At 37.4% G+C, this 72,089-nt stretch overlaps 1 protein-coding gene and 1 long non-coding RNA gene across 11 annotated transcripts; one reads left to right on the top strand and one right to left on the bottom strand.

Annotated features, from left to right (window-relative positions):
• Nucleotides 1–12,201: 12,201 nt before the first annotated feature.
• LOC133714101 (uncharacterized) lies at nt 12,202–31,260 on the top strand. The gene is made up of 7 exons (XR_009848446.1): nt 12,202–12,360; nt 12,473–12,530; nt 28,202–28,331; nt 28,787–28,856; nt 30,606–30,810; nt 30,923–31,015; nt 31,153–31,260. It is a non-coding gene; the product is annotated as an uncharacterized LOC133714101 (long non-coding RNA).
• Nucleotides 31,261–39,280: 8,020 nt separating this feature from the next.
• Nucleotides 39,281–65,676, bottom strand: LOC133715162 (transcription initiation factor TFIID subunit 1). Of its 10 annotated transcripts, XM_062141545.1 has the most exons (28): nt 65,522–65,676; nt 64,003–64,084; nt 62,692–62,841; nt 62,074–62,197; nt 61,845–61,942; nt 60,786–60,824; nt 59,370–59,412; nt 58,031–58,126; nt 57,679–57,806; nt 57,430–57,492; nt 57,240–57,285; nt 55,775–56,029; nt 55,020–55,135; nt 53,741–53,888; nt 52,344–53,445; nt 51,275–51,477; nt 50,895–51,132; nt 49,573–49,909; nt 46,723–46,932; nt 46,516–46,608; nt 44,674–44,874; nt 44,250–44,456; nt 42,605–43,094; nt 42,037–42,221; nt 41,766–41,885; nt 41,308–41,364; nt 40,114–41,232; nt 39,281–39,976 (listed from the first exon to the last, which is right to left on the bottom strand). In XM_062141545.1, the coding sequence occupies exons 8-28, from the start codon at nt 58,041–58,043 to the stop codon at nt 39,614–39,616; spliced, it is 5,694 nt and encodes a 1,897-aa protein (XP_061997529.1). In that variant the 5' UTR covers nt 58,044–58,126; nt 59,370–59,412; nt 60,786–60,824; nt 61,845–61,942; nt 62,074–62,197; nt 62,692–62,841; nt 64,003–64,084; nt 65,522–65,676; the 3' UTR covers nt 39,281–39,613. The 10 variants fall into 10 exon arrangements, with proteins under 10 accessions (XP_061997529.1, XP_061997526.1, XP_061997528.1 ...); XM_062141542.1 differs by lacking the exon at nt 62,692–62,841 and having other exon boundaries at nt 59,355–59,412; XM_062141544.1 differs by lacking the exon at nt 62,692–62,841.
• Nucleotides 65,677–72,089: the final 6,413 nt, after the last annotated feature.

Raw genomic sequence — 72,089 nt, 5'->3', positions numbered from 1 at the left:
ATGGTGGGTGGGAATCTGTGAATGCCATAGGAGGATACCAAGGGAGTCAAGGGGTGCCCCAACGTCCAAGGTATGACCCATATTCGAACACCTATAACCCTGGCTGGAGAGATCACCCCAACTTCAAGTGGACCAATAATGACAACATTCAGAACCCTCTTGGTGGCAGTTTCCAACGTCCTCAAGGCTTCTTTCAGAGGCCTTAGGTCTCTCAAAACTTTGCTTCTAATTCAAATAATTTTTCCAATCCAAATTATGATAAGATTATTGAGGCACTAACCAATTCCACTTAACACTATGCTAATAACCTCATCAGGCGACAGAGCTTAGACAACAGATAGGTTGGTTTCTGTCGTCTGATATATTTTAACGACAGACAGTGCAAAAACTGTTGTCTGAATATAGATACCATACTAAGTTAGTTTTGAGAATTAAGTTTGTTTCAAACAACAGTTATCTGTCGTCTCGTCAAAGGAGATAAATTGATTTCGATTTGTGTCGTAGCTGTTTTTTTTTTTTGGTGTTCAGACAACATCTATCTGTCGTCTCGTCAAAGGAGATAAAGCTTTTTTTTGTTTTTTTTTGGCACAACGTGAAGGAATTTAGTTCCAAACTGCTAAATGATTTCTCTCTCCTCGACAAATCTAACAAACTCAAAACTTTTCCTTTAGCTTCGCTACACAACACTAGCTCTCAAAGCTGAAACCCGAGAACAATCTCACCCTCCAACTGAATCCAAATTTCTTGCCAAATCGAAAGTCCTCACCCTAATCATCAAAACTGAAAACCCAAAACAAGCTAACCCTCCATCCCCCATCTCTTTTTGAGAAACACAGAAAACCTAATTCCACATCTAAGACTTTGTTTCAAACCATAGAGCGAAATCATCGAAGCCTCATTGCTCATTTCAATTTCATGGGTGTCAATCACTAGCTCTTTATCTATGCTGGTAAGCCCTTAGATTTAGTGTTCATTGATTTAGGATTTTGTTGGATTGAGGGTTTAGGGCTTTAATATGAAATTTCCTTTGAAATTTAATTTGTTTTTGCTAGTTTATGTTCGAATTGGGGATGTAGGATTATCGAAATAGATTTTGGTGATGTGTCTCTCTTGACAAGGATTTTGGTGAATTAGGTGAGTTTGGGAGTGGTGGTGTTTGGCTCTGAATTTTCGGTGAGTTCTATCATCATACCAAGTTTGTTATGTAAATTGTTTTCGTTATTTCTTTGCTGGTCTGCAAATGAGCTATAATGAAATTATGACAGAGAGAGTGGGAGCTACGCCATGGTGAATGGAAACCGTAAAAGAAAGAAGCAAGCAGATTGACTCTATCCAGTTAAGGTGTTATCAAATGACGAAGAAGGTAACCCGAATTTGTTCTAAATATCAGTTTGTTTGGTTTCTTCGCTATTAGGATATGAATTTTCACTAATTCCTTGCTGATCGGTTTACAAAGTATTGTTCTTTACGACTTTATCATTCTCTAATTTGTCCTCACCAAAATAAGGTGTTTACACTCTCACAAATGTGAAAACAGGCAGCTTTCAGATATGGTTAATTATTCTCATAAAAGTGGACTTCACCAATTACAAAGTAAGAGAAAAGTTTTGTCTTGCATATTGATCTGCTCGCATTGCCTTCTAGTTTAGATTGGAACTTATGCAAGTTTCCTTTTTGGATCTGAAAGTTTTGTGATTTGGTGACACTATGCCAAAAACTGCATCAGACTACGCTTTTTAGACAACGAAAAAAAAATTTGCCCTTGTGTGTTGATTGAAAATGCTTCATACAACAGATTTAGTGAGATTTTGTTGTATAAGGACGTCAGAAATTAGAAATCTGTTAGTGCAAGATTATTGTACAACACTTATAAGAATTTGTCTGTTGTCTGAATGAAAAGAAATTTCCCTCCCACCTTGCTCAAATTTGGGTCGAAATTTTGACTCACCTTGTACAGCAGTATAGCTGTATATGTTGTATGAACAAAATATCATACAACACATTTTTGGTTTGTGTTGTGCAAGTTTAGAAGAAAATTATATGTTCCCAAAATAAGAGTCTTTAGCTCCAAAATGGTCAATTTTTGGGTGAAATGCGGGTACATGATTGTAAGATCCTACAACGGAATGACCTATTTTTGTTGTGTGAATGTGCCTAGGCGGGAGATTTGCTTGTTGGATCGTGATTACACGCATTTTGATGTATGTAATTGTATCTAAAACACGAGAATTAAGCTAATCTTCAAGTTAATTAATATGTAATTAATTAATTTTTATTTATTTTGTAGAAAATAAGCGGAGTCACGGATATCGGAAGAAAATGGAGCGAAATCGGAGGAAATAATTAACAAATGAAGAAAAGATTGATTTCATTAATTAATCATTTGATAATGATTAATTAATCACTTAAGTTTGGCATCAGTGCCATCATCACGTGAAGATGTGCAGCAATTAAACACAATGTTTAATTAAGTTAGCCAATTAAATGATGACACATGGCAATCCATTACCTTTGCTACTCTTACACGCCAGAACCAATTTTCTTTCTCTTCTTTGGCACCAATCAAGTTCTGACACCTCATCCATCAGCCAATCTCATTCTCTCTCACGCCAGCCACACAGAATTAAAACTCATCACTGTTCTCTCTCCTAACAATACCGAGACCTAACAGACCCATGTATATTCCCTACCCTTCTACAGCGCCGCAACCACAAAAACAGAGCCAGCCCCTTTGGGCTGCTCTCTTTCTCATTCTCTTCTCCCATCCTCCTTCTCCATTTCCATTTTAGCTTTAGTTTAATTTCTTTCGGGTATTTGAGAATTACTCACCCAAAGCTTCCAAGCATCAAAGGACTTAATCATCATCAAAATTTGAAGATTGGGTAAAAGTGGGGAGCTATAAATCAAGGCTTGTCATAATTGCTTCATAGCAATTGTGACTTGTTCTTGTTACTTCTCACTTCTTTTCACTTTTTCCTCTTTAATTGATGTTTGTTGATGTTAATTTAATTATGGGTTGTGAGTAATTCTCTTGTTGGGGGTTAGGGTTGTGTGCCCTAGCCCAAATTTGATGTAAAGGATGCTTAATTTAATTTATATATGGAATTTGTTAATTATTGGATGCTTGTGTTTTGTGATAATTGATTAGAATGTATGCTTAGGAATTGTCAACTCTTAGGTATGTGTTTTAATAATTCTAGATTAAAATTTAGGGGATGACATCCTTAGATTTTAGAGCTAGAACCCCGATTTAATATTCGTGGGAAGTACAAGCATGGTTCACTACATGATTAGCTTGATCGCAATTATGGTGAGCTTGGTTGCCTAATTCCTCGAACTCTAGGCCTCTTGATGTGAATTAGTGACCCTTGAACCGGCTCTAATTCATGTCAAGTGAGTTCCTACGGCCCTTGAACCGGAGTAGGAATACCATGAAAGGGAATTTCGGCCCTTGAGTCTTGAAAAACCTTGGGTACGGCTTCTACCATCTTTAATAAATTGCACGTAAATTAAATTAGCGTCTAGAGCATTGAATTAGGGTTAGGATTCACCCCTAACTACCAATCCCATATTTATATCATTTCTTACTTTTCTTTGCTTTATTTAATTTAGTTGTTAATTAAAGTCTTCATTTAAATTCTTGCACTTTAGTTGTTAGAAATGCAAATTACATTTTCGGTGACATTTCCTACTTCATTGTAAATAGTCATCACTAGGTCTTAGTTTTGATTAGGCTTCGGTGCAAACCAAAGCCGAGCATTGCTAAGGCTTGGTGCCTTAGAGTAGCATTTTTATTTATTTTCCTTTTCTTTTTCTTTGTGTGCTAAGTGTCCTTATTTCCGATTACCCAAGGATTGTGGGTTAGCCACTAATTCCCGTGGTACGATAACTTTGGGCATAATATTTCCCTATCTTGACAATGATACGTACGCTTGCGTAAATGTGTATCCAACTCAATGGCGCCGTTGCCGGGGATTAGGGTTTAATAGCCTTAATCCCTTGGTAAATCGGTTTTTTAGGTCACTTTAGCATATTTTTGTTTCTTTGTTATAAAAAAAAAAGAAAAAAGTTGTTAGTTTAATTAATTTAGTTTTATTGTTTTGTGTGCTTAGTTTTATATTTTGTTTTTAATTTTTGGTTACTAATATCATTTTGGGAATCCATAGGCACTTATTTCTTATCACATTGAGCTATGGATCGATGGAACTATGGATGGGATGATCCGAGGGGATATGAGCAAGAAAGTTTCTATGGTGGAGGTCATCAAGTGTGGAATTCTCATGCGGTCGGTTCTATGTCCTCTTGCAATGAAACTTGTGCTTTGTGTAATTCTCCATGGCATTCACGTTTTGAGTGCTCTTTGAGATTTGAATGCCCAAATTTTATGCAAGAGTGTGAGTACATGTATCAAGAGACATTTGTACCCGATGCATATGCACAAGATGAAGCTTATGAGCCTAGGAAGGAATTCGTTGAAGGACTACTAGCTCAATTGCAAGCCTCCCGAGATCTTTTACAAGCCTCTCAAGTTAGGATTTCACAAGAGAACATGGTGCCGGAAGCATATCCTCATGAGCAAGCGTTTGAGTCTAGGAAGCCTTCTCTTGAAGAATTACTAGCTCAATTGCAAGCGTCCCAAGCTCGATTGCAAGCTTCTCAAGAAATACTTATACATACCAATGAGCAACTTGAGGCTAGTCTTGCACAAGAGTCACCCTTCACCATTTATGAGCATGAATCTTTCTTTGACCAAATGGAGCCTAATTCAAGAGAAGAAGTATATTATGAGCATCATGAGCAAGAGTTTCCTATTCAAGATCGAGATGGTGATGTTCATGAACAAGAAAGTGAGCTTGGTTATGAAAGTTTCAATGCAAGTGGGGTGAGAGACTACACTTCGGAGGAATGGGTGCAATATTGGAAATCTAAGCTTCCAAATGGAGGAGAGATATTTGAAGATGATTCCGAAGAGGAGGATGTCTTGTCTAGTGAGGAGGATGCGGAGTTTGAAGTCATACACCATAATCCCTTGTTCATTGAGAAGGATGCGGAGCTTCAAGTCATATACCATAATTCCTTATTCATTGAGGTCGATATTCCCATGGAGGAAGAGAGTCATTCAATACTTTGTGATGATGAAGAAGTTGAAGAGCCAAGGACTCTCTCTCCTCACACATCCAAGGAGATCCATCATGAGCTTCCCAAGGTGGAGAGTAGGACATTGAGCACTTATGTTCTTAATGGAAAGATTGAGATCAAGGTAGTTTTACCTCTCAATCCACCATTAAGTGGTCAATGTTTCTACAATGAGGTGATGGATTGGAAAGGAAATGGAGCACTTGCACTCACCCTTTCCCATCACTCTCAAGAGCTTCTACCACCTATTGTTCCTATGGGCATCATTTCTACACCACTTGAGAATGAGAAGGCAAGGATAGCTCCTAGAAGAAAAATTGAGAAGAAGAGGAAGATTAAGAAGCTATACTTTTGGCCACCAAATGGAGTATTCTTATGTAGCTCTTGGTCTTGTCTCTATGACACATCGAAGAGTCCCTTAGCCCCAAACAATAGGGTGGTCGCACTTGAGAAGTATCCACCTTAACAAAGATCACAATCTACGGACCGGCAATGAAGTCCTTAAACAAAGCGCTCGCTAGGGAGGCAACTCTAGCACATCATCGGTAGTATTTCTTGCTTGAGTAGTTTCTTTTTGTAGTTAATAAAGACTTTTAATCTTTTTGGGAGGAAGGGAGGTGTTCGGAGTTGGAAGTGTGAAGAAAGAGTGAATGTGATAGAGAGCAGTTTCTGTCCAGAAATTGCAGTTCATTTTGGGTGACTAAATTTTCATATTTACATGTTATTTTGAGCTGAATTTTTCTGTAGACATTCCACTATGTGTCTACTGTCTTGTGCCAAAATTTCAGCCTTTTTGAGTCGCTGGAACTCAAGTTACTTAATGGTCAATGCAAGGAGGTCAGAACAGAGACAGCTACTGTAGAGTGACTTTGGGAAGCTACACCCTCTACATATCAAGCTATTTGGAGCTAAATTTTTTTTAGAGATGTATCTTCACATGTCCTCTATATGTTGGTACAACAGTTTTTGATTTAAACCTTCCTAACTTCAGATTTAATGTTCCAAGTGACAGAGGTCAGAAACAGGACACAGCAGAAACTGCAGAACACAACAGTGAGTTTGGAGGCCAACGATTTTTGACTCAGAATTGATTTTCCAGTGAAATTCTACCATCAGGTATCCTTATGAGTCTAGTTTCATATCCCGTTGTTCTCACCCTCTTTGCACCTCTGGAGCTTCAAAAATTGCAGTATTGGTGACTGAGGGTCAGCAGCAGATTTCATAACAGATCAGCAACTTTGACCAGCTATAGTTTTCATCTCAATGGGAGATAGGTGGCTTCCTTTATATGGATAGAAATCTCTCTGAGTCTACTTTCCATTCCAAGTGGTCTCACTTCTTTTTCTCTTTCTGAGTATGAGATATGGGCATTTGAAGACAGAAAGGTCATTGCTGGAAGTTTTCTGCACTCACTAGTTTTTTGTTCACTCGGGTTGGTTGGACTTCTTGCACTTCAATCCTTCAATGGAGGCCATAATTGGGCTGTTGTGAGGTGTGTCGGATGTGTTCAAGGCCATGATCTTAATGGAGGACCTTGGTCCTTATTCTTTGAAGTGAGCCTATTGTGTGTCGCATTGCTCTTTGGACATTATATCTTTCTCAATGGAGTTGATCTTTACATGAGCACTTGAGCTAGCTTGGAGCATACGTTAAGGAAGTCAAGGCCTTGTGCCTTGAGGTTGGTGTCTCATATTTGTCTTCTCCGAATGTCGTGAGCAATGGAGGTCTACAAAGGGGGTTTTCCGTAACTTTACTCCGCATTTAGATTTTTATTTTCATAGTTAATTTTTGTGCTTTCGCCCGGACTTCACTCTCATGCCTAACTCCGACACGGATTTAGCTTTCGAGCTCACTTTACAACATTGAGGACAATGTTGGTTTTAAGTGTGGGGGTGAGGGCTCGGGTGCCCTATTTTCGTCACTAAAAAATAATAATAATAATAATAATAATAATTAATTAGATTAGCTTTATGTAATTATATTTTAGTGGTTAATGCCTTTTTCCAACCCCAATGACGAGTCATGAACTTAACTTGTTATGATTGTGGATAGATTAAGCATGATCTAGGACTTTGAATTTGTTAATTTTGTGATTAAGTGTATAAGTGATCTATGCTTGACTATATGTGTGCACATAGCCTATGGTTAGGTTGGTTCATCATAATTAGAGAAGCATATAGATTATTCGATTAACTTGCATGCCTTATTTGTGAGCTTTTGAGCCTAATATCTATAGTGTATGCATCGTTCATTCACTTATTCTTTCATGTGTGTACAATTTCATGACATTGCGTATCTAGAACTTGCTTGAGACCTCTCGAGGCTACTTGTAGCTTGCGACATGATAGAAAGGATGGAGGCATTAGGACTATATACCACCATGGCCAAAGAAGCATGTGCCCAAAGATATTTACCACTAGATTGCCACTTTGAGCCTATATATATTGTTAGCCTTTTTGTTCATTCGCACCACAAATTCCTACCTAGCCTATACACTTTTATCCTACCATTCCATGGTAGTTGGTGAAGCGATTCGAGAGAATGACTTTATGTTTTATGCTTCAAAAGAAAGAGAAAAGTCAAAAGTGTGAGGTTACAAAAGAATAAGTGTGGGGGTGAGTGATTTGTATAGAAAAGAAAGTTCTCAAAAAAAAAAAAAAAAAAAAAAAAAGAGAAAAATAGAAAAAGAAAAAGGTGAACGAAAAAAAAAAAAAAAAGTGTTGAAAAAAAGAAAAAAAAAAACTAGTATTTTTTTGTTTATAGTATAGTGTAGTGTGGGTTGTACATCGGGATTAGAGTGAGTGACTTAACATTTGAAAGCAAAAGTCTTAAATCTCTACAAGAGAGAGTTGCTTCATCGATTTCTATGGACTTTGTATTTCCTTATCCTTCATTTCTTATAGCCACTCACCCTTAGCCCCATTACAACCAAATAAAAGACCTCTTAATCTTGAATGTTGTGGGTTACCTAGCGGAGATGAGATCGAAGAGCAAGCATATGGCGGCGCATGTTGTGAAATTGCTTTTGAGTGAAACACATATAAACCCTAAACACTTGAGCGGTAATATTTAGTGAACCTATGTGAGTTTAGTGGGTTATGTCGGGTCTTCTATATACCTATTTGATTGTGGTGGATTGATTTGACACATGGTCAACACATGCATATACTTGAGCATTTCTCACATGTGCATCTTAATTGCCTTACAAATTCAAAGATCTTATGTTGTGCTTCGTCTACTTCATGGTCATACACATAATTAGTTCTCTGAGGGTTATAGTTGGGAAAGGCTAATACTACATTATCTTTATGTTTGAGAGTTAGTAGATTTTCGGATTTTGTTTCATTTAGTTTGCTTGAGGACAAGCAAAGTTCAAGTGTGGGGGTGTGATTACACGTATTTTTATACGTGTAATTATATCTAAAATACTAGAATTAAGCTAATCCTCAAGTCAATTAATATGTAATTAATCCACTTTTATTTATTTTATAGGAAATAAGCAGAGTCACGGAAATCGAAAGAAAATGACGCGAAAATGGAGCAATTCGGAGTTTTTAGCAAAATGATGAAATTGTGGATACCGGTCAACTGTGGTCAATGCCAATGATGAAGTGAAATCTCATTGCCTCTAAAAATATGTGTCAAAGTATGCTGAGAAGAGGAAAAGAAGAAAGAAAAAAAAAAAATATATATATATATATATATATATAAATAAAAATAAGAAGAAAGGAACTTGCTGCACGTGATGGTATATTAATTAAAGGGCTAAATACAAATTACTACCCTGTGGTTTAGGTCTAAAATCAATTCAGTCCCTGAACTTCTAATTTCATCAAAAACACCCCTGCACTTTCAATTTTGATCTAATAGGTTCAATTTGTTAGTTTTCAGACAATTGAGTTATTTAACTTGTTAACGTGGCTCATATATGACTTATGTTTTATGATGTGGTGTCGAGGTGGTCTGCATAGTCAATTTAGGAGTGAGTCCTACTATTAAAAATAAATAATTTTTCAACAAATAATCCAACTATAACTTGAACCCATAACAAAATATTAACAAATTGGACCTATTAGATCAAAATTGAAAGTGCAGGGGTGTTTTTGATGAAATTAGAAGTCTAGGGACTGAATTGATTTTGGACCTAAACCATAGGGTACTAACTCGTATTTAGCCCTTAATTAAACAAATGATCATTGTTTAATTATCCTTTGTCAGACCACACACCTTTCTCTAAGCTCTAAGCTACCACGTGACCCAATCCTTTCCCATCTCACACGACACACTCAGCAGCCATCCATCCATTTCGAACTCACATATATATACCTCGCCCTTTTCATTCTCAGAGGCATAAAAAGAACCCCATAACCTACAGCAGCACCGCACCAAGAAACAGGGCAGCCCTTTGGGCTGCTCTCTCATGCTCTCTTCTTCCTCCCCTCCTTCACTATTTTCCAGATTTTTGTTAGTTTTATTTTAGGGATTTGAAGGATTTACTCACCCAAAGCTTCAAAGATTCATCAAAGACTTCTCCTCTACAAGATTCAAGACTTGGGTAATTGTGGGAGTTGTAAATCAAGACTAGTCATGCTAGCTTTTTAGCTATTTGTGACTATTCTTGTTTTCTCCTACACTTCTCTTCTCTTTTGTATTTGAATTTTGTAATTTTGATGTCTATGATTATGAGTTGTGAGTAATTCTCTTGTTGGGGTTTAGGGTTGTGTCCCTAACCCAAATTTTATGTAAAAGATGTTTAATTTAATGTAATGATGCAATTTTCATATGATGGATGCTTATATCAATTATTGTTGGGTTGAAATATATGTCTAGGAGCCTAGTCAACTCTAGGGTGTGTATTTTGAGCATGTCTAGGACGGAGTTAGAGGCTTGACCCCCTCTAATTCCTAAGCTAGAAACCTTCAATTTCGTATTCGAAGGGTTATAAGCATGGTGATTTACACCCGTTGCGTGATTGCGCGGGCGGATCGCTTAGTAGTCTAATTCCTCGATCTCTAGGCCTCTTGATGTGAATTAGGGACCCTTGAACCGGCTCTAATTTATGTCAAGTGAGTTCCTACGACCCTTGAACCGGAGTAGGAATACCATGAAAGGGAATTTCGGTCCTTGAGCCTTGAACCGCCTTGGATACGACTACCGCCAAAGTAGGAATTTGCATCTACATTAGATTAGCTTCCGACACATAGAATTTGGGTGAAGGAGCCTCCCTAACACCCAACATTCTCATTTTTATTGTTTACATTTCATTTTTATTTTTATTGCTTTACATTCATTATCTTTTTGTTAAGTTGAAATCAACTCCCAAATATTGAAATCTTCCACTCATTTGTGCATATCCACCACTAGGCTCTTAGTTTTGATTAGGCTTTGGTGAAAACCAAAGCCGAGCATTGCTAAGGCTTGGTGCCTTAGAATAACATTTTTTATTTTTTATTTTATTTTTTTTTTCTTTTGCTTTTGTTTGCTTAGTGACTTTAGTTCCGACCACCCAAGGATTGTGGGTCAGCCACTAATCCCCGTGGTACGATAAACTTTGGGCATAATATTTCCCTATCTTGACAATGATACGTACGCTTGCGTAAATGTGCATCAAGTCAAAGAGAACCCTGGGTTGTCTGCCTATTTGTTTGAATGTCAATCAAATTGGAGAATCATCTCTCAAGATTGGATTGTAGCTTTGGAAAAGCTTCTTTGGACTTGAAATGAGTTTCTGTCAATTTCTTCTTGGGTGTTTTGAGTTTGTATGAAGATGAAGAATAATAAAAGTTGGGAGTTGTTGCTGGGTTTCGATAGCAAAGGAAAAGAAAAAAGGAGATGACTTTTTTCAGGTGGCTTTTTTCTGTGAGCTGGGCAAATGTCCAAGCAAATTTGTATCCATGGAGAGCAGGTCACCTTGTTAGCATTTTCAACCATCAGATTTCAAATTTGATATCCAACGGTCCATATTACGCTGACGTGCCCAAGCATGGCAAGCTCGGAGCACTCTCCCCCTCCCCCCATTTATGTTTTCTTATTGCCGGATTGTTGATGTCGTTAAGCTTTGAATCGTTGGAAGACGCGGAGGCATGCCTTGATTTGTCGCCTGCTGATGAGTACGATGGCGGAGTAGGTATCTCCGGTAGGGGGGCTCCAGCTGATCGAGAATAGGGTAGGTGGATTCCAAATACGCCCTCTCTCTCCTCGAGTCTTCTCTCTCTGCTGTGTCTTTCCTTGTTATGAATTCAACGAACCCATGGAATTTTTTTGGGTCTGAGACAGATGTGAAATGAGTGAGGGAGTACGAGTGGTGAAGTGTAATCGGGCAAGAGATGAGTTGCAGCGATTGTGTTGCTGCAGGTGATGAGTCTCCACAAAGAAAAAGGTTTGGGTGCCCAGAGAAAATTCTGGGTACCTGTGTATCGGCGTGTGGGCCATTTTTCGATGTCGCCGGATGATGCGGAGGCAGGACCAGACTCGGCGGAGGCCAGTGAGTCTACTAATGGTGGAGGTGAGCTGCATGGTAGTGTGAGAGACCAATCATGGAGGAGAGAGAAAATCCCATATCCACTTTCTCTCTCTCACTACAACAATATCAGCCTATAGTGACCAAATCCATAGTGACCTAATTATAATGGTCACAAATAATATTGATTTACTGACCAATAAGAACTACTGGTCATTAAACCAGTTGGCGGTAATAAAAATTGAAAGCCCGCCCGTTTTATAATTTGTAGTGACCTACTCTATGACAAATAGTGACCTAGTCCGCTTGGTAAGTAATTCTTTTTATTATTAGTGACCAAATTTAATCGCTGTCAGGGACTCTAGAAACCACATGTGTGATTAGTGACCGAAGAAAATTTAAAAATAATTTTGTAGAGGCGGGATTGTTGGCGCCTGGCGGTTTCTTGAGAAAAGCAAAAAAATAAAAATAAAAAATTGAGGAGCTAAGCCATATATGGACTCCCTCCACCAAAAGCTCAAGTTTACATGATCAATTTTCTTCTTGTGTTTACAGCCTCGATCTATTCCTCTATCTTCTCACTCCCTCAAGCATAACCGTAATTCTCTCAGCGTCATCTCCATAGCTTCGACCATTTCACGTTTGCTTCGCCTATCTTTCAAGTCGGCACCGTCATCAAATTAATTTCAGGGGGTTTGGTTCGCCGTGAGTAGTAGAGCTTCCTCCGTTGTCTTCCGCTCTTCCGCTACCCTCTCGTTAAGCAGGTGTGGTTAATTTTTCTTTACCTTGTTCATTGTTAAGTACTGTTCAATTAAGATTAGGATCATTAGGCTGATTAGCTATATGTGAATTAGCTTTGATGTCGTTATTTTGCAGAACACATTGATTTTGAGAGGGATTCGAGGATTCTTTGAAGTTGGAAAGATTCTACTAGGTAAGGGGTTTTCATTCAATCAATTAAGAGTGTAGTAATTTGAATCATTGAAGTGGCCTGGGAACATCACTTTTTGTTTATTGATGTTAAAGAAGTCTGTGCATTGTGAAATCGGACTGAGAACCAAAAAAAAAAGAGTTTAGGCTTAGGGTTTAGGAGTTTACAGCCTTGAATGATCATAACCCAATGGTCTCTACTTCTAATTCTCAGCTTCGTTTTCATTTTCCGCGCTTCTATTTCTGAATCTATTTATCTCTTGCCATTGATTTGATTATGTAGTTGAATTTTTCATTTCATACATAGATATTGTTCTGAAAAGTCTCTGACTTGACCCTTTCATCTCTTCTTTGTTAATTTTCCTTTTGTGTTTGTTCTGGATGAGGATGGGTACGTGTTAAGCCCACAGTTGCTTCACAATCTGAACTCAATTAAAAAAGAAAAGAAAATAATATATAAATAAGCCAAAACAACTAGAAGTTAATCTACAAACTATGATACATAGCAATAACGAATGAGCTTGAACCTTAGTCCTTGGAAGAGTTGGATGGCCAACAATGATCTGGAGTTCAGGAGAAACACAACAAAGTTTTTGAAACCCACCACACAGCTTGTGAGGCTCTTTTTAAAACCAAAATTTTGTTTTTTTGTTTTGTTATGGTGATATTAGAGGCAGAGCATGAACTATATATTGTGTCCCTTCTCTTACTAGTGCCCTCTCTAGTCTCTATATTGTCCCCAAAATTAGAGTAGCATGATCGATGTAATTTGATACGTGCAAAAGCATTCGCCAATTTAAACCCTGAAAATGTCGAGCGTTAGTATAGAATAAGCAGGGATCGTTCTAAACCGGGGATTGAGGGTGCTAACATGTGAGAACAAATTAATAAAACAAAGAATATACAAATTTATACAATTATAAGAACATATACAATTTCACACGAAAATATTTTACAAATCAACAAGTATGCACAAATTTCGATCAAACAAAGAAACAACAAAGAATTATAGGGAGAGCATACATACATGTTACGAATTAGAGAGCAAAGGAATGAGAGAAAGAAACCAAAATCACAAGTATATATAGGCAATTCGAAAATAAGAGAGAAAACTAAGTTAGAAAAGGTTTTGGAATCCCACTCCTATTTATACACAATTTACAAATCCATATCACATAGGGAATCCATATACAACAAGGATACATATTATTGACCAAGTCAAACAAGAAATCCTAAGTCAAAACTAACTCTAACTACTTTCCCTAAAAAACACCAAAGCATCCCTAAAATTTAGGAACACCTAAAAAACACAAAACAAAATCCTAAAAACCACCAACACATATTTACTATTCACGGAGACACTATTCACGAATTTTTAAAAACATTTTTTTTTATTTTATTTATTATTTATATTAACATGCTACCTAAAACTCTAAGTTAATTTTAATTATTTACAAATATACAAAAACACATAACATAAAAGATGGGGGGTTTTTGAAGATTTAAACTATAATTTTCGAAAACAAATAAAATATTAAAATCGTTTCTATACAAAGGTGGGAAAAGAAGAATTTTCGAAGAACAACTTATCAAGAACCAATCAAGATCCATGTTTCATGCATCCCTTAATCTTTCTTAATTACCGTGGAAAGCTATCAACCAAGACACAAAGATCAAAGCAACCATTGTCCCTTTTTACTTTCTTTCTTAAGTTAAATCGAAATAGCAAAGCACCAAATCAATTTTATTTTGAAAAGTTCGATATCACACACTCAAAGCAACTGTGTTGAAAAATCCCGTTTTCAAATCATTAAGTTCAAGAAAGAATCAATAGACATGCAAATCCAAGCACTCAAAGCAAGTCAACTTATCATCACATGCATAACCTAATTTCGACTCAAAGCAAGCCTTTACTACTTTTTCGAATTAGGTTTCACAAAGCATCAAACCTAATTACTAGCAAGTTACATGCAAGTCTTCCTATGTTTGCAACCACAAGAACGTTACATATAATGAAGCACAAAATCAGATTATCATTCCATACATTCGGCAACTAAGCAAGATCAAGATCACATAAACACATCAATCATTGAATAGAACATCAAAATTATACTTGAAAACAGTTTTGCATACTCAAAAGATTCGGTTTACACATAGACAATCCAAAGCAGAAAATCCATCTAACAATTACACATAAACCGTGAATGAATGCATGTTAAAGCTTATGAACAACCCTTAGTTACGTCCCAAGGTCCAAAGCAGCTCCTTAGCACGGCAACAAGTGATGAACACGGCAATGGAGGAAGGTGGCACGGCTTAGCTCCTTGAAGAATTGTGAAAACCTGAAACTCAAGAGCACCCAAGTGAGAATACGAAATTGTGGAGAAAGTTGTTAACCTTGAGACGTCTTAAACATTAAGTATATATAGGAGAACGTCCCAAGGCACTCCCAATTCGTTTCTACTTGACTTCTCCAAGTTCTTGTTGATCTAGGACTTGTTTGGCACAAAACAGATTTCCGGCAGGATTGACCTCAGTCCACTAAAACGGCCATAACTTCCTCTAGAAAATAGATATCGACGAGCCGTAAAAAGTTCTGGAAACTAGAAATCTGTAGCTTTCCAACCATATAAAGATCATAATTTTCTGAGCTCTGAGCGATTTTCTATGCTCCGTTGAAGTTGACTGATCTGCACAGGTAGTAATCCGAATCTGTAATGGATTTGACTTTTAAAGCACAACTTAAGTCTAATTCGAATTTCCTTCACATCACATGCCTCTCACATGTCTTCCACGCCTTATTGAAGAATGAAACGTCAAGAACTCCCTAGAACCTTCAAGAATCTCACGGCAATTCCAATCCATACTCAACTAGAAATCCAAACTCCACATTGCTTTGAAATCCGAATTCCTTGTTGCTTTCTCTTCCATGTGCACGGCATATGATCTTCTTGAGACTTCTAGATACTTCATGAATGTTCCAAGGCTCTCCTAGTATGAGTAGAACTCCATATGCAAGTAGGTTTCCTAGTTGAATACTGCTTTCTTTTCCGAGATACTTCTACACTCTTCCGGAACCTTCTTGAGTAATCCTTATCCAACAGGGACTCCTTATCACACTAGGTTTCCTTATCTGAGTAGAATTGGGTTTCCTTGTCCAAGTAGAACTCCTAGTCCAAGTCAGCTTCAGACTCCTACTTCAACTGGGATTCCTTTTCCTAGTCAAACTGGGAAAACTTCCATTTCTTCATTTCTTTCCATTTCTGCGCCACTTGTGCCTTCCTTAGCCATTTTTAGACTTTGAGACTCCATTTACCTGTAAAAACACTAACTAAGTTAAATTGATCAAGATAAAGGAAATAACTTAGCAAAATATAGGGTATAAACATTATAAACGTCGCATTTTATGCTCCTATCAAATTCCCCCACACTTAGCTTTTGCTAGTCCCTTAGCAAAATCAACATAACAAACCAAAAAAAACTAAGAAACAAAACAAAGCAAAGAAACCAACGAAAATACTAAGTATGGAAAACGAAAAACACAAGGACTCAAGACTCCAGAAAAACGTCAAAAATACTTAAACAAAATCAAGACACAAACGTAACAAGTAATGACTCCAACGTTGCACACACAAAATGACTTCTAAGCCCTTTAACATATTGTCTCAGCAATCTCATACTTTCAAGTCACCAAGATTAGCACTTAACCAAGCATCACATCTTCAAGATATTCGAGAGTTAATTACAAAATATAATCCACATATAAGCATGTAAGACTTGGGGGTAAACAATGGTGATGGGGGTTCTCAACACATTTCAAACAAGTCATGATTCAACCTCACTTGGATATATCACTCTTTCTTCTCTCAGATTCAAGGTTCATGCTTAAAAGCTTATCACTCAAGTATATGTGAAAGATTACGAAGTAGATCACATACATAAGAAACGAAAGCATATATATTTTTCTTTTAAAGATCTCATGAAAGATATCAACCACATGCACGAATGAACCCAAGCCATAAGTTCAACAGTTATAACTCATCTCCACATCAAAGGCTGTCCCATCTTAAGGATCAAAGAGGTCTTATAATAAAGGGTGTAATGGGGCCAAGGCTTAAGGTTAAAAGAAACGAAGGGATAGGAAAATCACAAAGTATCCTAAAAACCTAGTAGAGCACTTGTTCATGTAGAGAGACTATCTTCGAAATCCACCAAGCATAGCAAAACGTCATGTCCTCCTTTGGGCTTATAAAAGGGGCCGAGTGTCATCATGTTGGGCCCAAACTTCATTCTAACCTTCTTTGAACAAGTGTGAATAGGACAAAGACCAAATTCTTCAACAATGGGCCTTCAATTAAAAACAAACTCCAAATCCACTAAGTATAGGGGACTAGAATCCATAGACTTAAACAATAATAACACATTTTTTCCTTTAATTGCCGAAATATTCTTTCTCTTGTTTTTTCCTTTTCGATTTCTTTTTCTTTTTTTCTTTTTCGGCAATTACATACAATTTTTCTTATGGACAAGTCTACCCCCACACTTGAACTTCTTCATGCCTTCAAAATTCTTCCTTGACGTCAAAACTCCAAGCAAAGTCTCAAAATATGCTCCACTAAGTCTTTAGAACAAAGGGTAAGGATGTAACTATACTAGGGTTAAGGGTTAAGGAATTTTGAGGGTGATGAAAGAAAAAGCTTAATGTAGGCTCAAAGGGGTTAAACTAGGGGGGTCCCACGACGGGCACAAATGGGGACACAAGCTACATTTGGCAATGGTGGTAGAATCCTAAGTAAGTACCTTTATCCTTTCCAGAATCAGGGCCATATATTGATTATAAACGTAGCATAACAGTGAATTCTAGCATTCTCTAGTCCATTAAAGAGCTATGGCATGTAGTCAATCAAGATGAAAGAATAATGAGATCAACAAATTCATCGCCAAGAAAATAAGAGTATAAACATTTTTCGTTAATTACTCAACAAAGAAAGGGCACATGGCTCAAATTCTCACTTAGGGTTTATTATGAATCATAACTTATCTTCCACATGTTTATATTCTGTACCAAAGTTACGCATGCACCATATCTACTACACATTCATATGCTTTTCATAAATCATAATTAACCAAAGAATATCATCAAACATTATCTCAATCTTGTGATCCTCTTTTAGCCTTAATTTCAGAGATATAAGCACATCCTAGACAGTTAAAAGGGCATCCTAAGACTCGATCACAAAACATAAACGAAAACACACAAAAGTGACGCAACAAACATGACAAAAACGTTTGGACTTAGGGTTATTTTCCTTCTCCTTTCGGTAACTCCTTTGGAACATGACCAGGTGAAGAGAGGAACGATTTTGGCGGAGCTCAGCTCACTTGATTGACAGGGGACGAGACCCTTTGTCAGCTCTTCTCATATCCAAACTAGACCTTAGACATCACATCCCATTGGATGCGCCTACGATGAAGAAGATATTTACCCAAAATTCATTTTGACTCTAACAATAACTAAACAAAACAAACAAACACACAACACATAAAACAAAACCGAAATATGAAACACAAAACCTAAAACAAAGTTAACGCAAATTTTTTTTATTTTTCTGTATTTTTCCGATTTTTTATTTTGTTTTTCTGTTAAAACCACAAAACTAGCTAAGTGAAACGTTAAACCCTTCCCCCACACTTAAATCATGCATTGTCCTCAATGTATAAACAAGTTAAAAGCATACAAAGCATCAATCAAGCATGGCATAAAAGATAACGCAACAAATCCTAAAAGGAAAACAAAGTTGACGAAAATAAAAGAGAAAGGAAGAGTTCAAGAAAGCAAATCTGCGTTGATGGCTCCTCCACAGCTACGGATGAAATGGGTTGCCTCCCATGCAGCGCTTAATGTTTAAAGTCTTTCAGCCTAGACTGGCACCTTCAATTATTCTTCTGGTTGTGGCGGCTTTTGAAGGGGTGCATCCTCCACAATGTGTTCCACAAACGCCTCATAGTAAGGCTTAAGACGATGACCATTCACCTTGAATTCAGCTCCTGTTGTTTCACTTCTGATCTGTATAGCACCATGAGGAAAAACATTAGTAACAACAAAAGGACCAACCCATCTAGAACGCAACTTACCAGGAAAAAGTCTTAATCTAGAATGAAATAAAAGAACTTTTTGACCAACTACAAAGGTCTTTCCACGAATCATCTTATCATGAAAAGCCTTTGTCTTTTCCTTGTAAATCCGTGCACTATCATAGGCATCATTTCGAATTTCCTCAAGCTCATTGAGTTGCAATTTCCTATGAAGTCCAGCTTCATCCAAGTCCATATTGAACTTCCTCACGGCCCACCAAGCTTTGTGCTCCAACTCCACAGGTAAGTGACACGGCTTTCCATACACTAATCGAAATGGTGACATCCCAATTGGTGTCTTGTAAGCCGTCCTATATGCCCAAAGAGCATCCTCCAAACGTTGACTCCAATCCTTCCTTGAAGGTCCCACGGTTTTCTCAAGTATCCTCTTGATTTCCCTATTCGAAACTTCTGCTTGTCCACTCGTTTGAGGATGATAAGGCGTTGAGACCTTATGAGTGACGTTGTACTTCCTAAGCAAAGCCTCAATGGTCTTGTTGCAAAAGTGAGAACCCCCATCACTAATGATTGCTCTAGGCATGCCAAACCTACTAAAAATGTTAGACTTTATAAACTCTGCAACAACCTTAGAATCATTAGTCCTGGTGGCTTTCGCTTCCACCCACTTAGAAACATAATCAACAGCCAAGAGAATATAAAGAAAACCATTAGATGAAGGAAAAGGACCCATAAAATCAATACCCCACACATCAAAGATTTCGACCACTATAACATAATTTAAAGGCATTTGATCCTTAGGTCCTAAATTTCCAGTTCTTTGGCATCTATCACATGTCATACAAAATTCATATGCATCTTTAAACAAAGTAGGCCAATAAAAACCAGATTCCAATATCTTCTTAGCAGTTCTATCAGAGCCAAAATGACCACCACATTGTTTAGAATGACAAAACTCAAGTATAGCTTTTTGTTCATTATTAGGCACACATCTCCTTATTAATTTATCAGAGCAATATTTCCACAAATAAGGATCATCCCAAACATATTGTCTAACCATATTCTTAAGTTTAGCACGTTGAGCACTTAGCATATTACTAGGAAACGTTTTAGACACCAAGTAGTTAACAATATCAGCATACCAAGGCTCACTGACCTGGATTCCGAAGAGTTGTTCATCCGGAAACATCTCCACTATAGGTATGGCGTCCTCCTCACTCACTAGTCTGCTCAAATGGTCTGCCACAACGTTGTCAGAGCCCTTCTTATCCTTGATCTCCACATCAAACTCTTGAAGCAAGAGTATCCAACGAATTAGCCTTGGTTTTGCCTCCTTCTTTGACATTAGGTACCTTAAAGCTGCATGATCAGAATAAATAATAACTTTAGTACCCAACAAATAAGATCGAAATTTTTCTAAGGCAAAAACAACAGCTAAAAGTTCTTTTTCAGTTGTCGAGTAATTGAGTTGAGCATCATTTAGGGTCCTTGACGCATAGTAGATGGCATAAGGCTTCTTGTCCTTCCTTTGGCCTAGCACGGCCCCAATGGCATAATCTGAGGCGTCACACATGATCTCAAAGGGAAGAGACCAATCTGGTGGAAGCATGATAGGAGCAGACGTCAGAAGCTCCTTTAAAGCATTGAATGCATCCTTGCAATCCTCCTTGAATTCAAACGCCACTTCCTTCTGTAGAAGACGACATAAAGGCCTTGAAATCTTGGAAAAGTCCTTGATGAAGCGTCTGTAGAAACCTGCATGTCCAAGAAAAGAGCGGACCTCCCTCACACTTGTGGGGTATGGTAAGTACTTAACAAGATCTACTTTAGCTTTATCAACTTCTATTCCACGTTTTGAAACAATATGCCCTAAGACTATTCCTTGTCTCACCATAAAGTGACACTTTTCCCAATTAAGCACAAGATTAGTCTCTTCACAACGCCTAAGTATTAATTCTAAGTTATTTAAGCAATCATCAAAGTCTTTACCAAAAACCGAAAAGTCATCCATAAATACTTCAATAATTTTCTCAATAAAATCAGAAAATATACTTACCATGCACCTTTGAAACGTACCTGGAGCATTGCAAAGTCCAAAGGGCATCCTTCTGTAGGCAAACGTCCCAAAGGGGCATGTGAATGTCGTTTTCTCTTGATCCTCATTAGCAATGGCGATTTGGTTGTACCCAGAATACCCATCCAGAAAGCAATAGAACTCATGGCCAGCTAACCTCTCAAGCATCTGATCAATGAATGGCAAAGGGAAGTGATCCTTCCTAGTGGTGGCGTTTAGCTTCCTATAGTCTATGCAAACTCTATGTCCAGTCACAGTCCTCTGAGGCACTAACTCATTTTCTGCATTCTTCACGACTGTTATCCCAGACTTCTTTGGCACAACTTGAACTGGTGAAACCCACTTAGAATCCGAGATAGGGTAGATGACGCCACAATCAAGAAGCTTGATGACTTCCTTCTTCACAACTTCCATCATAGGTGGGTTCAGACGTCTCTGAGCCTCCCTAGTTGGCTTGGCTCCCTCCTCAAGCAAAATTCGATGCACACAAGTGGTGGGGCTAATTCCTCTGATATCCGCTAAAGTCCAACCAATTGCAGTCTTGTGTTGCTTAAGCATCTCCACTAATCTGTCCTCTTGAGGTGACGTCAAAGATGATGAAATGATGACAGGTAATGTTTCGTTTTCTCCCAAGTAAGCATACTTCAAGTGATCCGGTAATTGCTTAAGTTCTAAAGTAGGTGCCTGAATCACTGAAGGTAGAGGTTTATTAGTAGAGGGAGAAATAAACACAGAAGAAACATCACCTAGCTCGAATGGTGTTGCCTCAAGAAAAGCAACATGTTCCATTATGGAATCACTATGAATGGCCGTGAGCTCCTCCCTAGGGATGGTTGTGTCATCCTTCATGATTCCAACGCCATTGGCAATGGTTGAAACCAAAGTATCCTCATTCATCATCTCCATGAATTTCTGCGCAAGTTCATCAAGAATATCAATAGAAAAACATGATGAAAAATCAACCAAGGGATACCTCATTGCTTCAAAGATGTTGAAGCCAACAATTTCACCATCGAACTCCATTGTTAATGAGCCGGAATAAACATCAATTTTAGTCCTAGCCGTCCTCATGAAGGGGCGGCCTAGCAACAATGGCGTTCCACTCTTTGGGGATTCCTCCATCTCAAGGACATAGAAGTCAGCTGGAAAGATTAACTCACCAACCTGCACAAGTACATCCTCAACTAACCCCTTAGGGTATGCATTAGATCGATCTGCCAACTGAATAATAACATTATCATGTTTAAGCTCACCTAGACCTAGAGTTTCATAAACAGAATAAGGCATGACATTGATGGAAGCACCTAAGTCTAGCATGGCATTTTCGAATCTACTTGTTCCAATAACACAAGGGATAGAGAAACTCCCTGGATCCTTACACTTTTCTGGCATTCTGCGTTGAAGCACAGCTGAGACATTCTCACTTACCTTCACCACTTCTTTCTCACGGTTTTGTCTCCTTGTGGTGCAAAGCTCCTTCAAGAATTTGGCATACTTAGGAATTTGCTTAATGGCCTCAAGGAGAGGGATGTTGATTTGCACCTTCTTAAAAGTTTCCAAGATGGCCTTTTCGGCCTCATCCTTCTTGGACTTAGCATATCTGCTTGGGAAAGGCAAAGGAGAAGAAGATGGATTAGCAATAACCGAATTGAAAGAGTTAGAAACTTGTCCTTGAGGTTTCGGTTTTGCATTGGAAGGTGGAGACGTCACTTGAGCCTTGGACGTTGCAGGGTCCTCTTCCTCCTCTAATGTTGACGTTGAGTTCTTCTTGGGAGGCTTAGGGAGGTCTACAAGGGTCTTACCACTCCTTGTAGTAACGGCTTTTGCTTGCTCAAAGTGAGGATTAGGGATAGTGCCACTTGGAAGCTTTCCTTGCTCATGAAACTTACCCATAAACTCCACAACTTGACTCATTTGCTTCTTCATCTCATTCACATCCGTGGATATGGCATTGATCTGATTCCCATGATGAGTTTGACCTGCAATTAAAGCTTGAGTAGATTTGGTTAGGGTTCGAATCAATTCTTCATTAGAAGAAGAAGAAGCATTTGAATTAAAATTCGAATTAAAAGGAGTAGGGTTAGGAGGTTGGGGCTTTTGATAAAAGCCCTGAGGACGTTGTTGGAACCCTTGAGGTGCACTTTGAACATTCTCATTGTCCTTCCAACGAAAATTAGGGTGATCCCTCCATCCAGGATTGTAAGTGTTCGAATATGGATCATTCCTAGGACGTTGGAACCCTTGTTGAAAACCTATGGCGTTGACACCTTCTTGTCCTCCTTCCTCCATGAGTTGGGGGCATTGGTTAGATGCATGCCCTTGCATAGAACAAACTCCACACACCATGACTTGTCCATGTGATCCCTGAGATACAATAGAAGTAAGTTTGTTAATTTTCTCTTCCAATTGAGCTAAAGTACTTACCTCATGGACCTTTTCACGAATGGTGGGGACTTTGGGCTAGAGTTCCCATATTGTTGTTGATTCAAGGCCCTATTCTCAATAAGGATCATTCCAGCCGCAGGCTCCTTGTCAACAAAAGATCCACCAGAAGCAGCATCTAACATATCTCTTTCCAAAGGTGTGAGACCATCATAAAAACAAGTGAGCAAGGTCTCATCCTTCATGCCATGTTGAGGGCACTGAGTGATAAGAGACTTGAACCTCTCATAGTATTCTGCGTAGGACTCATCTTGCCCTTGTTGGATGCCACTTATCTTCTTCCTTAACATGATGATGTGAGATGTAGGAAAGTACTTCTCAAGAAACGCCTTCATCATGTCTCCCCAAGATGTAATTCGTCCACTAGGCAACTCATAAAGCCATTGCTTTGCCTTGTCAGCCAACGAAAATGGGAAGGCCTTCAACTTCAAAATATGCTCATCAGCTCCTTGAGGCTTCATGCTAGTGCATATGAACTGAAATTCCATCAAGTGGTTGTTGGGATCTTCCATAGGGAGTCCATGGAATGTAGGAAGACGATGAAGCAACCCAGACTTCAACTCAAAATCAGCTGTTAATCCCTCAGCTGCAGCAGGGTAGGTTATGCAGGTTGGCACTCCCCCAGGTGGGATGACGGATGTAGAGAGTTGCCTTATGGTGAGAGCCATTGGTGGTGGTGGTGGTAAAAGTAAAGGTAATGGAGCGTTGGGTGGTTCTTGATGTGGTGGATGTGGGGTATGTGGTGGTGATTGATCAGATGAAGTGATTGAAGCAGCTGATCCTCCTTCTACTTGATGCCCTTCACTATCTATTTCAAGCTCACGAATTTGAAGTGGAGTAGAGACTTGAACGTCAAAGATATCCGAGTTCTGCTTTAGCTTTGCAATTCGTTCTTGGATGACGTGAAGGGGCGTTTTGGTGTACTTGGGTGGTTCAGACGATCCAGACATTCATTGATCTGTAGTAAAACGAAAGAACAAAGTTAGTAAGGTATAAACATGACGTGGACCAAGGTATACACATTAAAACGTCACATATATGCAAGTACACACAAGGCCAACGAAAATTATATAGTGGTTAGTTACAATCTTTTACAACTTTCGAAATAATCAACTTTAATAAGAGAATTGTAAGTCAAAGTTTAGACGTGCGGCCCAGAGATTCTAATGTTAATACAAGTCTCCCCTCCTAAATCGTTTGGTAACTCTTTTCACACAGAGCCAGGTAGTAGAGGAACGATTTTGGCGGAGCTCAGCTCACTTGATTGACAGGGGACGAGACCCTTTGTCAGCACTTCTCGTATCCAATCAACCTAGACACTCTGGCTACTAAGGTGCGCCTACTTGATAAAGAAGGTTGCTTGACAAGTATTAATAAAAGAACTCTCACCTATTCCGTTATGACTCACTTTCTTCTTACCAAAACCAATTTTCTCGAAAATTGTCTAAGTATATGATTTTAATAAAACATCATGGACTATTGTTTTGGACGTGCGGCCCAAGTCCTTGTCTTTACACATATTCTTTCGCAAATCCTTTGGGCAACCTTACTGAAAATGGCCAGTGCGGGGGAGGACGAGCACGAGAGGTAGAAACCATTTTGGCATTGCCTTTCTGATTTCAAAACCCGTCATGAACGTTGTCCCCTTCCTAGTCACCATCTCACATAGGCTATACTTACTAGGATAAGGGAAAATTTAAGTGCAAGACATTTTTACAAGTGTTAACAAAAGCCGCCCTCAACCTTAAGAGACCTAAATTAGGTACTAATAAGGGGTTAAGGCTAATGTCAACAAAAGAGACTTCACCTATTCCATAATAGTTCATAATCCCTTACCAAAATCATACCTTAGTGGCGTTTTTCATCACATGAAGACTTTTCAATCCCCGGCAACGGCGCCAAAAATTGATACGTGCAAAAGCATTCGCCAATTTAAACCCTGAAAATGTCGAGCGTTAGTATAGAATAAGCAGGGATCGTTCTAAACCGGGGATTGAGGGTGCTAACATGTGAGAACAAATTAATAAAACAAAGAATATACAAATTTATACAATTATAAGAACATATACAATTTCACACGAAAATATTTTACAAATCAACAAGTATGCACAAATTTCGATCAAACAAAGAAACAACAAAGAATTATAGGGAGAGCATACATACATGTTACGAATTAGAGAGCAAAGGAATGAGAGAAAGAAACCAAAATCACAAGTATATATAGGCAATTCGAAAATAAGAGAGAAAACTAAGTTAGAAAAGGTTTTGGAATCCCACTCCTATTTATACACAATTTACAAATCCATATCACATAGGGAATCCATATACAACAAGGATACATATTATTGACCAAGTCAAACAAGAAATCCTAAGTCAAAACTAACTCTAACTACTTTCCCTAAAAAACACCAAAGCATCCCTAAAATTTAGGAACACCTAAAAAACACAAAACAAAATCCTAAAAACCACCAACACATATTTACTATTCACGGAGACACTATTCACGAATTTTTAAAAACATTTTTTTTTATTTTATTTATTATTTATATTAACATGCTACCTAAAACTCTAAGTTAATTTTAATTATTTACAAATATACAAAAACACATAACATAAAAGATGGGGGGTTTTTGAAGATTTAAACTATAATTTTCGAAAACAAATAAAATATTAAAATCGTTTCTATACAAAGGTGGGAAAAGAAGAATTTTCGAAGAACAACTTATCAAGAACCAATCAAGATCCATGTTTCATGCATCCCTTAATCTTTCTTAATTACCGTGGAAAGCTATCAACCAAGACACAAAGATCAAAGCAACCATTGTCCCTTTTTACTTTCTTTCTTAAGTTAAATCGAAATAGCAAAGCACCAAATCAATTTTATTTTGAAAAGTTCGATATCACACACTCAAAGCAACTGTGTTGAAAAATCCCGTTTTCAAATCATTAAGTTCAAGAAAGAATCAATAGACATGCAAATCCAAGCACTCAAAGCAAGTCAACTTATCATCACATGCATAACCTAATTTCGACTCAAAGCAAGCCTTTACTACTTTTTCGAATTAGGTTTCATAAAGCATCAAACCTAATTACTAGCAAGTTACATGCAAGTCTTCCTATGTTTGCAACCACAAGAACGTTACATATAATGAAGCACAAAATCAGATTATCATTCCATACATTCGGCAACTAAGCAAGATCAAGATCACATAAACACATCAATCATTGAATAGAACATCAAAATTATACTTGAAAACAGTTTTGCATACTCAAAAGATTCGGTTTACACATAGACAATCCAAAGCAGAAAATCCATCTAACAATTACACATAAACCGTGAATGAATGCATGTTAAAGCTTATGAACAACCCTTAGTTACGTCCCAAGGTCCAAAGCAGCTCCTTAGCACGGCAACAAGTGATGAACACGGCAATGGAGGAAGGTGGCACGGCTTAGCTCCTTGAAGAATTGTGAAAACCTGAAACTCAAGAGCACCCAAGTGAGAATACGAAATTGTGGAGAAAGTTGTTAACCTTGAGACGTCTTAAACATTAAGTATATATAGGAGAACGTCCCAAGGCACTCCCAATTCGTTTCTACTTGACTTCTCCAAGTTCTTGTTGATCTATGACTTGTTTGGCACAAAACAGATTTCCGGCAGGATTGACCTCAGTCCACTAAAACGGCCATAACTTCCTCTAGAAAATAGATATCGACGAGCCGTAAAAAGTTCTGGAAACTAGACATCTGTAGCTTTCCAACCATATAAAGATCATAATTTTCTGAGCTCTGAGCGATTTTCTATGCTCCGTTGAAGTTGACTGATCTGCACAGGTAGTAATCCGAATCTGTAATGGATTTGACTTTTAAAGCACAACTTAAGTCTAATTCGAATTTCCTTCACATCACATGCCTCTCACATGTCTTCCACGCCTTATTGAAGAATGAAACGTCAAGAACTCCCTAGAACCTTCAAGAATCTCACGGCAATTCCAATCCATACTCAACTAGAAATCCAAACTCCACATTGCTTTGAAATCCGAATTCCTTGTTGCTTTCTCTTCCATGTGCACGGCATATGATCTTCTTGAGACTTCTAGATACTTCATGAATGTTCCAAGGCTCTCCTAGTATGAGTAGAACTCCATATGCAAGTAGGTTTCCTAGTTGAATACTGCTTTCTTTTCCGAGATACTTCTACACTCTTCCGGAACCTTCTTGAGTAATCCTTATCCAACAGGGACTCCTTATCACACTAGGTTTCCTTATCTGAGTAGAATTGGGTTTCCTTGTCCAAGTAGAACTCCTAGTCCAAGTCAGCTTCAGACTCCTACTTCAACTGGGATTCCTTTTCCTAGTCAAACTGGGAAAACTTCCATTTCTTCATTTCTTTCCATTTCTGCGCCACTTGTGCCTTCCTTAGCCATTTTTAGACTTTGAGACTCCATTTACCTGTAAAAACACTAACTAAGTTAAATTGATCAAGATAAAGGAAATAACTTAGCAAAATATAGGGTATAAACATTATAAACGTCGCATTTTATGCTCCTATCATAATTAAGTATAGTCCCCTAAATAAGGTTGGGTTGGTTATAAGAAAATAACAAAAAGTGCTGCTCCCAGGATTGTTTTCATCTCTTTGTTTATATATGAGCAATCATTTTTATTCTTATATGGTATGTCTTCATTAACTGTTAAACTTAAATGTGGTTACTGGTTTTTGTCAATTTGTTTATATTGTTTTGTTAAATTGGTATTATGATTGAATCACTTGTCTCTTTGCTGCTAGACTTGCAATACTATTATCACCTTAACCCATATGTGGGGAATTGTAGTTATAGTTGATGTCCTCTGCAATCAAAAGGTCATGTTATAAGTTCAAGTAACAAAGGTTAAGTTTAACACATTTCTTTTCATGTATTTTTTTTTTATACCGACTTGTTTTCTAAACTGCGGTTTGTGCTTGGTTTGCATTGGTGATCTTGGATGCGCCTATTTTGATAATTATATTAGCAAATAACAATTGGTTATATGATAGCTATGGCTGACAAGGTTTGTCTTAGTAGGATTCATTGAAATCAGAGGATTTAGCCACAGTAAGAGACCCTGAGGATGACTCTGATGTTCAAATTGAGTGCAAAGACGTCTATAAGTGATTTGGTGAGAAGCAAATATTGAGAAGGTGTGAGCTTCAAGGTGAATCTAATATCAAAATATACTATGTTTATTTGATTATGGCTTTTAGGAATGTTTATTGTTTCTTACTAAGAATTCCAGATATCTTTTTATATATTTTTTTTCCTTTCCAAAAGAACGGAATGAAAGCCATGGTTGGCTTTAAATCTCTATATTGGCCACTGTTCAAACTTTTGACTCCTAAGTTTCCTTCAATCTTTAACCATCGCATGATTACCTTTTAATAACTAGCTACATAAAACCCATGCTAGTTTTTTTATCATCTTTTATCATAGTAGATATTGTAAGATCTCTTGGCCTAATTCAGTATATTATAAGTGTTCTCTTACATTTAGTTTAGTTGCCAAAACTGCATTCTTTCTTTTTACTTGGAAAACGAACTTCAAATATGATGTAATTTTGAATCTGCGTCTCTTTATTTGAGACTTAGACTATAAATTCATCTTCAAATGCAGTCAACGATTCATTGGTGTGGTTAATAGGGTTCTAATAATTGGAATCTGCATATCTTTTGCTGCTCTTGTGGTAACTCTCTCTCTCTCTCTCTCTCTCTCTCTATATATATATATATATATATATATATATGTGTGTGTGTGTGTGTGTGTGTGTGTGTGTGTGTAATGTCTATGTCTTTCCCACATCAGTTGTGCTATATTTTACTAGGCTAGTCTACTATAATGATTGCCGATAACTATTTAATTGAAAGATTAGTATATATAAGTTAGTCTGAATTAATATGCATAAGATAAATTTTAAGAAAAAAAAAACTGCAGAAAATCAAGATTTAATTTCCATCATATTGTTACTTAATATGGTCAATTGTGCTGTTTATGTCTTGTTTATTTGATTTATTTTCAATACTTTGTCTATTGCTAGAACTAAGCTATAATGGTGATGGATAAGAATTGGATTCAGCTAGCCACTAGGGGGAAGCCAGAATATATTAAGGGGTGTGAAAGAATTCATTGATTTTGCTACTGCCCACATGAAGCCAGGGTCCAACCTAATCCCATGTTCGTGTTTAAATTGTAATAATTTTTGTTCCAGACCTCTAGGCCAAGTTGAAGATCATTTATATTCGTATGGAATGATTATGCATTACATTAAGTGGACAAAACATGGGGAAGAAGAGTCTGATGATGAATTGGAAAATGATGACATAATAGAAGAGGATAATGGAGAGGATGTTGAGGAAGATGTTGATGATGTAGTTGAAATGATACATGAATATCAGGCTGGTGCTTTTGCTAATGACGGGGTGTAGGCAGTGGCGGATCCAGAAAAGTTTCTTAGATAAGGCAAGATTCAAGGCAAATAAGAAAAACCCAGCCTAGGTAAGGCAAGATTCATCTGGTTTTGCCCTTTTCTGCTATGTTTTAGGTAGCTTCCTTCAGCCAACATATATAAATCAAGGTAGACAAGAAAAAGTCAGTCTAGGCAAGTGCCCAAGCTGGCCTATATGTGACTCCACCCCTGGGTGTAGGTACACCAAATTATATACACTGATTGAAGTACTTATATGTCTAAACATCAAACAACGTAGGTTAGGCGCATTGCTTATAGTTTCTATCTTGCATTGCCTTTTGTTTCTTTTTCTTTTCTTTTTTTCCTTTTTCCGTTGTATTGCTACTGATTATATTTTATAAGATACACACCTTCTAGAGCTTTCTCTAATGTGAAACCATCAACATTCCATATCTTGACAATGTGGTCAAAAGAGGCAGTGGCCAGATATCTAAAATTATAAACCATTAAAAAAGTTATCCCAATCACAGTTTACAGATTTAAAAACTATTTGGCCCAGAAAGAAAGGTTTAGATTAGTAGATAAAGAAATTAGGCTTATTGACCTTGAGAGAGATGGAAAGGAAAGCATAATAAACCAGTAAGTATTATTTGATGTTTGGACTAAGGGATGAAGGTATAAAAAGGCAAAGTATATATTGGGCATTTACTTTAGGAATCGAACCTATGGGGTTCATAGAACTTAGGTGAGAGTAGACATTTGAGGATATATCCTCTGTGTGCTTAAAGCTTATGAAGTGCCCAAAACTTGTCATAGTCTGGAAGAAACGGTACTTGACATCAAAATGAATTAAGGTAATGAATAATAGATTGCATGATTATTTGTTGTAGGTACTACCTGTGTCCCTCGTAACCAGCACCAAACATAGCAAGTCCCATGATTATTTACTTTTTTTTACTTTTTAAATATAGGTTATGAATTTATTTTAATCTGTTGATAATTTTAATTATGGCATATATGTAAATTTAGGAGAAATTCAAATTGGGGAATGAACCACACGTGAATGAGGCTATTGAGGCAGACATGAAAAGAAGATATAGCACTTGGCGATACAATTTGCATAAGATGTTTTTGCAATTGAATCAGCGGAGGAGGCACTTGAGAACAGCCTGAAAATGTGGGAGAAGATGACTGGGATTTTCTCATCAATTGGTGGCACGATGACGAGTGGCTGGTGAGCAATTGTTTCTATTCCTAAGCTGTCCATTTATTTATTAGTTATTAGCATTATAATTGGACTCCACTTTCACTATTATACATGTCAATTTTTTGCAATTTGTATACAGGAATTGAGCGGAAAAAATAAGAAAAACAGAGATAGGCTAACAATAACTCATTGTGCTGGGACAAAAGCATTTAGTCGCATTAGATATGAAAATGTAAGTTTTTTGTTTTTTGTTTTCTGTTTTTTTTTTTTTTAGAAGCATGTATATATTTTTTCTTTTTGCAAAGTAAAAACATGTTTAATTAAAAGTTGCATATGACATATGCTTTGCTTTATGGTTGAATAAAATAGCAAAATTCTGAGACCGGAGAGGAACCTAGCCGTATTGACATGTTCAAGCTGACAAGATTTAGAGAAAACAAGAAAACATGGGTCGGAGATGTCGCTGAAAATGCTTATATAAGTTGTCATGTATATGTTTACTTTTTCTTGAAATAACAATCTTAATATTTTATTATTGGTGCAATGGCTTATCTCAGTTAACAATTCCTTAGGGTGAGATGACAAAACTAAGAAATCCTGAGCAAACAGATGAAGTAATGTCTGATGATGAGATATATGATAAAGTTCTTTCCACAATTGTTGGTCCACCTCGGTCAGGCTACATACGTGGCTTAGGAGCAGGTCCTAAGCCTAAAAATTCGAAAGTCTCCAATAATCATTCACAACTTCAGGAGGCTACAAGGAGGGCAGATGAGGCAGAAAGACGATCTACCCAACTTGCAGAGGAGTTAGAGGCAATGAAGGCTAGTGCAACTCAACAAAATGAAGAATTAGAGACAGTGAAGGCTAGTGCAGCTCAACAAAGTGAAGAGTTAGAGGCAGTTAAAGCAAAACAAAACGAGACGGACGCACTTTTAAAAAAATTGCTGGAACAATTTTCCTCTAGGAAATAAAGGTATGTAGTATCATGTTTGTTAATTTAAGAAGTTAGTTTATGAATAACACAACATGGTTTATTCAACAACAAAAAAAATAAAACGATTAAGGTTATTAAGAAGTGAATAATTATCTTCCACTATCACTGTTGTATGATTTTTTTTTTTTTTTGCAATCATATGTTAGTTTACTAACTTGCTGCATATTTTTTTTTGTTATTGCAGATTTGTGAAGAGTGGTCCAAGGTCTGAGTTTTAATTAAGCAATATATTTTCTGACTTGGTATTAGGCTATTAGCTTTTGGAAGAAAGACTTGAAGTATATCTCTCGACTTGGTTAACTTTTGGAAATACATCATTATTCAAGTTTCTTTTGGTAGTTCTTTTGGTGCTGGTACTATGTATATAACTGACTTTGGATTTAAAGTTCAATAGTTTATGAGGAGATGAGATACATATTTTGTTGGAGATTATTGCTAATGTTATTTTGTTCAATAGCTTTTGTACCTAATGATGAAGAAGATTGAGATATAGTGACCAACGGTTTAAGTATTTATGACCAAATTTGTATTGTTCGTACTAAAACCCATTGGCATTTAGTGACCACATCGTAACTTGTAATGATCAATTCTTTTGTCACTATTGCTTTCCCGCCAAAGATAACAACCAAAACAAATTTTATATTTAGTGACCGGCACTATCCACTATGGTCACTAAATATATAGCATGCGAGTCTTTTTAGTGACCAAATTAGATATTTTAGTGACCAAAATTAGGGGTTTCAGTGATGAACTCTTTGGTCACTAAAGAAGGTCACATTAGTGACCATATTAATTTGGTCACTAAATTGATTTCGTTTAGTGACCAACTTTGTGAACTGGTCACTAATTACTATTAGTGACGACCCTATAGTGACCACTCAGTGACCACCATATTTTGGTCACTAAATCTGTTTAGTGACCAAATTTGCCATCTTTTGTGACCATTGTTGTGGTAACTAATACCAGTTTTTGTTGTAGTGTCTCCTCAAAACTTTCTGTCAAATTGAAACCCATCAACTTAATTGCTTGATTTTCATGTGAAGGAGATGAAAACCAAGAAGGAGACGTGAAGAAGATGAGCTGCAGGAGTCGCCAGAGCATTTGTGGGTCTTGTCATGAAGGCCATGGCGGAGGATCCTGAATCCCAGAGAGAGAGAGAGAGAAGCAGAAAATTAAATTAAAAGAGAGAAAAAAATTAAAAAAAAAAAAGAAATTGAGGGGTACAATAATCATTTTAGGACATGTTGTGTAAGAATTAGAGAGAATAAGGACTAACCGGTTTAATTTAAAAATTTTGGACTAAACTGTTTTATGGAGCAACGTATAGGGAATAACAAGTATTTGGTCATTTTCTTTTTCTTTTTGAGAACATTAACACAATATTTCCTTATAGTTTTAAAAGTTAAAAATAAATTATGTGTCCATAATGAAAAATATAAGGGTTTTTGTCCATTTACCCCATTTCTAGGGATTTTTTTCCCACTTACCCCATTAAGTTTTTTTTTTTTTTTTGAGAAGTAGATAATTTCATTACTTATCCATGGCCAGAAGGCACGTACATCATATGCTGTCTTACACCAAATGAAAACCTAGATGTTCTATGTTGTTAAGCACATAACAGGTAACCCTCATTGGGGAACATCTTTGGAGCACAAAATTTAGACCTAGCATAAGGAGACAATCCAACAACTATCTAAACCCTTTCTAGAGTAACCCTAATTGCCAAGGACCTCAATTGGTGTACAATCAGAGAAACTAAACTTAAATAGAAATAGACTAGAATCAAATGCTAGGTATCGAACACGGGAAGCTTAGAGCTTTCCCTTGCCCTTATTCTTAGGGCTAATCTCATGAGCAGCTTCAACCGAAGGGTAAGTCAGACGCAAAGTCCCACTCAACTTCTTCTGAGGGCGAGGAAGTTTGTTCTTGCTTCCCAGAGGTCTTCCAACCTTCTTCTTCAGAATTCCTTGTTCACTCTCATTAACAGCTTCAATCAACCCTAGGGTCTCTGCTCGCAGTATGGGTATCTTACCACCCAGGATTGTCTTGAGTTTCTTTGGGGAGGGAGTGCAACCTCCAGTCCTGTTTCTTTTCTTATACACCTTAGGTTCCACTGGTGCAGTATGAACAGGTGGGCTAGATTCGGAATTCCTAACTTTGAAGGCCGAACCGGAAGCATCGGTCTCAACCTGCTCTGTCTGCTGAACTCCTATAGGTTCATCAGATTCCTCAGCAGCCATATCGGCCACGGAACTCGCAGATGGATCAACTGCTGATAATGATCTGTCTAGCTTTCGGATGACAGGCTTTTTCTTCTTGAGCAAGGTAGAGGAGAGTTGTGGGAGTTCTCGGCTGGCCTGGGCTGTAAAGGAGAAAGTTCCACCCGCAGTTGGAGGACCACCAAACGGTATAATCCTAGGGGTGGAGATGGCTGGGTTGGGTGCCAGACATTTGACCCCCGAATGCGTAAGCAGGCCGCATTGAGAACACCTACCTTTGAGATGCTCAAACTGAAACTTCAAGATTGGTTCAATCCCTGTATCCAAGAAGATTTTACGCTCCAAGAGAATAGGTTTGGAGATGTCATGCATGAAGAAGATGCGCATTGATCCTCTTCGAAACTCCTTGTCATAATCCAGGAAACCCCCCAAGAGATTCCCAATGAGGACAAGGTTATCAGGCTCTTCATACAGTGGGGGAATACCTGAAACCCTAGCCCAGATTCGAACATGTTTCATGGAAACTTAAGCAATGGGTAGAACTCCATCGTACTCCTCCAGGCAGACTGGAGCACGATCAAAACACCAAACTCCACCTTTGAGGACCTTATTTCGATCTCGGGCTGATCCGAAAGAGAATAGGAATAGATTGTCAATCTTTTCCTGTACCCTAAACTCCTTTTCCACCATCCAAGTTCGAAGGAAGTGAGATTTGAAAGTTGCAGAATCCACAGGTTTGCAAGTGAGAGGTTTTCCAAGAAGAAAAGATTGGGAGGATTTCTTCACTGGGCCTCCACCAATTTTTCCAAGGTCCGGGGCTTGACCACCCTCAGCAAGAGCCAAGGAGGCAGCAAAGCTAGCGGTGACGGCGTCGATGGAAGCCATGAAAGCGAAAGGCTAGGGGTAGGGAATGGCAAGGAGGCCGCTTGCTAGGGTTTTGGAGAGAAAACCTAGTTGAGAGAAAATCTCGTATTGTTGAGGGGGTGAGTATAAGGGAGTCTTCCCTAATACCCCATTAAGATTTTTTTTTTTTTTTTTTTTAATACCAGTTTACCCCTCACCCTTTTGTTACTTAGAGAGAGAGAGAGAAACCATAGGAGACTTTGCCGGAGCCCGTCACCGGCCGCCGGATTCCGGCCAACTTTCTCCAGAATCCGGTCACCGTCGCCGGATTCAGGCCAACTTTCACCGGATTCCAGTCATAGGTGGACATGTTTATTACCCTAATAAATGTCTATTGCTCCCCAATGGAGGGGCAATAGACCTCTATTTGCCCCCAATAGATGTATATTGACCCCCAATAGATGTCTATTGCCCCCCAATAGAGAGATAATAAATCTCTATTGCCCCCCAATAGACGTCTATTGCCCCCCAATAGAACTTTCGGTCGCCGAAATATGAACTAATCTCCCAAAAATTAGACAAATAAAACTTTGATTAAAGAAAAAAAAAAGCTGATTATTATCAATTCAAAACGTATATTTCCCCCCAATAGACGTCTATTGGCTCCCAATAGAACCTTCGGTAGTCGGAATAGGAACTTATCTTCCTAAAATCAGACAAATAAAAATTTGATTAAAGAAAAAAAAACGAGGGAATTACATCAATTCAAAACGTCTATTGTCCCCCAATAGACGTCTATTGCCCCCCAATAGACTTATTTTTTCCTTTTTTCTTGTCTTCTGCCCTCATTTTACCAAAAAAAAAAATGACAACAAAATGAGGAACTGCAATAAAAAAACCAAAGCCCTAAAATGAAACTTGTGGACATGAATCCCCACCCATTATTTAAGACTCAACTCAAACTTTTCAAAAAAAAAAAAAAAAAATAGCCCCAGACTCAAAATGGCCGGAATTTCATCTCGGAAGATCCGAACCCGCTTTTGAGTGGAGGCGGTGGAGACCGACCCGACGAGGTGGGCGGGAGGACCTCCGCCATTGACGCCTCGAAGTCCACGTAGAACAAGTACTCAGTGTTTCGTCGTTCCTTCGTTCGAGTCGCTCACCAGTCTGATCGGACGATTCCGGTGCGGCGAACGCCGATAGCACCTTGAACAGCACCGACGTCCCTATGTCGTGCGAGAACAAGATGCTCGTCTTCGACGGCTTCGGAGCCGTGTTTGTTGGTTGTTGCGGTGGCGTTGTGGGCGGCAATGGGAAGGTTCATCTGAGACTTGACCCTGGAGTAGTGGTCGGAGATGTTGACCATGACTAGAGGGTGGAGCTTGAACGTGAGACCACTGCTCGATGACTCAGCCATTCTTCTCCGATTTGGGCGTTTTGGCTTTTTTGCCTTTTTGGTTTTCAAAGCTGATCGGATTAGAATGGCTTACTTGAGCCAGAGGCTGGAACGAAGCTTCGGGCAGGGATTTGATCTTCAACCCTACACTACCGTCACCTGGTGAAAGAAATGAGAGACAGATGGCGCGGAAGAGAGAGAGAGAAAGAGAGAGATGGTGTCGGTGATGGAGAGAGAGGAGTTGAGTGGCATCTGTGTAATTATTTAATTAGGCTAAGGGTAAATTTGTCATTTCTCCTTAAATTGGGTTAGTGAGAATAAAAATCTGTTGCTGGGGTAAGTGGGATAAATTTGGCCAATTTTGGTGCATTTGGTCAAGATACCAAAATATAATTGTCTAATATCTAAAGCTATATTATTATAATTTCAAGATAAATATTAATCTTACTGTAATTTTATTTTCTTTTATTAAAGTTATAGTATATATTTTATATACGAATTTTTTTTTTCTTTCTAAAACTTCTGAGCGCCCCAGTTGATATGAAATTCTTGCTCCGCCACACTGGCTAACTCCTATATAAAGGACTCTAATGAGAATGAATCACATACTTCTATCTCCCTCATATATTATGTCTCTCTACTCTCTTTGTTATTCTCTAGTTATAACCAATGTTCTAAAAAGCGGTCTGGGCGGCCGCCTAGGCGCAGGCTGACCGCCCCGATTTCGGGCTGGGCGACAAGGGAGATCGGTTTGGGATTCGGCGGGCGTCTAGGCGGGCTAGGGAGCGCCTAGGCGGTCTGGGCGGCCTGTTTAGTTCTCAAAACTGAAAACCCAGATGCATCTGTTCTCTTTTCTCTCGCCGTCTCTCTCGACGCTCAACGCCTCAACTCTCTTTCTTATCTCTCCTTTTGAGTCCTCTCTCTCCTCAAGTCTCTTTCTCTCTCCATGCTGCTAAATCTGAAACTTCATTTTCTTCAAAGACGAAGACCGATAATCATACAAATATACACAATCATACTTTCTTATGTTTCTGAGTTTTCGCCGTTGTTCTTGTTTCAGAGTTCTACAGCCACTCATCTTCCTATAATCCTATCCAATTAAATAATTAATTTTGTTGGTCCTATCCTATTAAAAATCAATTAAGTAGCTGCCAGCAATCCTTATCAATTAAGCAGATTTATAATTATATGTTGATTATTAAATGATTATTTTAATTTTTTGTTGATTTGATGACTCACATCTATCATAGATTAATGATAATTTAATTATTTTATTTATACAATTATACACTATAACGTAAAAATGAATTTAAAACAGAAAAAACAAACACCGCCTAGGCTCCCGCCTAGGCCCCTGAGCGCTAGTCCTCGGACCACCGCCCGACTAGCGCCTAGCGATTTTTAGAACCTTGGTTATAACGATGTTCAACTGTTTTTGTACTCTACAAATTTGTCTAAAATAAAAATTCAACATGCCATAGTTCAAACGCATGATGTTGCAAAGAAACAAAAAATTACTTCATGTGGGTCCACATTTTAATTCTTCACCTCAGGCTTCTAAAATCTCAAGGCCGGCTCTCCCCACTTTTAGTCATTTTTTTTAGCATAATTGGCATTGCTAAAATTACTAAAATCTCTTTTCTTTTGTAGTATTAATAGTGTAACACGTTGCAGTAATATTGCTCGTCCATTTGGCAATCAAAGATAAAACGGTAATCTATGATACTATCGACAACTCTACATGAAAAAAAATACAAGGTATTGACCTATAGCCTAAGTTTTACACAAAATATTCTCACTCACACCACCAGCAGATTAAAATTCTCACGCGCTCCATTCAAGGGTAAAATGTCACTTTTGGCCTCAGCTCTCCCTCCCTCCCTCCCTCCCACTTTTTCTCTACGTGATAAAGGGAGAGAGGGAAAATAGTCTCAAAAAAAAAAATTAATAATAATAATAGTAATAATAATGAAATAGCTTAATTAGGTATTAAAGAACAAAATCAATTATCTTATGGATAATAGGAAAATCCTAAAAGGGTAAGAGGGAATAATTTCCCTAAGATTATGTACAACATGGCAGGGCTTAATCAGCATAAGTATTGACCGTCCTCAATCTTAAGAGAGATACAAAAAAAAAAAAATTTAATTGCTCTTATTTATCAAATATATAATACAAAATTATTTAATTGGTCCTAAAACATTTTGAATGAACAAAGAAAGAAGAAAAAAAAAGACTAATCCACCAGATTCAATTAATACATATTGGTGAAAGGTTTTCTTACTCTATTTGATAATCATCAGAGATGGTTATCACCGATGATCATTAATTTCATGGTACTTACTATTAATTTATTAAATTTAAACTCCAAAATTGTAACTAAATGAGTATTTTTAAGCGTTTAATCTCATCCACTGAATTCAATCATTGATCGATTGATTCCAAAAAAAAAAAATTCTCATTGACAATAAATGGATATTCTTGGTCACTAAAGTGATCACTGCTCTGATAACCATAGTACCATCTAGAGTCTTCCTGACAACAATCAATTTAATATCTACTGTATATCTCAAATCCCAAATATTTATCAATGGTTATTCCAGAGGATGACTTTGAAGAAAATGTGTTTAATCTTCTTCCCCTAAAACAAAACAAAAAGAAATTGTAGTAATGAGATTTCTGGCTACACTATTGCAGCGCGGAAGTTCTGACTAGAAGAGCACATGCTTCAAAAAGCATTAAAGGCAAAATGCTAGAGGAAATAAGACTTTCGCATTCATACCCGGAAAACCTAAGTTATTCCCTCTAACCATTCAACTGTCAATCCAAGTGCTCTTGAACGAAACATCATAAAAGATGTTAAGCACATTGAGCACCGATACCTGTATTATTGCTTTCTTGGTTATAAAAAATGAAATTCATAATATTTGTTGAGCAGAGACGGATCCAAGAGACAAAACTAGGGCGGGCTAAGCCAATGCCGCGTCTAAGAATTTTGAGACTGAATTGAATATAGAGGAACCCTGCAAGAAGTAACTAACAGAACACAATGTTGAGTGGTTTTCCATAAGATTAATATCCTACTTCTCCAACTTTTTCTTTTTTTACTTGATAACAACAAAATAGTTCTTCGCAAGGCCAACCAAGGTTGTCTGATGAAGCAAAGACGTAGATCTGCACTGTATAACTGATGCAACTTTGAAACCACTTAAATCGGTTACAAAATATTTCCTGCATTGATGCTACATAGCAAGATAATATCAAGCCGTCTTCTTGATCAGAGCAGAATCGACCAAGAAGCTTCCACAGTTCAAAAGCACCCCCCGCCCCCAACAAAAAAAAAAAAAAAACAATAGTACTAATGGAAAAAGATATTTAGTTATCTACAGATTCAATGCCTGCTTCAGCTTCAGTCAAGCTTTCATCATTCTCAATCAGCATATAGTCACAGATCTCTAAAAGTTGATCTGCAAGGGGTGGGATACCTGGATTACGACCGTCATTATATAAGTGGGCATTGATGGTGATCTGAGCAACGTCATGCCTGAATTGCTCCCGGCTCTTGTACTCCATTTTCCTTACCTTCTCCCGAATTGTTGATAGATCCATGGGGCGCTCTACAAAGTTCAGGTAATCTGGAGCTTCCTTTTTGGACACAGGTTTAAGAAAAAGATACGAAACTTCAATTCGATCTTTGAGGGTTTCTACAATATGCTCCAAGATGTTTGCCAAACCAACCTGTACAGAAATTAAGCAAACAGTTCTTACAATTTTTTAATTGATCTATAAGAGTTACTTTGGCAACCATGGGCATGCTACTACAGATTCTGTAGAAATTGCAGTTACTAATATTGCAGATATCAATAGAAACCTACCTCTCCTCCTCTACGACGCTTTGTACTTAGGGCAGATTCTCCACCATACCTTCCCAACTCAACAACTGGCCTCCTTTTGGTGCCTCGATCTCTCTCTGGCATTCTATTATCAAACCTTCTTGTCTGTGAGTCCTCTAAATAGTCCTCTCTTATCGCAGGCCGTTTCTTCGTCTTCTTGTTCCTTGCTTTCTGACGTTCTTCTTCCTCCCTCTCTTGTCTGATGGCTGCTTCATATCGCCTGAGCTCCACTACTCTTTCTTTCTCCTCTATCATCCTCATTTCCTCTTCATAAAGCCTTCTGACCCTCTCTTCTCTCAATCTCTCGTCATTTCTTCGTTGTTCCTGCTCCTCCCACAATCTCCTATCATCTCTAGATTTCTTTTTTGCTGCTTCCTTTGCAAAATTTGTGTTATCCTGCTTCCTGTGCTTTCCAGAACTTGTCAATTCAACAATTCTTTTAGTTTTCCTGTGCTCATCACGAGTGCTCCCATCCTGACTGACTTGATCTAGATCAATAACTTCTTTGGGACGCTTAATTATGATTTTCTTATGCTGTTGCTCTCTATGTGCTTCCACTGATGACTGTTTACCAGTAGAGGGCTTTTGAGATTCCACCAGATCTCTGTCTGTATTTGCTGGTGGTCGTATAACAATGGTTGGCTTCTGTGGTTCAACATGACTCCTAACTATATCGGTCGGAGGCCGTATAACAATAGGGGGTTTATGTGGTTCAACTGGTACATTTTCAGGTTTTTTTGCCTTGGAAATTATTATTTTATTAACCTTAAGAGTAGACTTCCCAGTTTCAGGATCAGATATGGCCGGCCGCTCAGAACTCTCAGTCTCTCCAGGAGCCTGTTTATCAGGAACCTTTTCTGTTGACCCATATTTGAATATCACTGGGAGAACCTTTGGGGTTTCAACTTCAGAAGCTTCAACCCTGGCAATTTTAGCTGCACTTTTATTCAGCTTCTTTGCAGTAGTTTTCTGCTGAGACTGATTAGATGAATTCAGGGTAGTGGACTTCCCAGATGCTTTCTCCAGATCTGGAGCTTCCAGGTGTGTTTCGTGATCTTCTCCATACTTGGGGCAGTTCTTGTTTGTCCTCATGTGTCCAAGCTGGCCAATCAAAAGATAAATGACTATTTTACCTTATTTACAGATTATTACCAAATTCTGATTTGAGTTATGTACCTGACCACATGCTCCACAGACAAAACTGTCTCTTGCTGATTTCTTCTCCTTAAACACCTGAATTCAAAGAGCATGTTGAATTAACAATTATTTAAAATAAAAAAAGGTTAAGCGATTACATAAGAAATTTAGAAAAATAAGTGGTAGAATATAAATTCCACTTCATTACGGGTTCTTAACATATTTCAACCCCACCCCTCTTAAAAAAAAAAAAAAAAAAAATCAACTCGAGCATAATAGATATGTCTCAAAGACTCATCTCAAAAACATGTGATGCCAATGACGGGAACTTACCACATAGAACATCCATGTAACACAAATCAATAACAAAACTTTCTCTGACCACAAAAAAGAAAAGAAAAACTTGTCTTCAATTACAAAAACGTACAGCAAACAATATTGGAAAAGAAAGGGAAAAATAAGAAGCTAAGAAACCAGCAGTTAAGGGATATGCTTGCCTTGTTGACCCCATCTCCTGATATTTTCAGTTTTTTGTTCGTTAGACCCAAAGGCGCAGCATCATTCTGTTTTATTCCTTTGAGTTTTCCAGTCTTGTTTCTTTTAAGAAGATTTTCCATCTGCAATCAAATTAAGTACATTAATTGCAATTAAAAGAAGAAAAAATATCCTCATCACTGGACATACTGTGCTTTTTGCAAATTGAACAAAAGAGCTGAACTAAAAAAGCAATAAACCAAAAATAAATACGGCCAAAAGTCTCTTTTTTACCACTTTCGCGTCTCCAATTGGATTCTCTTTTGAAGTATAGGAACCATCAGGTTGTCCTGCATCAATGATTTGCTTTACCCTATCTGCATTCTCAAACCCATAACCTGTTCGGGAGCCTGGACCCAAATGAGCTTCATCCCCCACAACTCTTGTTTTCTTTTTTCTCTTCCTCTCAGTTTCATCATCTGTGTAACAACTATATTGGTCAACTATATATCATAAAGCATATAATGTCATTAGATACCGCTAAAAAAGTTACCAGAGTACAATGACCAATGTATCTGTTGATACATTCACAAAATCTAAAGAATAACAAAAAACAAATAGCACATTAAGAGGATTGCTGTGAGTTCAAGTTTTTGGCCATTGTCCATTTAACACAACCTACATACAGTACGGCTACCCAAGAGAGAGAAAAATATCCACAGTCGAAAACTTTTAGCACAGCATAAACATGAACAACAGCAAGTGCTAAAGACAACAATTCTGCAGGACATACGTACAGTGTGGCTACTTAATGCCAAACAAAAGCACTACATTTGGATTAATTATGTCTTAGTACACTTACCATCCATAAGCAACCTGCATAATTCAGCTGCTTCGGCTGCTTCATCTTCATTTTCCTCTTCTGCTTGAGCCAAGGAGGGGCGCCTTCTCATTTTAAGCCCTTTAACACCATCTGCCTTATCATAGTTGGATTCATGTTTACCCCCTAGCCCTTCTTCACATTCTTCTGCATCAAGCAGGTTTTCTAAATCCCCAGCAAAGGAATCTAGGTCACTATTATTTCCTTCAGAATCGCTTTCATTTTCATCACCATCTACAGCTGAAAGACTCTGAACTTGTCGTTCCCAAATTTCCTGACACTTCTCACGGTTCTGCTGCTGCAGCTGAAGAAAGGACATACGCTGTCCACGTGCATATTTGCTGATAGTATTTGCATCGACTTTGACCCCAGATGCAGCTTGCTCACTTGATAGCTTACGTATCATTGCAATCCGATGCCATCTAGTCTGCCTCGCAATCAGTTCATCAGAAACGCCAAATTTAAGAAGAACCTGGAAAAAAATAGCTCAGTTTTGTTTACAAGAGTACAGCAAAATTAAAAAAATGGGAACAAAACAACTGTAGATATTGCAGAACATTAGGAGCCTACAATACAATACTATTGTACCAGAATGAAGATAATTTTAAATGCTTCTGAAATATTCAATGCATGCCAGGGGAGCGACCTATTATTTTAACCTGTTTGACTGTCTATATAAAGAAATCCAATTATATACAACCATAGGTTTCATCAATGATTTTGAACTGAGGTAGAAGGTCAAAGATGTAGGTTTCATCAACTCGTATATGCATGCCTCATGCATCTTTGTATATATACATTCAGACTTGATTCTGGACAAATTTTGAGAAGCCTCTGAAGCTCACCTCATAGCTACCGGAAAATGAAACCTATTCTTAACAATAAACTTTTATGGCCAGAGTTTTGTTTTGGTGACTGACAACTAGAATTGGTGGTTATTGATGAACCTGGATTTTATGTCTCAGTTTATCCAATTCTTTTGCATACTTCTAGGAAAATACTCCTATACAAATTCAGTCGCCATCTTTTCATTAGGTAGTTTGGTGTAATGATTAGACCTGTTCACAAACTAAACCAGTCTTTACAGATGGTGACTGCAAAAATCATCAATTTAGAGATATACAATTGCATCAAACAAGTGAACAATTCGTCATGAGATGTTCCCTTTTAACCAAACCATCTATTTGGTTCATAGAAATGGCTGGGTAAATAATCTCTGAATGTTTTTGAATTTCCGTACAGATAATAAAGGTTTAAAAAATGAAAGGCTCTTATGTGAAAGACCATATGTATGCAAATATGAGAGTTTAGATCTGGGGTGTCAAATTCATTTGCACTTGAGTTTGGATTGAGTATGAGAGATGCATAATTAGTACAAGAATAAAGAACAAAACGCTATTAACAGAGGAATGTTTGACTGACTAAGATGAACAGAAGGTTGACATTGCAACTTTTATAACTTAATGTTTAACATACAATCTATACTGTAACATCATGTGTATTGTGTTGGATCTGTTTCATCCGTCACAAAAAATAATAATAATAATAATAATAATAATAAAATAAACAACAACAACATTCACAAGACATTACTCAGAAAGTATGATTTTAGGGCAGATGAGTTCACCTCTCGTGCAGCTTCCATGCTTAATCTGCGTAAATCAGAATCTGTTCCGGTAACAGTGGAACCTCCTCGACCAGCAGCAGATTTTTTCTTCACAACAGCGCTTGACATTGATGCTTTCGGAGTAGCACGAACATAACTAAACCCTAGGCCCCTACCAGATGGATCACCCACACCAGATATTTCCAAACGCTCAATAGTTTCTTTTCCCTGAAAAGGGAACAGTCATATAAATAGATCATTAAAGAAAAGAAAAGGGTCTGATGATTAATAGGATTTTCAGCAATCCCAGAGATATTGCTATGGGAAAATATACCCTGAACCTTACAAACAGAAACAATATGTAAAAGTGCGCATCCAACAAGAAAAAAAAAAAGGGAGAAAAGAAAATAAATATAAAATTATCATATCCAAGAGATATATTTACCAGTGTACAGGCTACAAAATTGCTACTCAAGTTCCATGGAGTAATCTGTAGTTCCCTTTCAATGTGGGATGCAGCAGCCAGAGTAATTGCTTCATCAGGGAGACGACTCATTGCAGATGATATGGCTGAAGGATGTGTTTCAGTAATTCCTAAATGCTTGAGCCTATAAAGACCAGCTTGCATGCTTTCATAGGCACATACCTAAACCCCAATGATGAAAACAACAAAAAGAGAGGGTATGTAAACATCAGAATTTGCAAATAAATACTATTTAAACTGCTGTGTTCAGACTTAAAGTGTCATGGATAAGCCAAATTAACTATTTCCCTCATTCATCATTACTAACAATAGGCTTGATGACAAATCAATAGTGCCATGCATTCAGAGATTCCAACATCGTGACTGGATCCAGATAAAAAGAAAATAAGTATTTGTCGATTGTTCAAGATAAGACAACAAAAGTGTAATAAACATATGCATGGCAAGTCATAGGATGGACAAAATACTAACACTATGAAACTCCTCAGTTCATAGCTCTGTTTCTATTGATACCATTAACCGAAAGAAAAAAAAATAGTAAAGTTGGAACAAGTTCTACAACTACTGGTGTGGAAGTCATCCAAATTGCATGTCACAGTTAAAATATTAGTATATGCCTAAAACTGAATTTAGTTTTGTGCATTAAAGAAAACAAGATGATTGCATGTAACCCATTATAATCATGAAATAACCCTCAAGTATAGCTGGTTACTCTAGCAAAATAGAAGAAAAACTGTAGTCTTCAAAACCAAATTATTACAAAATTAATGCAAAGTTTTCTGTCATCTACAGGAAAAAAAAAAAAGAAGAAGAAGAAGCTTTTATTCATATTCATTTTTCTAATTGTTCATATAAATAATCCGTAAAACCAATGAATTTGTCCACTTCTTCTCAGTGTGTGTATTTTACAGCCAAACTAGAGAATTATACTTTACTTATAAACATGCAGCTATTAAAGTTGTGAATATGGTAAAATATGGAAGTTATTATTAACACCCTGTAAAAGACAATCTACACACCCTTTTTGTATTTTATTTAAATCATTCTAGCTTGAATGTATAAATTGTCCATTAGACCCTCAACACAAGGAAACTTCATAAAACAATGGGACTGTATTGTCGACAAGTTATATAATGCAGTAAAATTGAAGGAACAGAAAAGTGAAGAGGGTGTTGATAGAATACCCTTTTAATATTCTTTATTCAATAAGTTGGAAAGAGTTCTAATTCAAACTAAAGTCAAATGACATTCCAAAGCCTAAAAGGTGACAGGAAGCAAACTATATAGTATCTATCACTATGATGCTCCTTTTTCTGTCTCGTACCAGCTTGCTTGAGATTTCAGTTGTAATATTTACCTTTGTTCTCCTATAGAAAGAATTATTTCTATTTGTAATCTCATTTCTATTTAAATATAAAAAAGTGATATATACACACACACACAAACACACACGAGTAGAATGATGTGCAGCTAACCAAAATCAAATCGAACACAAAGGGAGAAGTTCCAGCAAAACTATCAAGTACATTGTTATTGTCATTGTTTCTAGAATAATGCCAAGTGTACCACATTTAACCCACATAATGTGGCAGTTAAACATTGGATACTGCTAAAAAAGACTTTGATGCAAACTAATTCCTAACTGCCACATCAATTGACACACTATGGTTTAAATGTGGTTCATCTTCGTTTCGGTTGGTTTCTTCGGCTGTAGCTGTCTACGCTTAGTTATAGCTTGTCCACTCTTCATTAATGAACTGCTTAGTAGAAACAAAAAACAAAAGGCCTTCAAGTACAACTAACCTCTTCTGGCTTCACCATATTCCGTAATTCATCCTCTGAGAAAATCCGGAAATTGCGCTTCTTAACCCAAATCCATCTTCCATTTGATCCCTTCTGAATTGTCACATATCAATTTATGATGTTCAGCAGAATAGAGTTACGGACTTGCAGCTCTAGAGCTCTCAAACTAACTTGTGCCATGAAAAAATTTAACAAATAGACAAGTACCTGCAAATTCGCAAGTTCCTTCAGCTTCTTTTTAATAAAGGTATCAGTTAGGTAAGGAAATTGTGAAGGTAACTCTTCTGCACGGATACAAGGAAGAAAATGGCGCTTTTCGGCAGCACGGAACTCACGGCAAATGTAGACTAGGAGCCTGCTAATCATGTAATTTTGAAGATTCTTGGTTCCAGGAGACATTACCTCCATGAGAGGTTCCTGCAAACAACAATTAAATCAGACTGCTCAATTTCCCCTTATAGTTGTGGAAAGGTGATTTCCTAATCAGCGAGATCTACTGAGAATGGTAGTTATTGGCCGTGCACAATTTGGAAATAAACACTATGCAACTCCTTATCCTACTCTGATAGGAAAAAACAAAAAACAAAATAATAAAATAAGAAAAATAAAAATTAACCGGCTGATAAATATCACAAAATCTGCATAATATTGTAAGGATATTCTGACCATGCAAATATGAGGATCCTCTGATCAAATCTTTTCAAATACAATGACTACACAGAAACGTATACAAACACAAAGATATAGTGACAGAGAGAAAGGGAGAGGGGGAGATATAGAAAGAACGGTACACAGTGGCGTGCCACTATATATTGTCACTCTGGCTATGACCATTATGCATGTCCCTTTGTATCTAATGTGCTCTTAACCATAAGATAATTAAATGACTACCTTCACTGGCATCTAGAACATCATCAACCCAACGTAGCATTTGGGTTTTTCTATTTTTTTATTTTACATTTTGCAAGATAAAAAATCAATCCTTTGGTTCTTCTTAAGTAACAAAATACTATAATAATGCAAATAATAACAAGGATAATAATAATAAGGGAAAATGCTCATTTACCCAATTTTAGCTTAAAATTTGCCAACTTGCTCCACTAACTGTTTTTTAACCCCGTTTACCCAAAACACTCTAAGGGATTATTTCCCCTTTACCCAATTAATTCTTTTTGTCTTTTTTTTATTTATTTTTGGGACTTTTTTGCCCCCCTCTCTCTCTCTCTCTCTCTCTCTCTCTCTCTCTCTCTCTCTCTCTCTCTCTCTCTCTCTCTCTCTCTCTCTCTCTCTCTCTCTCTCTCTCTCTCTCTCTCTCTCTCTCTCTCTCTCTCTCTCTCTCTCTCTCTCTCTCGCCCTCCCTCCCTCCCTCCCTCCACGTCCGATTTCTCTCTCCCCTCCAGCAGGTCGCCCACGACGCCTGCTCTCTCCATCGCCGCGCCGAAACTCGTCGTCGTGCTCTCCGCTGTCAGGCTCGACGCCAAGCCGACGGTCCTCGTCGCTGAGAAGCTCGGCGAGGCCGGGGTTGACCTTCTGAAGGAATCGACGATGGACTGAAAACTGCTATCTGCTATTGGGCAGTCATAACCATAAAGATTGTAACATTAGTGCCCCCCAGTAGACTTTGTATTGGGGGCTAATGATGACTGCTTTATTTATTGACGGACTGAAAACTGCTATTCCAAAGTAAATGTAGTGTTAAATTGCAGTAGTCGATAAATGAAAAAAATTGTGTGGTTTGTGTCAGTCTAGTGGGAGGCAGTAGACAGAATATTGACCCTCATAATGTGGGTTTTTAGACATTATCTGTTGTTTTGAGTGTGAATAACTTCTATAATCTGTGAAACATAGGAAGCGGTGTAATGTTTGATAGTCTATTGGGGGGCAGTAGACACATTAGTGCCACCCAATAATGTCTTTCTTAGGAGACAGTAATCATCTCTTGTTGATTTGTGTTGTGATAAAGTGCAATACACTGTGAATCCTTGAAACTGGTGCAAGTTGTAATGGTTTAGTGGGGGGCAGTAGACACATTACTGTCCCCAAATAATGTCTTCATACGAAGTCAGAACCCTTCACTTAACTGGTGCAAGTTTTAATGGTTTAGTGGGGGGCAGTAGACACATTACTGCCCCCAAATTAGTGGGGGGCAATAATCTGTCTATTACCCCCCAATAGACCACAGTTTTGACGTCGTCCGAGACCTGCAATGGAAGCCCAGACCCAATTCCGGCGTGGAGAGCTTTCCGGACATCTGACGAACAAAACCGGCGAAGCCCAGAGGGGTTGGGATCGTGGAGTTAGATGGCGTCATCCTATGGTGGTTCGACGGTGGGACAGAGCGGCGGCGGTGGAGGCCGACATCGACGGTGGAGTGGTGGGCGTGGTGGCTCAGAGAGAGAGAGAGAGAGAGAGAGCCTGAGACGAGGTTAGAGAAAGAGAGAGAGAAATCGATGAGGGGGAGGAGAGAGAGATATGAGTGTAATTTGTTAATTAAAATGAGGGCAATACGGTCAAACACTGTTAGATTGGGTAAATGGGGTTAAAAAACTCTTGGTGGAGTAAGTGGGCAATTTTTGGCCAAAAATTGGGTAAGTGGTCACAGCCCCTAATAATAATTGTAAAAAGTAAAATAAATTTATAAAAAAAAAACACCGAGATTCCACTTCGTACATACTCAAAATGGGCATAGTTGATAGTATATTCCTTACGGTACTTGCTAGACTCTTATCAATAGTTGTCTGACTTGGCATTTTACCATGTCACTTCATGAGTGAGCGTGATTTTAGGTTAATAAATTTACCATTTTTTTTTTTTTTGCGTAAGAACCACAAATTCATCATCTAAGCACGGAAAAACAACAAGCAGAAAGATAATACTATTTCTAACTGTGGTAAAAAAAATTCTAAAGAGCATGGTACAACAAACAAACTTCCATACCTACTAAAGAACAGAATAAAAAACAAAGAAGAAAAATAAAAACTGTAAACAAAAGAGAAGGAAATCAAAATTAAAATATCGAAGGCAGAAGTAAGAAGCGGAGGTTATTGAACAACACACCTGCTGTCCGACTACAGTCAGCCTGTCTATGCGTCTAATTGAAAGCTTTCCCTTTGCAGAGCGAACTAATAGATAATCAGTTGACGGCACCTTATGAGAAAATACAGGTGCTCTGTACATGTTTGATTCCAGAGATGATTGACTACATCCAGCTTTCGTATCTCCCAGATAAGGTGATTTATCAGCAGGGTTTAGCGAAATCACATGTCCCAAGCTGCTGTTTTCATTCCGCAACAACGAACCAGTTTGATCATCTGGAGCTGATTTGTGATAATAAGTGCATAATCTTGCCCCCATACCAACATTGCTCAAAAGTAAAGGTCTTTCCTCACAATACCTAGAAAAATGATAAATCAAATTAGTCTGTTAAGGGCACCTCTCTCTACATTTGAAAACATTCTAGCTAGGCATCAACGGTAAAAGCATTAAACAAATATATTCTGATAGTTTTTATGCAAGAAGCCCTTTGCTGGGAAAAATAAAATAAAAAGTGCTTCTCAAAATAGTGCTTCTCAAAATAACTAATGAGAGTTTGTATTTAGTGAGCAGAATACGCATTGACACAACCCAAAGCAAAAGGTTGAGATACTTGGCACTAGAAATTATGATTAAAATCTTATTCTAATTACATAGAAAGTAAATTCAAATGACAGGTTGCTTCAAAATATCTTCAATAATATTAGTGTTTTCATATAGCGAAGCAGTTTACAAGGACCCATTGTAGGTGCCCCTAAGAGAAAACAGATAAGACTACAAAAGAGTTACAGTTTCAAGAAACAACAAAGGAGAACCTTCAAAACATTCCTACGAGGACTTCAGCCTCACAACAGACAACTCCATATGTCAAATGTGGGGTCTTTCATAATGCTTTCTTCTTCCTATCACTCTATCAGTGAATCTACTCGTTATCCAGCGTTGCGGCTTCCACAAGGCTTTTTGTTTGATTTTCTTTTTGGTTATATTTTTTTTTCCATTCTGACTGTTTAAGTATGCCAAACTCGCATTCAAATGCTCCTTCATATATAACCTCCAACTCAATAGAGGTGCTGCAAAAGGTAGCAACTATGTCTACAGTCCAACATTGAAAAAAGGTTTTCACCACCAAACAGGAAGCGGGGGAGGGTTTTTCTCAAAACTCCCCATAATGGTGCAATGAAAGACGTTCCGAAAATATTCAGACCGGCCTTTTAAATAAAAGAATTTAATGGCAAGATCCAAAGATAAACGTCAGCCAGAACCTCTTATTGTCAAAAATTAATAGCATTGGTTGAAGGATAAGGAAGTAACAATCTCATACAGAGAGCGAGGGTGCAGTGGCTTACTCAACCAGAAAGACATGTCCATCTTTCACTGAAAGGTCAGATTTCTTCTTAAATGCTCCAGGAGGCCGCAAAGATTTATTCTCACCAGGAAGCTTTTGTGCCCTTGGCAACAAACATATTTTTGTACGAACAAGATGAACCAAAGAGTTTGGTTGAACATTTTGAGCAGCAAGTGTTTTATCATCTTCAAGTTCCCTCCCTAAGTAAAACATCTTCACTGTTTCGGATGGCTTAAAGTCTACAAAAACAATTGTAGTGAGTGAGCTTTTATACTTCTCAAAAATATATACTGCAACTATGCGCATTAAAACTACGCATCTATTTCTAAAACATAAAACTAATATGAATGGAATAAACATATCGAAAAGAGAGGTTACAACCTAGCTTTTTTGAAGCTTTTGCTTTAACACAAGAAACAGTTTCCTCAGCACCTACATGAACCTTACTGCCTTTGCCACCCAAGCTCTTTATAATAATTCTCATTGGTCCTTGAGTGGACAGCTTCCCTTGTTCTTTTACAGCTATTTGAATATCATGGGGATACCACAAAGCTTTTGGTCGATGAAAATTAGCAAGATCCTTGCTGCAAAGGGGGCAAAAAAGAAAAAAAACAGCATGTAAGAATTAGTCTAAGAGTAGGATGTGGGTGGCATTGGATGGCAGATTCACAGCACAAATTAAAACTAAAATTGTCATGATGAACTGAATACCCATGCATAAAATAAAACTAACGCGACCTAAATGCCAATTCTAAGAAATTGCTACGCTTTTGTAACTAAATAAATTTTAGAAGGCACTTGGCTTAATTACACTTGAGCAACAAAAGCATCTATGCCAAGGACTTTTCTCCTGCTTTAAAATCTACAATGAATTTAGGCCATTGAAAACGATAAATACCCACTTCTTGGTGTGCAAGATGCTCGAGCCAAGCAGCATCTGTATGTGTGATAACAAGTGCCAGCATAGATGGGCAATATTTACAATACACACAGAGCCACTATTTTCTGTTGGTCAATAAGTTCCTGGGTGGTGACCAACCTTTGAACCAATCTTTTCCTACAATCTACAGATTACTGAGAGGCCATAACCCGATAATGTAAGGCACTCTATCAAAACAAAACAAAATCTCACTAAACTAGGAGTTCAAAAAGGAGATGTAAGGCGCCTTTGTTATCGATTATGATAATTCTATTTTGTTAGAGATAAGCTTAATATACATATCTACTTCAGATCTCTTAATCCATTAAATTGGCACTTAATATACTAAAATCTTCTCATGGAGTATACATATTAAAACATTAGGTTTCAGTTAATCGTTTTAAAATATTGTTACTTCTTGAAAATTGAAATTAAGAAGCGTAAAGAAGTCAACAATACAACATCTAACCGAATAAAGCATGATAAATCAACTAAGCACGCAGCAATATAAAAAAATAGCATCCATCTTACTTGCTCAACTTCAACTTCATCGTCTGTAGCATCAGTGCAGGTTGTGAGTGATAAATCTTTATGCCTTGAGCAGTGCGTTTTTTAGAATTTGATTTTAGTTGCTGAGAAGTTTTCCTGTTTGAATAGTGTTTGTCATTAGCAACATATCGCCAACCAAATTGACCTCCATGATTTGGCAGCTCCAAAGAGTCCCCATTGCTTGACTTTAAAGGGCGAGTCACAATCATGGCCCCTGAATGAAGCTTAAGATGTTCAGAGTCTTTGTTATCCAAAATCTCAAAAAGCATTTGCTCATCTTCAAGATCAAGGATAAGCTTTGGCTTATTAATGGGTATATCTGGGTCCCAAATTATTTGATCTAACCAAGATCCTTCCAGTATGTCTCTGTTTTTTGAGCTAAGTTTGCTGAAATGCCTCACAGCATGTCCCTTATGAAGCTTCTCACCAGAATTCTCCACTCTACCATCCGCATGGTCATCCACTTCATATCGAGATTCTAGCCTTAAAAGTTGGGGATGGTATCTGCTTTCTGATAAACTGGGACATGGCGGTCCTGACAGATTTCTTGAGCCAAAAGGCTCCAACAGAGTAGAGTAGCTGTGTAGCGTAAGACCAGGATCCTTCTCATCAAGTTCTTTTTGGGAGTGTGTCTGAATCTTTTGTGACCCAGTATCAGGTTCGGTTTCACTATTAATTGAAGCTTCATAAGGTCCGGAAATTTCACAACTTTCAACAGACTTGTTACTCGTTACAGGAGAGTTTCCCCAAAGAATTTCCTCTTCCCAGTCCTGCTGATCAAGAGGGTAAAATGTAGAACACAAAGGTGATTTTGTTTCCAAAGAAGGATCCACAATGCTATCCTCTTTCATCGGTTCTGCGACGAGGCACATGCTCTTTCCTGGCCCATCCCACAAATCCACAGGGGCATCCTCTTTTACAAAGTCAAATTTTGCAATGTTGAAGTCATCGTTATTGAATTCTGAGATAGCATGTTTCACTGCACCTGCCTGTTTTAAAGATGGAACTCCGTCACCAGTTCCTTTTAGGAATGCCTCTTCATCGTCTTCAACAATATCAGAGATATCCATCGATTCATACCTATCTGGAAGGATATCCATTTATTAAACACTAAAATTATCGGAAGAAAACAATAGCAGAACAGATGCCCTGTTGTTCAGACTAAAAAAAAAGATCCTTTTAAAGGAAAAAGGAAAACTATGAGCTCTAGAAAAAACAGAAGCCAAAGAAAAATGCTACAGAAAGTCTCCCAGAAAAGAAAAGAAGATGTATAAAAAAATTTAATGAAAGCATTCCTTCGACAGAGGAGTTTGCGGCCATCAAAAGATGTAATTTTTCACATGAATTAATTCATGGAGTCGAGCAACATTAAAGAATACCTTTAGCAACAGAGTACCTATGGTCTCTTTTTTCAGCCTTCTTTAAGGGTACATGAATGCCAAAGATTTCTGAGAACCGTAAGATCACCAATCCGTCTTCTATGCATAGAACGGGCAATGGTGTGGAACTTCTGTCTGAAAGTATGTCCTATAGGATCATGACAGAGAGAGAGAGAGAGATGTAAACCTCAATGAAAAGTTACAGAAAAGTGACAGGCACTGTCAGTAACATGATCAGGAATGCATATACCTCATACAAAGAAAATAATCACACTCATGTGCCCAACATCTCCGACTACATTTACTATAGCATCTTAAAGAAATTAGAACAAAAGAATAGCAAAACCCAACAGTACCAAAGCTAGTGCAATGTCATTGCATGACTATATTATCATTTCCACAATAGTGTCCCCAACTTGTCCAAAAGCACAAAAAACAGATCTTATGGATTAAATCACAAAAAACATAATCCAACAAATAGGATATATCTTCGTTTTGAGTATTGACTATGAGAAGAAACCACAATTTTTATTTTGAGAAAAACAAAAGAAAGAACAACTCAATTTCATCCACCTTCTTAGTCCCCGCACTGTCAAATATAAAACACAATTTAGGCACTTAGTTCAGCCTAAGCCAGTCTAAGCTAGTCTAGGCGAGTCTGGGACAGTTCAGGGAAATAGGAAGGTCCAACATAGTCCAGTGTACCAAACGACCCCTTAACTTTTCTTCACACATAAACTGTATAAAATTTAGGTGTTATATGAAGAGGGTAACACCAAAGTCAACCTAGCAGGCTAATACAGATACTCTCCAAATCCCATTTGCACAAATCTTATATTTTCAGGCTTCGGTAAAATCTTCTGTAAGGCATCAGTTTTAGGTTGTTAGGTTGACTTGGGTGGAGAGGATAGAGACATTACTCAGGAAAACGTTTCTTAATGGTATTCTACCATCAGAAGTATACGCGCAAATGGTTGGGATTCCATACAAATTTTAGGCTCAAGCCAAAGTCTATGGAAAGACATGGCAACGGTTTATTTTGCAAGAATTTTCAGCTTAGAATGCAGTTGTTTCTTAGTTTCACTGTACCGTGAAAATGCTGCATCTTTTAATATAGTTGGTATAATCCCAAGTGTAACTGAGTGTGGTTATAGAACTCAGTAGATGTAATGTCCAGTGCACACTACCACCTTGTATATTTTAACGAATATGTTTCTGATGAAATAAGTACCAAATACATGAAAAGATGTGCATCTTCCAGATATAATCAGAATCTGACCTGAAGCTGTTCTGCATGATCAACCAAATTTTCAGAATCTAACGAACCAATTTCACAACCATTCTCCTCAGATGTTTGTCCTTTATGATCCGCTGCAATATGCATACCCTCATCACCTGAGCATGTAATGCAAAAGTACATCAAATATCAGAGCAGAAAACGATCCCAAAAAAAAATCAATAAAATAAACCAGGGAGAAACAGGATTATAATCCATATTAATCTCCTTTATACACATATAGGCTCTGTAATGTACAGTAGATTGTTTAAAAGAGCAAACAACTGCAAACGCATTTCTACAAGAAAGAGTTAGCATTAACAAGTGCATAAAATACATATGCCTAGATTGTTTATAAGATTCTCACATTTTCCGTACACTTCTCATTTGAATGGAAATTGCACCTAGTAGTGGACACTATTATTTCGATATAATATAAACGAAAAAAATAATAATATATACAAAATCCTGAAAGGCATGTACCATTTTGTACCACGACATCAGTACTAACAACTATAATTTTCATTACTCGTGTTCTTGGAATACCTAGCAGCTTATAAGACATTCACATACTTTCCGCCTAAAATTTTTATTGCATTTCATAACCTATTTTAGCTATAGACTACACTTTAGACATTTCTTCCATGCCATAAATAATCATTAAAATTTTAAACCTATATGTGATCAAGTGACAGATTGATATAAATACGTAATGGAAATGAACAACTAGCAGAAAACTGTATTTAATGCATACATACCAGAGACAGAGATAGACTGAACATCAACATCATTTTCAACCACCTCATGTTCCTCTTCCTGATAACTTTCCTCATCATAATTTTCCTCCTCCTCATCTCCTGCTTCACGTAATTTGGCCCATGAAACTTCTGCAGAAAGATATTCCTTTTTGGGCAAGAGATGGTCCTCCTCAGTAGCAGCTTGAATCTCTGGTCCCTCAAATTCCTCATCAATATCAAAATAATTAACTGCATTTTCAGCCTTCTCATCATAATCTGATATAATAAAACATACGAAAGCAGAGTCAGAACATTTGAAATGACAATATTCACAAAACTAAATCTTTATTTCTTACTGCTTCAAGGGAAGGGTTGGACAGCCTTTCCCAAACCCCCAAACAAGCAAATAAGGAAAGATTTTCACACAGGAAAAGAACAAAATAGAAAGGTCAATATGCATTATATTTAACAAATGGTCCTTCCCAATGATGAATCAAATTATCCTCCAGCCCTAGTGAATAATTATCTATTAGGAAAGAAAACTTAGAGAGACAGAGACGGGGTAGCTATGATCATAAACCAATTAGATGATATCAGTAATTGATCTTCCATCAGTAGTATTTAATTTCCCCAGAGAATTTCAACCTGTAAATATTATTATCTCCAAGCAGCCTTTCTGTTCGTTTTGTTGATCATTTTCCTTCGTCCAAATTTTCTTTTCTGAGTTTAATGAGTGAAACGACATTTGTAATTGAATATTCTTATATACAGAGACTATCTTACTATCCACATTGTTGAACTTGCAACAGCATGCCTGCCTGCCTTTTCATAAAATGATACAAAGGCATACATCAGATACCAATTATTTGTAATCCAATTTTTGGCATTTGGAGATGATATAAGGATCGGGACAACGGATATTTTAGTAATAGGTCATATGATTCTGAACCTAAGCGTCCAAACAGCAATCACCCTAACTCCAGATTCCAAAAAGCTAGTGACAAATCTAATGAGAACCCCTCAAATCAATTTCATATGTAATGCCTTTTTGACCCAATTTTTTCTTGGTCCAGGTACGTACGTAAGCATGCTATGAGTGCAACTCAGAAAGTAAAATAAAGTCACACAGGTATCATATGGGCATGTGACACAACCGAATTGTACCGCCGTAATCTCTAGTGACACAACCAAGGGAAGTCATTTCCACCGAACTATACTCTTACATTAACTCGCAATCTCTCATATATTAGGTATGGCTATGTTGGAAATTGTTAGATACCTAGTACCATTCACCTGAAGCATCATAGTGCATTACAAGATGGCTTTGTTCTTGAAGTGATATTACTTGATAGCCACAACTTCAAAAATGTTCTTATATAAAGATAAGGAAATAAATATGAACTAAGTTCAACCGAGGGAGAAGGGAGGGAGTACGAAGAAACACCACAAAATTGCATGAGATCACTTTCCCGGCTTACAACATTACCTTGTTCGACAGCATCAGCTGATTTTCTCTGTGATTTTACTGACAACTACAAATTAAACAAAAAAAATTGTCAGGAAACAAAAAAGAGCGATAGAGAGAAAGCACAGCTAAAGAAATGAGAGCGCCAAGGAATATAGGTGCAGATATCATTACATACAATAAGAAGCAAGAAAAATAGGAAAGAACATACATCTATATCTGTAAAAGAAGGATCCAACTTGTCGGCAAGTGCAGCAAGATGTTCCTTCGCATCCTGAAAAACATAATTGTGATTTTAGCATGTAAATTACATTACAAAACTGAAGTCAATAACTACTTTGACTGATTGCTGACAAATTTATTGCCCGAGGCCTTTTCGTTCCGAAAGAAAACAAACATGTTGGTATGAATAGTTGTGTGAGCACAAGAATTAAGATGAAAAGGGGAAAGTTAAGGTAACCTCGTCAAGATAATCGACATCAAGATGTCCCGAGTCATTGACATTGCCAAACATAAATCCGAGAAGTCGGCCACCCCTACCGGCCTGCTCCTCCTCCTCATCCTCCTCCTCATAATCTTTCTCCTCATCTGCCAAAACAGTCTCAGAGAGCTGTAAATATTGTTGTTATACAAAACAACCATACAATTAAACCATAGGCAATTAAAGAATTCAAACAGCCAATTGTGGCGTACCGGATTAAGCAACCAATTGTTCAAAAAAAGAAGAGCAGTTTTTAAGCTTAGAGTTTAGAAGAAGATGTTGTTCGCTAAGATTTGAATTGAGAATCAAGAGGAGAAAAAGGAAAGAGTACCTGAAACAGCCATGGCTGAAGCAATCTTCAGTGGTCGTTGTGAAGAAAACTAAAATAGATTCCACTCTTCGACTTGTTTCAAGTCAAGAACGATCACTGTTGCATGAAACGAAAAGCCAACGAGACACAAAAGATCGATTAAAAGAGGGAAGGAGGATGAATTTGCGCTTTTAAGGACATCGATGCCAGAAGTCGGTGACTCGTCGTTTCTAAATCCTTTCATTTTTTTTTTCTAGAAGATGAGAAAATATGTATATTATATACACTAGCAGCGGTGCCGCGCTTTGCTGCGGGATGTAAATTGCAACCACGAATCGTACTTAAAAGTTTAGGCAGGTCTGTCTCTAAATTGAAGGTTTCCATTTACTACATAGTGCCTTTTCCTAGTCCCTCTTGTTGATCCCCTTTAATTGTTAGTATAGAACTAATCTTAGAAGGACAGAGAATATAAACTAAGATAGCCTATTTGTTGGTAGCTGCTATTGATATTGGAAACTTTGAAAAGATCTCAAAGATAGGACATGATCTAATTCATCTTTTGTTTTAGATGAACAGCTTAGTGTTGTGTTTTTGGCTCATTGATACAATCTGAAAATTAGGATGCAGAATTCAAATCCAAGTCTAGAAAGGAAAGAGGTTTGCGCGCAGCTTTTCTATAAGTTCTAGAAAAGTTAGTCTTTCAAGTTCTATTAGGATTTGTATTAAAAAGCTTAATCTATTAGGGTTAGGAATCCTAATCTCATGTTGTATCAGCAGCCTCTATGCCCTATAAATAGGAGCTGCAGTCAGTTTTCTGGAAAAAGAAGACAGAGAGTGCAGAAAACTGAGAGTCAAGGTGATAGAGAGATAAGAACTAGTCTGAGGGGTTTGAGGGATCTGCAATAAGTACTTGTAAACACCTAAATTCTTCATAGTGCTAGTGAATCTCTCAAGAGAGATCACGAAGTGGACGTAGGCTAAAGTTTTGGCTGAACCACTCTAAAATCTGCGGTGTTGTTTCTGTTTTCAGTTCCTCTATTTCTGATTTTGCTTTAGTAAAACACAACGATCCTAAAGGGGGCTTACACAATACTTAGGAGAACTTGAAGATTCATTCAAAGAGTACATAATCATTACAATGTTTCCCTGCTATTACCCATAGAATTTTCTTAAAAGAAAAAAAAAAATGTAACTGAGAAGCAAAAGACACAAAATATTTATACTCTGTGATGAAAAAGCCAGAAAGAATCATGAAAATCAAACTTGGAATGTTGAGGAAACATTGGTTTTTGGGAGCCATTAACAATACAGAAAATAGCAAATGGTCTTGGCAACCAATCCATACCTATAAAAACCATACCTAGAAATCGACAACCCTTGCTTTTCAGATCCTCAGACTTTTGCTGCAAAAGCAATATAAGGAAAAACATGAATCAGAAACCAAGTAAAGGTAGGAGAAAAGTTTTACAAATTAAAAGAAGGATTTCCACTTTATAAAACGAAACACTTATTGAAGAATTTTATTACTAATTGTACAAAAATAACATTATAGACAAAAAAAACACTAATGATGCTTTGTAACAGTACACTAAGACTCTTCAAGTTAGCAAGGAAATAGTGCACATGAGCAGAAAAGCGATGAGAATTAGCTTAGAACAGAAGGCAGTTAATTGGTTGAACCTCAGCAACACCAGCATAAGAAATATCAACTTTGGAGGAGCTATAGATTTTTTGATGTATTGTGGTTTCTACACATGCATCAGTTATAGCAGCAACTATGCTAGTAGCAAATATAAGCAAGCAGAATTACAAAAGAAAATTGAAAGTAATTTCCAAGGTCTTTAATCAATCTTTTCTTAGTACAGTATAATTTAGTACAGCTATATCTTTATCGTTCTTTCGACATACACCCTTTAACCCCATTTCATGAACCTATCTTTAACTAATTAACTATCCTGTTGTCCCAACCATTTCAGATAATTGAGTATTGCTTTGAAAAAGTCCAAATTGGAAAACAAAATAAGGGAAGCCAACTGAATCAAAGTCCGAGTCATATCTATGTCGAACCAAATCTGAATATCATTTATGTCCTCATGACTGAAATTTATATCCAAAAAAAAAAACAGTAGTTAACTATGAAAAGTGTTGAAATTGTGTATAATCTTGGTTGTAGTAACTTTGAAAACCCAAGATTCTAAACCCTGTATAATTTTATTCTATATTTGTGGCTGATGTAGTAAAGCATAACGCCAAAACCCCCATTACAAACAGAATAGTGAAAGACTGAAAGCCAAATAGGAGACAAAGCATTTCCATGATGCTACAAAGATGGCCATAAGCTGTGCACGTCTGATTTCGAATAGGGTAACAATCAAGTCGACAAACTAACTCAGAAAGTTATTAATTTCTTTTATCATTTAGTTTTTCCTTTAGAGTCTGCTAGCACAATTATTATTATTATCCAAACAAATAAACTCATTAGTTTCTATTCTATAGGAAAAACAGAAGGAATAACAGCTGCTTATCCATGAAGAGTAGAACTGATTAAACTCTTTGAAACTAAAGTCTATAATCATCCATTAAAAGATGGAATGCTGAATAGAACAATCAGTAATATATGGATTTAGAAATACAATGTTAAAAACTCATTCGTGAAAACAGAACACCTCATAATCTTAATATAGGAAAAGAAAGACCAAGCACAAAACAATCAAATTGAAGAGATTAAAAGGAAAAATAGACACGATTATCTCAATCATAGCACAAAATCCCTCACCTGGTTGGTTTAGCACGATTATCTTCAGTCACAAAATTCCTGTAAAGGAGAAATTGTTCCATGAGGAGTTTAAAATAAAATCTGACAATCAAATTTCAATTTTCTATCAATTGATCACTACAAATTATATTCACATATGATGACTGAATGGATAACTACGTTGGCTCTACCAATTTTCAGTAATACTGTTTAAACTGATTGACATCCCCTTTTTGAGACAAGAAATTACTGTTAATGCTTTAGTTGTTTTGCTGGATTTACCAAAATGTGTGTTTGTGACAGAAAACTAAATTAACCTCCCTACCAAAAGGAGTTTCACGATTTTTTTGTTTTTGTTTTTTTATCCTTTGCTACCCATTTTTACCTAGAATATATAGGGTCAATGGCACACCCTTTTGTTACTAATCCCCACTTAATCAGAATCATCCGCTAACTATGGTTCTGAGGACGATAACCATAGAAGCAAAAAAATAAAAATAAAACTATTAGCTCTGCCATGTGATTTGCCGATGATCAGTTCCCACAATCTTTTTAAGAAAAGTGATCATATCAATTGAAGCCAGAAGAAAAGAAGGATCCCAAATAATTCAACCTTATTTTATAATCCATTTGAACCCAGAATCAAACATCAAATACAGAATGATTTCATACAAACATATAGTTCAATTCTAAAACAAATAGAAATTTTGGAGGATCAAAGATTGAAGAAGGAGTAACAGGTGCTCTCGGTCGAATCGAAAACCTATCAGAAACAAACCAATCAATACCAAGTTACCAACCAATCTGATTGAACAGAACATGACAAAATATATCTATGAAATCAAGCAAGCCACCATCTAATGAAAATTGTCAAATTACCAAACATCAGAAACCTTGAAACCTTTCCAATCAATCACCAAAATCCCAAATCCAAAGATAAACAAAAGCCCTAAAACGTAAAAACCCATAACAATTCAAGACCAACAACGACTAAAACCCCAGCTAACAAAAAGCACAGAAGAAAATGGCCAAACCACAAAGGTTAATCTAACCAGAAACCAAAGGAAAATTTCTACATACCTTAATCAAACCAAAAAACTCAGCAAGAAAAACTTCAAAACCAAGACCAATCGCTCTTCTTCTCCTTTTTTTCTAAACCGTATCCCGTCTTCTATTGCCTAAAGAGTAAAGACACAGCGCCAAAACCGACATAGCTTCAGACACCAATGGCAGAGGCGTAAAAAGGGATAAAGTAAGGACAAAAATGTCCTTTCGGTCCTTTATGAAAAGTCAGGAACAGTGCACTCACGTTTAGTATATAGTAAACTAGAAATGACACCCGCGCGCATTGCTGCAGGATTTGTTGCTGTTAACAACTTTGTATGTAAGGCTTGTTGATGAGTTCATTCATCCAGTTGAAGCATGGCAATAAACTGAATGCATTCATTTGTCAAGATCAAGAGACTGGTCATAATGATAACAAAAAGCATGTAGAAAACTAATGTATGGCACAGAGCTAAGGGTATATGCATACAATTATTCTTTTTTAAATAAATAAAAAAGGGAATCCCAACTCGTGTATCATATTTAGTTGTTCACTGCTTGAAGAAAAAGAAGAATATTTACAAAATGGTAAGACATATACATCAGAATATATATTATAAAATCCAAATTTTTTAGCTAGTCAGTATATAGAAGTAAAACTTCCAGTCTCAGTAAATCATCTTTGCTAATTGAAAATTGTTCCTCTACAATTTCTTCTAAAATCCCTTATCAATGTTTCAATCTGGTGGACTAAATCACCAGTTCCCGCTCAACTTGAAAATAGAGCTGCAAGGGAGATCTACACATAACTGACATAAGAGAAAGAAGGTACGTTTGAATGGAAAACCAAAAAAGTAAATAATTACAACTATTGATCAATTACCTCAATCACTGAATTTGTTTCAGACTTATTCTTGAAACTGGCATCTCTAATGAGGTGAGCAGAAATATATTTGAAAGCCTAATTGCTTCTTTTTTTGACATATTTCCATGACAGAGGTCTTCAATATATAGTTGTGCATAGAGACTGATGCTGAAGAAAGAAAAAGAAAAAGGAATTCTTTTTGTGACAAAACAGCTTATTTTCAATTATCCATGGCTTTCTTTCTAACTGAACAACTAACAGAAATATAATGAAGTCCTCAGTTTCATAATTATTTTACAAATTCACCCATCCGAGCATAAATCTTTCAGAAATTCCGAAACTCAGTTTCATAATTATAATGCTCACCTCCATGTTCTTATGCAAGCCAAAAACAAAACAATCTAATAACCATCGATGCAAGTGAGCATATTCTAAATGTACAGTACAATGAGATATAAGCAAATGACCATCATCTTATCACAGACAGCACCTTATTTTGAATTCCAATATACAATGATATAGCATATAGCAACTATACAATTACATAACTGGAAGAACTTTTCTTCTCTCAAGCAAATACATTTGTTTTGGTTGCTTTGTCTAAACCAGTAGGATGAATATTCTGGAAAAGCTTGTCACTTTTGGTAGCAAAAGTAGCAAGGGAAATTGCTACATTTGATTAAAAAATGTTGCTCTTTGGTTTATGCAAGTTTCCTAGATCTCCCCAGCACATTACTGATGCTGGTCCTCTGGCATCACAATAAGTCCTTGCAATCATGTATAAGACCTATACAACTTTAAGAACCTACTTATAAAATATATGATCGAACCTTGTGTGTATGAGTGTATATAATCATATATATACCTAATCAACTAATTGGTAAATAGAATTGCTCAAGAATTGGTAAACATACCAACTTGCCTCAGACCAAAAACCAATCAGACATGCAGTTTCTCTTCGTAAAGTTATTTAAAAAAAAAAATCAAAATAAGAACAAAACACCTCAATTACATTGGGTTGCCCCGTACACCTTATCCCCGAAACATGACATAACCTAACCTTTTTTTTTTTTATTTTTTTTTTATTTTTTTTATTCTTGAGCATGGATTACCATCTGACTTATACATGGCATATGCAGAATCAAAGACTATGATTGAATCATTATCCTCGGCAAACTTATTAAAACTCAAAACACTATCTTCAACTAAATATCCATAAAATGAAGCCATTCACCGAGGATGATTGTTTGGAGGGGTACTATGATTAGGTATATGAATATATCATCATCACAAAATTGGGAATCATATTAAAATAGCAGAGAAGCTTACCTAAGCTTTGACCAAGTTATGATCAGAAATTTCGATTGAAAGAAATGCGCTAAAGCCTTGGCAAGTATTTGATGATAAAATTCTGTGGGAATTAAACACACAGTTAGATTGGCTTGAAGGAAAAACTGAGGCATAAGAATGTCAATACAAAATAGGATTACAAATCAAACGCAGTAGCAAATCAAAGAAGCAATTAAGAGCAGTTTACTGAAAAGGAATGGTTTTTAACAGTTGAAAATAGGCAATGCTGCTATATATTTTTAACAAACCCATAGTCTCTGAAACTATGTTTCATTAAAGCTGATAAAACTCCTTAAAACTATTAAATGCACAGAACCATTATCATGATCTAAAGGCTTAAACTGAAAATTCAAATTCAAGGATCAAGAGACAATTCAACACCCAGAAACATGACCTCATAAAGGAAACATTTGGTACACAACCCAACACCAGTCAACATAAAAAGGAAACCCCATAATGAAAGAAGAAATAAACAATGCAGACAAAAACAAATTCCTCCAATGACACACATCTATGAAAGTTTAGGCATTCATATTGGATGCACACCAGCTGTCTGCATGAATAAACTATATTACAGGAAAAAGAGACAGTAGATGAACTTACAAAGGAAAAAAACACAAAAAAAAAACAAATCTAAAGCCACAGAAACTGCCTAGAAACTTCATACGGAAAGGAACAGAAAATGGGAAAAGAGCTTATCCCAGTTAACTGGGGAATACCAATATTAGCAAGGAAAGAGAGAAAAGGCACAACACAGCAACAACAACTAAAATAGTAATCAAGTTCTCGAAATATCAGAAAAACCAAACGGATCTTACTAACTTTTGTGTAGAAGTCTGGTGGGGAGAACAAAGCGAAGTTGGTTTGATCAAAATACAAGTGCTATCCACAATAATAGATAGCTACCTGAAGTTTTAACTATGACAAAGGTACAGCCTTAAACTAATTTGGATTCGCAAGCTAAGAAAACAAAAAAATAAATATAGAATCATCATAGCTGGAAAAGAAGTTGACTGAAAACAAATTGAAGAGGAGGTGGGGAAAAAAAAAAAAAAAAGCAGCTACATAAAACACTTGCATAACTTGTGTCATTCATTATTGAATTGTGTGCAAAGAAAGGAAAAAGAACAGATAATTCAACTATCGATCACTAATGATTCATGTTTCAAGAGAGAATGTAAGAAATTATCATATGAAATTCAACCCCATCCCATATATATATTTTTGCAAGATGAAAATCAGAGAAGAAATACACATAAATCAGAGCAATTGACAGATGAACAAATGAAAATCAACAATCCAAAACAAACCCAGAGATGAATTCGTTTTGTTCAAAACTGATAATATAGGGAGCAGATTCCTAAAGAATTGTATTAGAGGTGAATTCGTTTTGAGCGAGAGAGAGAGAGGAAAAGAACGAACCAGAAACAGAAAACCCACCACAAAACCCTTAATCGAATAATCCCAAAAGACCGTAAAATTTCAATAAACAAGTTACCTTTTATCAATTGAACCCAACTCTCTCTCTCTGTTTTCTCCTGACTGATAGCGAAGATCAAACCAGCAGTCCCCTCAAGTCTTTGTCAAGAAAAACAGGAGAATTCAGCACCTGGAAGGGTCGCAGATGTGAAGAACAATTAAGCCCAAAACCGTCATTTCACTGTTAAATGAACCGTATCCACATTTAAGGACATCGATGCCAGAAGTCGGTGACTTGTCGTTTCTAAATCCTTTCATTTTTTTTTTTTTTTCCTAGAATATGAGAAAATACGTTTATTATAGATACATATAAAGGGCATTCCATGAAGGGATTTTTTTTGTTTTGTTTATTTTAAGAGATCCCTTGTGGGACATACTTGTGATTATCTCGACTTTCAGTTTTTAGATCCTAATATGTAGATTATTTCTGCAAATTTTCAGCTAAGCTAAATTGATGACCATTCATATCGAAGTAGACCAACCAATGAACGAACCAAATCTCTCCAACCTGAACCATTCATGTTTATAATTATAAATCACAGTTATGAATGTCTTAATAATTATCAATTTGGCTGAAATTTGCAGAAATGATCTCCTCATATAAATCTAAAAACTAAATGATCGAGATACCAATATGTGATCGAAAAATTAGTCTAATAAACAATCTCTTAAAATGGCCAGAAAAAAAATGATCCCTCACTAGAACGGCCATACATATACATAGCCCTTCTAGTGAGGAATTTTTTAAATTTTTTATTTTAACAGATAGCTTGTAGGACCCACTTTTCGATTATCATTAGGCGAGTGATAAGAAAGCTCTTCTTGGAACCCTAGCTGCTATTTGGGAGCTGAAGGACTGCTTGTCCATCACTATTTAGGTGTAGCGGAGGTTTCTGTTTCGGTTCAAGAGAAAAAAGAAGTGTAGCAAGGTGTTGCATCGTGGGCCTTGTCTAGTCTGTATTTCATATTAACCATGTCATTTCTCAATCTATGCTCACACCGACTTCCACGTGGACTACATCGACACGTGGTTGGTCACCCCGTCACAAATTTGTCAGCTTTGCCGCACCAACATCTTCTAATCGGACTCGGAGATCCTCAGGACAACCTCCGCCGTTAGAAGCTCTTGGTTACCGATCAACAATGTCAGCATCAACCGACATCAGGACAGGGCAGCACGAGCTCAATCAATTCGAGAGAATGCAAACATGCTGGTAAATGTTGTTCTTCCACTTCACGACGAACCCCAGGAGAATGACATTGTCGCTGTCATTATCGACCACGTCGCCGCCGTTATGGACCTCCTTTGCCATTTATATTTCGTACTAACCATGTCATTTTTCAATTTATGTATAAAAAGTAGTTACTATATTTAAAAATTATAGTTTGAAAATTTCTATAAAAGTAAGTAGGACTAATTTTAGTTTACTCCCCTGAGGTTTGGGTCAAACATCATGTTGGTCCCTATGGTTTCAATTTAATTAGTAGCACCCCTAAACTTTCTAATTTTATCAACTGTGACCAATTTCACTCGCTCCATCCAAATTGAACATTAATTCTTATTCTGATGATGGGTACCACTTTAGGGGCTAAAATGGTCATTTCAATACAAAAAAAAAAAAAACTTATCTTCTTCTTCTTTCTCTGATCCTGCTCTCCCTAAAATCCCCTCAAAATTTAATATCCAAAATCACAATTTTGATCTTCCCAAACTTCTATTTATGCTCCACAATTTAGGAAAAAGCTTCAATATATCTTTCTGCAATTTGATCAGTTTAATCAACTGGATCGCCCTCAATTTTTTCTGAACATGTGAGAAAAACTCAAAAATTCAAAACCCTAAAATGCCTATATCAACTCGTCGCAATGCTATAGCCCTCTAGTTTTACCTAGATACCATGTCTACAAAATGCAAGTTCCAAATCAGCATGCATGGTTTACAATTCTATTTTCGAGCCGCCCCTCTTCAGAGAGCTCACCTTGAAAGTAGACAATGTTGTGGCGCATTTTCTGGCCCAAGATTCAGAGTTGCAAGCCAATCAGGTTGATGCGGTGCTTCTTGTCAGAACCCAAATCAACATGGCGACAGATTCAGACCCTCCGACGAGCTCGCAAGCCGCAAGACTCAGAATGGGTCAGAGGAGGCAAGCAAAGAGTATCGCATCGCTTCATGGATCGTAATCGAGTCTTTCAATAAAATGACAGTGTTTAAGACCTAGTTGAGGAGGCATTCCATCCATTTTCTCACAAAATCCCACCAACTCAGGCGAAGGAGGCATTGCATCTGAATCATGACAATTGTTGAGCTCAATAATATTTCGGGTTGGTGGGTTTGATTTAGAATATGGTCTTTTGCTACCTGGGTCAATAAGTTTCAATCCTTTGCTACTAGATACACAAATTCGGACCTGTTCCTATCTAGGTTGGTGCTTTGGGGTCCAAATATGAGTCATTTGCTATCTGGGTCTGTAAATTTGACGAAGAAGGTACTAGGTTTGAAGGGTCTTGTGGTTTCTAAGACAAAGATGGGTCTTGGGGTTTTTGGGATTGAGGTAGAGTAAGAAGGATTTAGGGATTGGGACTTTAGGGTTTAGAGGCGTTAGAGTTTGGAGGGAGGTGCAATGGGAATCAAGGTGAGACCAGGTTAGAGAGAAGAGAGAGAGGATATAGAAGTGGGATTGAAGGAAGAAGAAGATGATTTTTTTTGTCATGAGTTTTTTTTTGTCTTGAAATGACCATTTTAGCCGCTAAAGTGGGACAATCACCAGTATTAACGTCTAATTTGGATGGAGCAAGTGGAATTAGACACGGCTGATGAAATTAGAAAGTTTAGGGGTGTTACTGATTAAATTGAAACCACATAGACTAACATAATGTTGGACCCAAACCTCAGCAGGGTGAGCTGAATTTAGTGCAAAGTAGTATCATATCTCAACTTTTAACGTGGAGGCACCAAGTGAAAGTTTTTATTATTATTATTATTTTTTTTTGAAAAAAAAAAGACATATGTTACTAAACTATCAACGGTGCAATTTTTGTACCAACAGCTTCTTTACTCCAACTCTTCAACCTCCACCGCCGCCAAATCCACCTCCGGAAGCGCATTCTCATTCACTATAGCCTCCCCCTCGACCTCATTGGATACGCCAACGCTCTGCTCCAACACTCACACAACCATCAAGCACCTTCCTTCGTCCCCATCCTCCCGACCTTTAGGTTCTTTTATATGACATACCCTGGCTTTGTCAACGTAGCTAAAGACTACTCAATTTGTTTGAGTCGGAGCACTAGGTCCACCTCCTCTCTTTCTGCCTCCACGCCTTCCACGTGGACTGCATTGACATGTGGCTCGCCACCTCGTCATAGATTTTTCTGCTTTGCCGCACCAACATCTTCCAATCGGATTTAGAGATCCTCCAAACAACCTCCGCTATCAAAAGCTCCTGACTGCCGATAGGTAATATCAGCCGCAACTGGCTTCAGGACGAGGTGAGTCGAGCTCAATTGAATCCTAAAGTCTGCTCAATAATCGAGTTGAACCCTAAAGTCTATTAGGCAGGGGTTTGAGAAAGTCACAGTAAGAAATCAATGCCTGATTTTCTATTAAGAAAGTAAATAACCACAGTTTGGCTTTGATTGACTAAAGATTAAGAGAAAAACGAAATAAGAATTTCCCCCATTGCAGGGTCTCCCAAAAGCACGTTCCCTGAAAACACCATTTCCACTCATTATGTGGAAATAGTATAAACCGGATGGAAAGGAAATCAATCCATTGTCATCTTCCCAATTTATTGATTAATTTTGTCGATAGCTATACATAGCTGCAGTGGCGGAACCAGAGAGTTGTTATTGAGGGGGTCGAAACAAAATTTTACAATAAAATAAATATTATATATATTAAATTAATAAAACATAAGTAATATTTAATAAATAAAATAATGGCTTTTGTTCTTTTAATTATATAAAAAACAAAATAGAAGAGTTTTTATTTTTTAATTTTTAACGCACATATTCTAGGCAATTGCATGTAGTAAGAGAAAGTTTATTAGACATTTTATTGAAAATGATAGAATTTATCAAGAATTTAATAATAAGATAATGTATTTACTATTCCTTTCTAGTTACATTGCACATTTATTAAGCTGTCACATAAAATAGATTAATTTGAGAGGCCCAAATGGTGTGATTAACTCTTAGTTATTTACCAATTACACATGGACACATTAGCATTGTTGTAATTAAAAAATAAAAATTGGGGGGCCATGGCCTACTCCTGCTCCAACAGTGTTCCGCCATTGCCTAGCTGCACCCTTCTATCATGCTCTCATATGTCTGGGATAGGGTTTTGGTTTTTCAGCAGTTTTTCCAATGGCTTCACTTGTTACCATGATGCCATGCTTGGCTTCAGCCCCTTTATTGAAGGATAGTGACAACAACGTTGATCTTAACAATCTTTGATAAAAACGCTTGAAGTCATCTCCTCCAATCACTTCATGGTTTTCGATCATGACTCCTTCAAAAGAGCTTTTCAAGTGATTCGGCATAGCACCCGATGGTCTTTCCAAAAGGCCTTTTGTGGTTGTGAATATGATGTTCGCTCTCCCATCAATGAAGTGCCCATTGAACTTCGTCTGGATTTGGGTTCAAATTGAAAGTTCCTTCGGTATATCTTTGGCATAGTACAATTCAACTTGTATGGCAAACGATAGGACCTGTTTTGGCGATTGATCGAAGAGAGATCGGAGATGGAGTGGCTAGGTTTTGTTCTGAACTCTTTATCTACAGTCGTGTGCGTCTGTGCGTCTCACTCGGAGGAGTTCTTCGATCTCGTTTTCAAGTACGAGTGCCTAGTGGATCAGTTTCATGTTTGTGCCTCCTGTAATCATAGGGACTGTTGTCTTATGATATATTTTCTCATGTGCCTCCTTTCTCCATGTTTAGGGCTAACATACCTCCATCTCTATCATCTTCCTTGTTTAGAAATGTGAATTTCTTTGATGTGTTCAAAAAGGATAAAAGGAATGTCTTTATCTGCAAGTTGCCAGAAAGGAAGACCAACGAAGCTAACTCTATTTTGATCAAAGGCGTAGGTACGTATCCATTGTATGGGACAAGAGGAAGAGGTTATGTGTGATGCCCCGGAAATTCGTATTTATTTTCCGAAATTAATTTTATGGTTATTAATTGGACGGTTTTGTGGCTCGTGGACGGAGCGGAAGTATTTCGGATGAATTTTTATTCGAAAGTTATGGTTTTAGGGGGGTTGCAAATGTTGACTTTTTATACGTTGGGTTTCTTCGAAAACTTCCTTCACGTAGAGCGCGTCGATACGAGTTCGTGGACATGCAGAACGCAGAAATCGGAGTTCGTATGAAGAAGTTGTGGCCATTGGAAAAAGTTTTCATTTTGGTATATATGGGAAATTTCCGGAAAAATATCAGAAAAATCAGATTTTCCCTTTTTGGAAAGTTTTTCTATCTCCTCTCTCCCGAGTTTTCCCGAGCAGCCATCTTCACCGAGCTCGTTCTCCCTCCTCCGGCCACCAATCGACGAGATTCTTGTCCCTATCTCTTCGCCTCACTCCCATCTACGACTCTGTGGAGTCTCACGACGTGGGTCGGCCTGTGCACGACGCAGCAACTCCGAGAAGTTTGGCACCCGAGCTGCAAATTGCCTTGATCGGAGTCGGCTATTCCGGCCACCACAGCCGGTGGTTCTTGAGGGCTTTTGGAGCCCAGAGGACGTAGATGCTTCTCCCAAGGTGGCTTGCATCGATTCAACTTGTGGAGATCGAATTTTGGAATTTGGGATTCTAGGGTTCATCGGAATTCAAAGCTTTCGAGGTAAATTCCGGCCATTGGGCTTTGATTTAGACTTTGTGCTAGTTATGAAAGTTGTAATTGGAGTTGAGATGAAGAACTTTGGTGTTGGAAGTTTTGCCAAATTCTGACTTTGGGCCGGCGGCGGTGCCGCCACTGTGGTGGTGTTTTCCGGCGGTTTCCGGCCACCTCAGGGATAGTTTCTGTTCCTGATTTCGATCTACTCGTCGATACGAGCATTTTGATATATAGTTTGTAATTTTTGGAAATCGTATGAGCAAGTTATGAATTTTCCAAGTTTTAGGGTTTTCGGTTCGATCGGTTTTCTATCCGTGAGGATTCGGCCATCCGATCGACTTGTAGTTTTGACATGTTGATCGTACAAGTATTCCGGAGACCTCGGGTGGTCTCGGATGAAGTTTTGCCTCGATTGGCGTTACTTTTGGATTGTTGGATTGATTTGGGAGTTTGGAAATTAATTGTTTTTAGTGTTTCGGATACTAAATCGAGGTCGTATTTTATTAGGTGTTTGACGGAATTGTGTGAGCGGAGTATGGATGATTTTGTGCTTGTCTTGGTTTGTGTGAAGACGCAGCAGGATTTGGAGGTGAGTAAATCTCACGTGGTTCATTTACGAACGGATTTATTTATTACTCGGAATTACTTGTTTAATTGTTAAATCATTTTCGAAACAAATTATTTGTTTTAAAATATATGAACTTGTTCGACAACGGTTCATGGGTAAGTTAAAACAATGTTTTGATATAA

This window comes from Rosa rugosa, chromosome 6 (genome assembly GCF_958449725.1).
Source record: "Rosa rugosa chromosome 6, drRosRugo1.1, whole genome shotgun sequence".
NCBI classification, from domain to species: Eukaryota; Viridiplantae; Streptophyta; class Magnoliopsida; order Rosales; family Rosaceae; genus Rosa; species Rosa rugosa.
This window is presented reverse-complemented; position numbering and strand designations above follow the sequence as displayed.

Bases quoted from the DNA above. Each gene is read 5' to 3' on its own strand.
- LOC133715162 (XM_062141545.1), bottom strand. The intron at 56,030-57,239 runs GTAATGTTGTAA...TTATTATATCAG, and splicing joins AGCTGATGCTGTCGAACAAG to ATTATGATGAGAAGGCTGAA. The intron at 53,446-53,740 runs GTATTCTTTAAT...ATATCCTTCCAG, and splicing joins TAGGTACTCTGTTGCTAAAG to ATAGGTATGAATCGATGGAT.